Here is a 52,503-nt window from a genome sequence, read left to right on the forward strand (position 1 = left end):
GCGAATAAAGGCAGTTGTCTAGTTTTCACTAATAATTGAAGGATGTATCCACCAAGTATAAGAGGTTGCTGCAGCATCGTAATTGAGACGGAAGAAGGAGACCTGTTTTCTTTCTTTTAGACATATACAAGAGGAAACTTAATCAGTAGTTCACTCCTGGATGTGAATGCCTCATTAAAACGTTGAAATATATGTAAGAGGTTGATCAATTAACCGTGTGTGGACGAGACTGATTCTCCTTTTATCATCTGATGAAGCTCTTTTGAGACATTTGACTCATAATAAGTCTTTCAGCTCTCTAATTAATTGAAGGATGTCCAGATACAAGTTGCAGCCCCGTGATCTGAACGGAAAAATGTCACATCTTACAATTCTACTGTCCTTATTTCAGATAACAGCTCTCACAATAACTTAAAACACCGACATTTTAAGCTCGAACAAATTCACCCAGCTAAAGTTGAGTTTTATGGTTTCTTTTCTCCTATTTCTTGTTTTCCGGTTTACTAAATTACAGAACAAAAATTGTACGGAAAAATGTATAAACTCCATAGTATCCATTAATCCACTTAAAGCATTAATATCACTGACATCAAATTTGGAGATAAACTTTCATTCTTTCAACCAAGACTGTAATTTACTCACAAGAAAAATATCATATAGGCCATATAAAAAATGCTGATTTAGTGCTGCCAATGGTATGAAGGAAATTTTGCTTTCATAAAAGTTTCACCGAGTCCTTTTTCAATTGAAAGGGTTGAAGTAATATTTAAAATTGAGTGTACTTTGTTCTGTAAGCATTAACAAACTTTCACTAACCTTAGGACAAGATTTTCTCCGAGTTTTAAGTTTTTCGCCTGAGCTTTTATATAGGGTTAGTGATGGATAATCAATAATAAAAAAATTTTAAAAAATTTGAAAAAGAAAGAAATTTGAATTATACATTATAATAACAACCATACGTCAAAAAGATTTTCATTAGGGGTGAGCACAAGTAGCGGGTAGAACCAGAACCAAAATCAGAATCTACCCTAAACCGACACTATACGGATAGGTTTCGGTTCTATTTTTTGGAATCGATATTGTGCGGTTCTGGTTTCAGTTCCTACATGTAGAGGAACTGGAACCGAAACCTAGAAAAAAGAACCTACAGTGGGTACCCGGCATGGAACCTATTTGGAATTTGCAACGGATACCCTGTTTTGGAATCTGAGCTGAAATGAAATATCTACGAAGAATGGGGGTCTATTGTAATTTTACATATAAAAAAATTAAAATGGAAAAAGTTAAATTTTTATAATAACCTAATCAAATAAATATACAATTATACTTATAACATATAAACTACACCATATAAAAAACTTTAATATATTAATATTAAAGTTTTGATTAATTAAGTATATAATTTGAATTACGACCAATTAAAAGTGTTTTAATGTTATTAAAAAATATTTTTTTGAATAAAATAGTACATTTGATTAAATAATAATATAATATTTAGTTATTTACTTCAATTATCAAGTTCTAAGTAGAGATGACAATGAGCCTGATCTTTTCGGGTACCTCGCCCAGCCCGACACGAAGGCTGGGCTTTACCCGGTGTTTGCGAGCTTGAGCTTGGGCCTGTGCCTATGCCTGATTTTAAGGCCCGACATTGGGTACAGGCCAGGCCTGGGTATGTCTTCAGGCCTGTCCCGGCACGGCGCAACAATTTTAGTATTAATTTTACTAAATTATCTTTATACTATATATTTAATTACAAGATTATCCTACATATATATACCCATTTTTCCCAAACCCTAATCTCATCCCATTTGATGAGTATTCAAAAATAAATAAATATTTAAAAACGATTTTTTGAATTAAAAATATAAAAAAAATTGAAATTTATTAATATTTAAAAATTGACATTATAAAAATGGGTAGGCTTGGGCCGGGCTTGAGATTAAAAAAAAAAACGTCGGGCTAGGCTTGGGGTTTACCTGTCATATCCGTGATAGGCCCGGGCCGGCCTTGGGTCTTTGTCATGAGGCCGAGTTTGGGCTCGGACCAAGGGGTACCCAGTCTCAACCCGGCCCATTGGCATCACTAGTTCTAAGTATATCTATAATAAATTAGTAATTAATTAATTATATATGATAAATGGATAAACATCAATACATTACTAATTAAATGATTACTTAATAAATTATAACATTACATTATAGTTAAATAATTACTTCATTAATTATAAATTTATAATATTACATTAGTAATTTAGTACATTACTTAATTGAATAATTAGAAATTTAATTAATTATAACATTAAATTATAGATTTATAGTATAATTACTTAATTAATTATAATATTACATTATAAACAAATGATTACTTAATTAAATGATTAAAAATTGAATTAATTATAACATTACATTAAAGATTTATAGTATAATTACTTAATTCATTATAACATTTAATCACATAATTAATTATAACATTACATGATTAAATGATTACATAATTAATTATGACATTATATTATAAACATTAATAATTTACTACATTAGCACAATACTTATTTAAATGATCAGAAATTTAATTAATTATAACATTACATTATAAATTTATATTATGATTACTTAATTATTTATAATATTACGTTATAAACAAATGATTACTTAATTAATTATAACATTCTATTATAAACATTAGTATAAAACTTAATTAAATGATTAGAAATTCAATTAATTATAACATTATATTAAAAATTTATAGTATGATTACTTAATTCATTATAACATTACATTATAACATGATCATATAATTAATTATAATATTACATACTTAAATAATTATTTGATTAATTATAACATTCTATTATAAATATTAATACAATACTTAATTAAATGATCAGAAATTTAATTAATTAAAACATTACATTATAATTTAATAATTACTTAATTAATAATAACATTACATTATATTATAATCACTTAATTAATTATAACATTACATAATTAAATGATTATTTAATTAATTATAACAGTACATTATAGATTTATAGTATGATTACTTAATTAATTAATATATTCCATTATAAATATTAGTACAATACTTAATTAAGTGATTAGAAATTTAATTAATTATAATATTAAATTATAGATTTATAGTATGATTGCTTAATTAATTTAATTAATTGTTTGTGTTTTGGTTTTGATTGAGGAATTTTATGTGAATTGTGACGAATTGATTGAATTCAAGTGTTGCCTAGAGATTAGAGGATTTATGAGTCACATTGGACACAAATGAATGAGTAACCAAAATCTGTTAGGGGTGTATTTGTAAACTTTTAAGGTATTTTTGTTATTTTTTAAACTAATAGGGGGTAATTGATTTTTTATAGGGTACCAGGAAAAGGAACCGGAATCTGCATTTTAGGTTCCTTTTCCCTGAATTTAAGAACCTGCACTGTACAGTTCCGATTTCGATTCCTTTTTTTGAGAAATTGCACTATGCAGTTCCAATTTTGGTTCCCCCAAAAAATGCAGGATACCCAGAACTGCTCACCTCTAATTTTCATGGATAGGATAAATTCAAATAATAAAAGAAACCAAAATCAAATCGATTAAGGACTTCTAAGAACAACGTAGTACAACCCCTGCCTCAGCAAAAGGAGATGCCATCATATCATTTGCAAGAGCACTAACAATATATGATCTAAAGAACTGACATTAGTATATTTAATTGAGATATCATGCAAGATTTGTATTGAAATAGCTGCTATATATATACGTAGTTAATCTGGGGATAACAGGATCAACAATGGCAACTAAGTCTTCAAACATGTCATCTCTGCCACTTCTCATTGGATCCTGTGTAGAGTGAGTTGACCAAGCATAGAAATTTAAATAACTGAGCAAACACAGATTTTTATAAGCTTTCATTTTTCAGAAAGATATCACAGCTAAAGCTTGCGTATGCATTTGCGCATTAGTTTGATTTTGTTCTGGTTGAATGAGGTCTTTCTACTAGCCCTAGGACTCCTGACATTAAATTTAGTCAATGAAAAGACTTCATCATCAAGGTAGCAGTGTGAACTGATTCTTTAAGCTTTACTTCATCCAACTTTTATATTACTCATTTCTGGTCTACAAGAACAGTGAGAATTCTCTAGACACAGGAAGTAAAACATTATTCAAAATCATTGAAACAAAGACTTTTCGGACAAATAGGAGATAAATTTGCAGGTAGGTTGTGCTCATACTGCAGTCAGTTTTATGCTTTTTAGTGATTCAGGCTGCTTTTCAGGTCAATCTTCATACATTATTTTGATGTTCTCTTGAATGGATGGACTTGATTTGGAGTTTCTCTCCATGGAATATAACTACATGTAACTTGAAATTCAGAACAATAATGGAGGATACTGAAAGAACATTGAAGACTATTTTTGCAAAAATAATACTATTAAATAATAATATACAAAACAATCCATTTCATTTCCCAAGACAAACAAATAATTGGCCAAGAAAACCAAAATGAACACATCAGACTGATCCCTTACCTGAAGAAACAAATCTGTGTGAGTCTTTCCTTCATACAGTATTGATTCAGCTTTCCCTCCAACTCTTTGAAGAGTATTTGCAAAATTCTTACTGCACAAACGATATGATAATAAGTGCCTTTAAAAGCACTGAGAACATTATGAACTAATTCATACACAATAGAGAGCAGGAGCAAATGACAAGAAACAATGGAAAAAGCAACTAATAATCATGACTTAAAGTCCCATTTCAGCAAATATTTTAGCATACTAAATTTACAAATGCGCAGCTGGGCTGCAGACAACCAATGAACAATGGACCTTCCAGTTATACAATATAGACAACATGTAACATCCATGTCATATGCCTTCAGCACAAGTTTTAGGGGGCTGGTCCGAGAGCACCGATGAATCAAAGTAAGCTGTGTGATAATTTTCGGTCTAAGGTTTACATACACAGTTGTTCAGATTATCCTAATCATTATTTAGACTTTCTCTGAAGCAGAGTTATTGGACACCACTCATGTTCCGTTCAACCTATCACTCCCCTGAACCTGTAACTTATATTTTATCCTCTGAAAGAAATAGTCAAAAGTTTCCCCCAAATGTAACAGAATGTATCTCAATTTTATGGCACTGTCAGTCTGTAATAAACTTTTTAACTGTATATAACTGATCCATCTCAACAGTCTCCTCTTGACATGATTTCTTCACATCCCACAATAATGTCATACTCAAATAAAAGGTCCCGCTCATAAGTAATCTTCTTGAAAAACCGAACTACTAAAATTAGCACATAATTCATAGCAAAAACGTACTTTCAAAAAAGTAACCTTAAGTGAAACAACATTTTTAGGGCCTAAAATATAGACGTAAGTTTCATACTCAATAAACTACATTGTTAATTATGATGACAAGATAGTTAGTCAGAGCACTAACATAATGGCATATAGTTATATTTTAACAACATTATAATTAGTTTGTAATTATTTAGTAGATTGCTTAAAACATATACATTTATAAGGGTTATCCTTGAGGGGGAGTATATCCTTTACTCTATACAAAACATTATTTTCGAAGCTTGAATCTGTCTTTAACTTGATTCCGGGGTTTTATGCCTATACAGGGTCCACAACATCTTAAAAACTAAAAAGATTGCTTGATTCTAACGTTAGACGACTTTATGTTTGTCACGTTGAGATTATTTTAAAGATACTTATAAGGGCTATTATCCCTCCGCTCACCTAAGGTTTGTGTTCTACACAGGGACGCCCCACAAGTTTAAACTAGTATCCCTCACCTCCCCTCATATTTTAATACTTCTTTCAAACCTTCCTATCCACCCTTTGTTAACAAAATTGGTTAAGGGAAAAGTACACTAAACCCCCTAAGTATATAGATAGTTTTTATTTTATTTTATTTTTTTCAGTGGAATTAGGGGTAAATAAGTTATTTTATTGGCTTTGGAGTTAAGAGCAACTTGGTTTTATTGACGGGGGGCTAAGAATAATTTCAAATACTCAAGGAGCTTTCTTAATGTAGATACACATGGAGGCTCTAGAGAATTATTCTTTAAGAAAAATATAGTACCCTAACAGATTTTGTTCGCAAATAGTGGAGAGGGGAGGTTCGAGAGAATTTTTTAAATCTGTGGGGAGGTGACGGTGCTATTTTAAACTTGTGGGGCAATATTAAGAAAAACACAAACCTCTCCCCGATTCAGGTATAATAACACTGCTTATAAAATTATTTAAATAAAAATAAAAATAACTTGAGTTAAACGGTAGAGTTGAATGAAGTTGATTATTCCATAATCGAGAAGAAGTGTTTTGGATAATGAAGAGCGTGAAACACTGATGAGGAGTTACTTCATGATGAGTCCAACTCTACTAGGTTTTTCATGTATCACATTTTATCATAAGAACTAACACCCCTTTAACCACCACTAAGTGGTCGATGGTAAAAAAATAAAGGGTTCCAACCAGTGATGTAGCCATGATTCTTAGTGAGTGGGTTCAAAACTAGTGATTAGGAACCTGACCTGACCCGGCAGATTGAACCGGTTCAACTATGACCCGCCGCCTTTATCAAGTTGCGTTACAAAATTTTCAATTCAGTCAAAACCCTAGACATTAGGACATTAATCCATGAACAATTGAAAGCTGAAATATTTGGGCATTTGAAGACGAATGGCCGGTGAGTAGAATGGTGGCAATGACGTCGATTTTCAATGAGTGAATTGACTAAAAATCGCAAAACGTTGTCGTTGAAAATCACAAAATAAAGCTCATTATCGTCGGCGATTAGGGAGGCTAACAAGGGAGGGGTGAGATGGGTTTGGGTCAAGAGGCTGAAGGGAGTGTTTTCTGGGTGATGGGGAGTGTTGTCGTCGCTAAAAATGTACCGCATTAGTCGATGCCGATGGTGGTGTTTGGGGTGTTTTTGCAAGATTTTAAACTTATAGGGACTTACAGGTTTTTAGGGGTATTTTTGTTATATTTCAAACTTTTGAACACTAGTTTGACTTGCAGGTCAAACCGATTAAACCGATCAACCCGTGACCTGATGGCCTGGCCGGGTTTCACCCTGGGTTGGGTTTCTAAACATTGTTCAAAACATTAAAGTTAATAAATTTACAATAAAATATATACTAGAGTAATAAGCATAAAAAATGTACTTTTAAAAGTTTTATATACCAAATCAACAATTCTACAATTGTTCTCAACGATTTTTCATATTTTAAAAGCGTTGCATAATTGCTTCATTGACGATGACGATTATTAGAGTTTCATCAATTCTAAATATCAAGCAATTAACCACTCAAGCAAACTATCAAGCAATTAACCAATATATCAAAATTAAACCAAATCCCCAAATCCGTACAATTTAGGGTTTTATCAATTATTTAAACCATTCAAAATTAATTCAATAACTAACCACAATTTATCGAACCTAGCTTAAAACAACAACTAATTAACTTATATCTCAATATAAATAATATTAAATCAAAACCCACATTAAAATCTAGGAATTTAATCCTCTAATTTCAAACCTATTTTAATTCACTTGCGCGGGAGTATCCCAACTTGTTTGAGTTGTTAGATCGGGTGCTAAGTTTGCATATTTTATTCCTTCCAATATGAAGATTAACGAGGCTCGGTTAGTTTGGACCATAAAGCCTTCAGTGAATTATAAATTACAGTAATTCAACTTGTTTTGTTGTTCTTAATGCAAATAGATAACGTTAATTCAACTTGTTTAAACATATATTACCATTTGATACGGAAACGGAAAATTACATGAGATTTCAAATGATCACTGGATGATTATTGCATATTAAATAAATTATACAAGCTTTTGCTTCCGACCTTGAAAGCAGATTGCCTGCTTTTGTTCTGTATGCATAACGACAATTAGTTAATTAATTAAGGGATCATGGTGTCACTGTCCGTTTGTAAGTTGTGCCAGTTACTCATGGGGTACTTGGGCCAGGCATACAACTCGCATATGGTTTCCCTGGTCCACAATTCACGACGGCACGGGCTGAATTCGTAGAACTTGTTACAGTGTGAGATGGGGCTGTGTGTGATACACTCCCATGAGCTCCGGGAGGACTTTGTCCAGGCGCAGATTGGTCTGTGTGTGATACACTCCCATGAGCTCCGGTTTTGCTTTGTCCGTTGTCTCCACTTTTTCCATTTCCATCGGCTGCATGCACCATCAACATCAACTAATATTATTAATTATCTACATATATATGCCTCGAAGAGAAAAATAATAATAATTAATATGGATAAATTTAAAATATTGACATCACATTACTAGACTATGAACCTCACGTAACTTGCGTGCAACTACTGTTTGAGGTGGAATAAACAGAGTTGATATCAGGAGAAGGCAGGAGAATACCAGGTAAATGAAGCTTTGTTAGTTAGCAATACGGATTCCATGATGCGAGCTGCGTTTTGTTGGAAAATGGAGAACTTTGTTGGATTGGATTGCAGATATGCTACTAGTTCTAACCATATATATAATTGGTTGAGCTACGTGTTTTTAGGTTCATCGTCTATAAAGTACTTTGATTTTTCAGCTCTTATTGACTCGTTCATTCCAAGGGCCTCACTCCAGAGTGTCTCCTTCACACATGAGCCAAACTGTCTGCTTTGGCCTTCATATTAGAATACTTTGACTCCTTATGTCAGCGAATAATTGAAGGATGTATCCACCAAGTATAAGAGGTTGCTGCAGCATCGTAATTGAGACGGAAGAAGGAGACCTGTTTTCTTTTAGTTTCATCGTCTATAAAGTACTTGATTTTTCAGCTCTTGTTGACGCCCGTAATTGAGACGGAAGAAGGAGACTTGTTTTCTTTCTTTCAAAGTGTGGACGAGACTTTTTCCTTTCATCATCTGATGAAACTCTTTCGAGACATTTGAATTAGTCTTTCAGCTCACTAATTAATTGAAGGATGTCCAAATACAAGTTTAAAACACTGACATTTTGAGGTCGAACAAATGCACCCAACTACGGAAAAATGTATAAACTCCGTCGTATCCATTAATCCACTTAAAGTTAAAGCATTAATATAACTGACGTCAAAGTTGGGGATAAATTTTCATTCTTTGAACCAAGACTGTAATTTACTCACAAGAAAAATTATCATACAGGCCATATCAAAAATGCTGATTTAATGCTGCCAATGGTATGAAGGAAATTTTGTTTTCATAAAAGTTTCACTGAGTCCTCTTTCAACTGAAAGGGGTGCAATAATATTTCAAAATTATAATAACAACCATAAGTCAAAAAGATTTTGCAGGTTAGGATAAATTCAAATAATAAAAGAAACCAAAATCAAATGAATTAAGGACTTCTAAGAACAACTTAGTACAACCCCTGCCTGAGCAAAAGGAGACACCATCGTATCATTTCCAAGAGCACTTGACTTCCTACTTGAACAATATCTGATCTAAAGAACTGACATTTGTATATTTAATTGAGATATCTCGCAAGATATATATATATATATATATATATATATAGTTAATCTGGGGATAACAGGATCAATAACGAACTTATCGGTTTTATAGATGGAATCAGAGAAGTTGGCAATATTTAGAATGGACTAACACTGCGAGCCAACTTTATCATGAATTCAGGAACAAGGCGTCTTCTTGGTGGAGCTTCGGCAAGGGATTCTCTATCTTCAGCATGAACAATGGCAACTAAGTCTTCAAACATGTCATCTCTGCCACCTCTCATTAGATCCTGTGTAGAGTGAGTTGACCAAGCATAGAAATTTAAATAACTGAGCAAACACAGATTTTTATAAGCTTTCTTTTTTCATAAAGACATCACAGATAAAGCTTGTGTATGCATTTGAGCATTAGTTTGATCTTTTTCTGGTTGAATGAGGTCTTTCTACTAGCCCTAGGACCCTTGACATTAAATTTAGTCAATGAAAATACTTCATCATCAAGGTAGCAGGGTGAACTGATTCGTTAAGCTTTACTTCATCCAACTTTTATAATACTCATTTCTGGTCTACAAGAACAGTGAGAATTCTCTAGACAAAGGAAGTAAAACATTATTCAAAATCATTGAAACAACCACTTTCGGACATATAAGAGATCAATTTGCAGGTAGGTTGTGCTCATACTGCAAACAGTTTTATGCTTTCTACTGAGTCAGGATGCTTTTCAGGTCAATCTTCATACATTATTTTAATGCTCTCTTGAATGGAAGGACTTGATTTGGAGTTTCTCTCCATGGAATATAGCTACATGTAACTTGAAATTCAGAAAAATAATGGAGGATACTGAAAGAATATTGAAGACTATTTTTGCAAAAATAATACTATTAAATAATAATATACAAAACAATCCCTTTCATTTCCCAAGACAAACAAATAATTGGCCAAGAAAACCAAAATGAACACATCAGACTGATCCCTTACCTGAAGAAACAAATCTGTGTGAGTCTTCCCTTCATACAGTATTGATTCAGCTTTCCCTCCAACTCTTTGAAGAGTATTAGCAAAATTCTTACTGCACAAACGATATGATAATAAGTGCCTTTAAAAGCACTAAGAACATTATGAACTAATTCATACACAATAGAGAGCAGGAGCAAATGACAAGAAACAATGGAAAAAGCAACTAATAATCATGACTTAAAGTCCCATGTCAGCAAATATTTTAGCATACTAAATTTACAAATGCGCAGCTGGGCTGCAGACAACCAATGAACAATGGACCTTCCAGTTATACAATATAGACAACATGTAACATCCATGTCATATGCCTTCAGCACAAGTTTTAGGGGGCTGGTCCGAGAGCACCGATGAATCAAAGTAAGCTGTGTGATAATTTTCGGTCTAACGTTTACATACACAGTTGTTCAGATTATCCTAATCATTATTTAGACTTTCTCTGAAGCAGAGTTATTGGACACCACTCATGTTCCGTTCAACCTATCACTCCCCTGAACCTTAAATTACATTTTATCGTCTGAAAGAAAAAGTCAAAAGTTTCCCCCAAATGTAACAGAAGTATCTCAATCTTATGGCATTGTCAGTCAGTAATAAACTTTTGAACTGTCTATAATTGATCCATCTCAACAGTCCCCTCTTGACATGATTTCTTCACATCCCACAATAATATCATACTTAAATAAAAGGTCCTGCTCAACAGTAATCTTCTTGAAACAACGAACTACTAAAATTAGCACATAATTCATAGCAAAAACGTACTTTCAAAAAATGTAACCTTGAGTGAACAATAATTTTAGGGCCTAAAATATAGACATAAGTTTCATACTCAATAAACTACATTGTTAATTATGATTACAAGATAGTTAGTCACAGAACTAACATAATGGCATATAGTTATATTTTAACAACATTATAATTAGTTTGTAATTATTTAGTAGATTACTTAAAACATATACATTTATAAGCAAAAAGAACAGTTTACACTATTATCTCAAACAAAAATGTCAAATTTGATAGTCAGATTCTATCAATGATCACAAATAAGAATGCTTCTACAACTCATCAAATTAAAAGAAAAAAAAAAAAAAGAAGGAAAACAAAAAAAAAAAAAAAAAAAGAAGGAAAACATGATTTGGATTTAAGATAATTATGTACAATCACAGAGTCGACTTAAGAGGAGATTCGAACCTTGCATCTGCTGGAATGGAATAATCGCCAGTACCGTGAAAAAGAATAATAGAAGGAAGAAGAGAAACTGCATTTTTAATGTTTGGATCTTGGACCAATACTTCAGGAGAATACAGGCGGAGAGATTGTTCCCCGTCCATTATACTGTAGCCAATTGCATGGCAGCCAAAGAACAAATTATCAACTTGAAGATAATACATGTATATCATAACTAATAATAAATTGAAGTACGTACCTTAAAAAGATGGAGCGGTACAGACCCCGACTATGGAAGTGATCTACTAGGTCAAACAAATTGTATCTGTTCGGAGATGATGCAAGGAAAACTGTAAGAAAATATCGCAGACATTCATATGCAGTCCAGGCAATATATATATATAAATGCCGAACATCATATAGTTAAAAGACAGTGCGCTGGTTGTTTATCAAACTATAGTTTCATGGCAACAAGAAAGTATATATCAATGCTTCCATGAATGTATAAAATCAAATCTCTTTTACTAATTTACTCTAGATATTGATGGAACTTAATACTTGGGGAAGTAAGAAGACTTCAAAATTGTCATTGAGGTACTAAAACTATGCTAGCTCAAAGTTACAGTACAGAAGCAAAGAAAACGCTAGCCAAATTGATAGAACACAACTGCCAACGTAACTGTGAAATTTTGTAACTCCAAAATCTGACCAGTGCTGTTTCCGAAACACAAATAGATAAATTGGTCAGGAACACATGGCATTAACATTATAAAATCACAACCATACCATTTAAAAATTAATAGGCCCAGCATTAAATAGATCTCCTTTGGGAGATCTGGTAAACTAGTTTCCTACTCTTGCCATCTGGCTCCCAAAAGATGAAACAAAACTATAGCTCTTATCATTAGAATCATATTTACAATTGATGATCATAAAATAGAGTAAAAAGGACATCATGGGTGGTTCAAAAAAAAGTTGAAAAGAAAATTACCCTCCAGATAACCCAAAATAAGCCTTTATCTGGGAGACACTCCAACTTGTGCTCTCTCCTTCACCAGCCTCTTTGATTGCCTGCTCCAAGAGTGCACATGCAGCAATATGTGCACCAGCTGACTGTCCCATCAGATAAATCCTGTCCAAAGAAAAGAAAGCAAAAAAGGAATAAAGTAAATACCAAGAGGACCACTCATAATTCTTCAGGGAAAGAAAAAAGAGAAAAATATCTTTACCTTTCAGGATCACCTCCAAACTCAGAAGCATTATTGCAAACAAAAGAGATACCCTGGGAAGCATCCATCACCATATCCTTGATGGTTCCCTGAGGAAAATTTCTGCATCCATATGCCAATTATGATACCGATGTTACAGGTGTGTGGGTGTTATACAATAGAAACAAAACATTCATATTAAAAATGCCCACTTAAAAGCAAAATTATAATAATACCCTCAAAGTAGGAAAATAAAACTTAACAAAGGGAAAGTAGCATTGTCTTTTCAAGAAACTACTGGTGGCAACTATAACAGGCACTACCCAGAAAAATAAATCTTTTTGAGGTTCAAGGAGCAAGGAAGGCCAGTAAATGCACGATAGGAATATCCACTTTAGAAGGCAGCACCAAGACAGAAAAGCAGAAGTCAGAGGATGTCTATGATAAATGTTCTGTTAACCAGAAAGCTCATCAGTGCAAACATGCATGTGTTGACATGATAAATGAAGGCATTATTTTATGTGATATGGGAGCAATTGAGACCATATGGTGGATAAAATACTACCAAGAAGTGCTTAAAGGTCTAAGTTCAAGGTTTTACGGACGTCATAAACACAATAGCACACACATGCTAAACCCAATATGTTCACAATCAAGAACAGAGCATTCATTTAGCAAGATAGCATATACTACGTACAACAATTACTATAGTTAACAGTAAAGCACCTGTAATCTATGCAAGCAACTATGATGCCCCTGTCTGATAACTGCTGCCCTAAAAGAGAACCCCATGCTTTGTAACTGCATCAACAGGTTAGCTTTTACAACTCAGAAAAAATATCAGGCAGTGGTTGTGAAATTCACAGAACCAGACTAAGACAGTCCTGGAAATAATTTGTATCAAATCAAGTCGAATTAACTAATGCTTGCAGAAGAAAAAAATTACCAAGTTATTTTTTACACTCTTATGCTAACATGAACCGTATCAACAAAAAACATGTGAGATCAATGAACTAGAGTATAAAGTCAATTCTTAGCATGCATCCAGCCCTACCTGCTTCAATTGTTTTCTCTTCAGAGTTTTTTAACTATAAAGTTTACTGTTAGAGATAAATTATAGCATTACCATATAAGTAAACAGACGCTTCTATCTACTTTCTATGGTTTGAGATGCACATTTCTAAATTATGTCTGCTCTTACAAGCTGAAGATTTCTTTGGTAAAATAAACATAGAAAATAAAGGAACAAATATCTCACCCAATGATCCAGGCTCCACCTGTTACAAATGCAACGATTGGCTTTGGTCCATCACTAGTTTTAGGTAAATAGAGATCAAGCCTGCACTTTACAATACTTTAGCTAATCAAGCTCATATATAAGAGGATTAGCATAAATTATATGCACATCAAAGTATAAGAATAAAATCAAGTCCTCAATCCTACCTATTTCTTGGTTGATCACCATAAACAATACCCCTGCGGACCTGACTGGAGAAGAAATAGTAATATCCAACTGTATAAAGCTTTCAAACTAGTTATGTTTTGAAAAAAAAAAAAAAAAAAAAAAAACAGATGACTGCATCAAAGTCCACAATATATGACAACCATAATGTCACCGGAATGGATTTTACAAAAAAACCCACTGATAAAGACTAGAGGTATACATTTAATGAACTAAAATTTATGCATGAATTTTCTCAGACTGCTGAATGTAGCAGACCTTGAATGAAACCAGGCATAAGCAGCAATGCATAACAGCCAAGAGCAAGAAATCTTGTGATCCATCTGTAGCCTACCCTGAAAAAAATAAAATGATCATGAAGCATCTAATAGTTAAATAAAAGTGAAAAAAAAGCATCTCAATAAACAATTTAAAGCACATAATGCATGTTCCAAATTTCCAAAAGTGTAATGACAAAAAATAAATAAATAAATAAATAAACTTTTTGCAATTTTTTGCTGATTCTTTTATACTCATAGAACATGAACAGAACACTCAATACAAGTTCCTATATCAAGTCCTGAACTTTTCAAAAACCTAAAAGTGCTTTCTTCTCTTCTACACCATGGGCATTTTTTTCTTCTGGCTAGCTATGTTGTCTAAATAAAATTGTTCCCTATTTTGCTTGGTATTCAAAGATTACAAAACAATGCTGAATGCGTGTAGGTTTTAATAGACCAACAACTGAAACTTACAGAAAGTTCTCTCCAATTTTCACCTCATTATGAACAATCAAACCAAGAGCAAAAAAATAGTCACTTCCTGAGTATCTATTCAGCACCAAGATTAAATATGATTACATCCAAATATTTTACGGCTACCTTAATATCGTTTTATTACAAAACAGTTTTCACAGCTTTAATTTCGAAGCTACGGCTACTCAAATTCCATCATGCCCAGCAAGCTTCATGAAAATTTTGAATAATTGTAACTTCAAATTTTGATTTGGATGTCACAAATTTCCATTTAGAAACCACGCATTTTATAGGCCAAAATATTTCCATATTGTATCAACATTTCTTGACAAAACAAACACATTTCTACGAACACAGTAAGACATATAACAACATTCATCTTAATAACTCAACTACGGCAGATGACCTAAACTTAACCATATCCCTTTCACGCCAAATGGGTATCAAAAAATATCCATGAAAAAAACAAACAAACAAACAAAAAGGCAAACCAATCAGTAAACAAAGATTGGAAAATAAAAAGCATACCCAAGATATCTTAATAGCTTCAAGCTTAAGCGAGTGACCAAGAACGTTTCAGCAGCAGCATGTCCCACACCTTTGCTAAAAGAGCGGCGACGGGACCCACCACCACTACCATCAGAGAGAGAAGCCAACGAGTTCTCGCTCCCGCTCCGCCGCCGTCGGTGTTGATAGTAACTGCCGTTGGCGGAGGAGGTAGAACTATAACTGGAAGCTCTGGAAAGAAGGGGCTTGACATTAACGGCCTTCTCATCATCCCCAAACTGGCAAGAAATGATAAGACTAGTGGTCGGGTCATCGTGATCAATCTCCGGTTTGATCAACATTGATGTAGGTGGTGAGGCTTCAAGAATCGACGGCTCGGAAGGCCGCTGAGTTATGGGCAAGATCTGGGACGGCATGTTCAACTTTTAGAATTTGAATTTGCGTTTCGTTATGTAATGGGTAACTGCTTGGTTTACAGTTATGTCTGTTGGGGAGAAGGAAAATCTGGAGGGAGATGGAGAAGCCAATTGTGGTCGGCCAAATGGGGATGCTAACGAAGGAATTTTCAAGTTTAAATTATCGAGGAGGGCCGATTCCTTTTTCGTATTTTGTTTTGGTTTTTTTAACAGGTAGGATCGGGATGACGATGCAACTATTTGGATCTTATTTTGGGTTAACATAGACCGTACAGTAAGATTAATTAACAAAAATTCCTTTCCTAATTTTAAAATAATGAAAATTTATGATGATTTTTTAAATATTATTACATTGTTTTTTTTCTTATTTATTTTAACACTTAGAATTTAAGGAAAGAAATTTTTTTTTTTTTTGGTTATTTTTGAACTTTTAAAGGATTTTTGTACTTTTGTCATACTTAATTTCTAATATATTAATATTTTTATCCTTCTTCTATTTTAATTGAATATGTTCACAGTGTAACACCCTGAAAACTAAATGAGGTGTTGGTAAGGTAATTCGGACATTTTCAATCATAAACAATAAATAAATAAACATATTTACCTTCATTTTGATAGGGTGGCAACTAGAGATGGGCGTCTGTCACGGCCTCACGGGGAATCCGTCCCGACCCAGCCCGAATGGGCCGAGAATCCCCAAAAAAAACAGGGATAGGGCTAGGGATAGTCCTTAGTTATATCCCCGCATCTGGGGACGGGTCGGGGAAGGGGATAGGCAATCCCCGGACCAGCCGCCTCGTGGAGCCCAGCCACTCTGCTTTTGAGAATTTTTTTTTTTTTTTTTGTTTCCTTTACAAAATTGTAATAAAAGTTAAAGTTAAATCATAATTTTAAGTAATGTATCTAAATTTATGATATATACTTTTATAATATTTTTTAATTTTTATTAAATTTATAGAAAAATAATTTAAACGCGAAAAGTTTAATAATTAAATATATATATTATTACTTTGTGAATTTCACAAAATAATAATACATGGGACATGGCCCAAAAATAAATTTAATTAGATTATTACAATTACAAACCAATATAAGAATATATTCAATTGTTTAACGGCTTACAAATTACACAAATTCAATTATCCTGTAATTAATTAATTGATCGATTAAATATGATGTTAAACTTAATCAAATAATGGGATTTGTCCCTTTACAAATGGACTAATTTTATTAGTTGTAGTGGAGATAGTGTTTTATGAATTAAAACCAATTTACCTAGTAAATTATGTAAAATTGAATTTAGTTATGTTAATTTCATAAAAAAATTAATTAATAATATGGCTAACTAAACCTAAGTCTCTATACAATTGAATAACTAAGCAATTTACATAATAAATTATGTTAAGATTAAATATAATTATTGTATAATTCTTGTTGGAGTTGTCTGAGTACTCTAGCGGCAGCAATAACATTTTAACTTTTCGTAAAGGGCCCTCTTTTTCCAGTCGTTCAATGGCCCCTCCCTGCATCTTTTGAATTTCAAATAGTATTTAAGATTCTTAGTTTTCGATTACTAATAAATCACTTAATGAAAGTAGATTAGTTCCAACTATTCAGAAATTGGATGACATTTAACTTTAACAAGTTGTTAAGAAATTGGAAATATATGGTTACAAGCTTTGAACTGTGAATGACATAGACGCATAGTTGCAACAATATGTCTGAATGATGATTATTTTATTGCTTTGAAACCATGAGTATGTTCCAATTTTACCAAGAAATTGTTATTCACGTATTCAATTATTCATACAATTTGCTTTTTAAATCTTAATTTAAATTTTACAAGAAATTGTTAGACTATATTTTTCTTACCTTAAATTATGCCTTTTAATGAATTAAGTTAATTAACTATTGAAATTAAACAAGTAAATTGTTAAATATAATACTTATCAACGTACTAGTTTTTCACAATTAAAATAATTAATTTTACGGAAAGTTTTGTTTACATGGGATAAAAATCCCTGTCCAAGAGATAAATCTACGAAGCCTCGGTTATCAGGTCAGGATGGGGATGGTCATGATTTTGTCCTCGCGGGCTGAGGATGGTCATGAGAAAAATCCTGCCTACGGGGAGGCCGGGGTGATCCTTGGAGAGGGTAACGAGGACGGGCCCAGGGAATGGGGTCCCCAGCCCTGACCCGGCCGCGCCCATCTCTAGTGGCAACGGCCAAACTGTCAATTGCTTGCTTGGTAAATACTTAATAATATTATTTAAAAGTGTCATACCATGAGCATTCCCTGTTGGAGAAACAATTTGAAAAATAAAAGCTGATGGGTTTGGGTTTGATTCATTTGTGGTTGTGATTAAAATGGCACATTGAATTTGATGAACCTTGACAAAAAAAGTAATTTTATTTGTATATGAATGGCCTAATGGGCCAGGCTTTGTAAAAGGGTCATCCCAATTCTCATGTTTGTTGGGCTTCACGGCTCTCATTTTCCCTAAACATTAGTTGGAATAATCAAATCGATTCATTATATCTGTTGATAAGCTCAAACTACTTCAGCAGATTTCTCTCCCATAATCAGAAGACTGGTTCAACCTACAAAAATACAGATCATGAGACCCATCAGCAAACAGTCAAACCTGCAATTGCATCGCAAAATATCTGATACTTTGATTGTACAGGATTAGATCCTAAAGGGTATATAAACTCAATTATACTTAACATATAAGCAAGGGAAAATACATTGATACATATTTCTCTCTAATCTAGTCTTTGTCTCTTCTTCCTTCCTCCGTCTTCAATTTTGAGTTTATGTTTCTTTTTAGTTATTGATTTTTCTTTTATCGTTCCTTAATTCAAACTATATACATACATTAAACTTCATTTTCGTACCATGAACATGAAAGGAATATAAAATTAAGTAATGCAATTAATTGTTTGATTGAATTTAATCCCATTATATCTTTTCTACTCGAATCTCTCTACCATTTTCATAGTTTTAGTCATATATCCTCCGATTCCTCAATGTTGAGTTTAAACAAGCATAAGAAGATACTTGGAAGTTCGAATATATATTTTTTTTTTTGGTATGATAATTTTATATCTTAAATCTTAAACTACTATTTATTTCATTAATTGATGTTTCATTGATATCTTAGTATTATTTTACACTCTCGAAACCATAGATTATTTAGCTTTTTTATTGGAATGGATTATATATATAAAATGGCTTAGACTTAGAGCATGAATGCTTATAAATTTTAAACGTATACTGATACATGAATCAAAATCTTCATTATTGGATAGCCAAAGAAGCTGACTTTATATCATATTGAATTTGTTTTACCATATTTTTTTAAGTCCTCGACTTCATAATTAACTTCGAACATGTAATGATAAGTTATATATATATGGTTTTTCTCATCTTTAGCTCCATTAGTCTCTTTATATGATTGGGGTGTGACAATTAATTATCATCTCAATCCTCTAACCAAAACCTTTAGACACTAATGTTGGGTCTCTCGACAAACAAGAGTCTTATTATATTTTTATCATGCATTTGTCTCATTTCTTTTTCTTTGCTTTTCGATTCTTATTTTTTAATCTAACTCATAACCAGTTGTTAAGCTTTATGACGTTAAAGATGGGTGGTCAAAAAAGGGTCGAAAGTCTCTTTAGAATAGCTAGCAATATGTATTCTTTATTTCACTTTATGGTATATAAAGGCGGAGTTAGACATATACATTTATTTCTGGATTTCAGAATTATTGCAAATGGCAAAAGTCTCGATTCCAGTAATAAATACAAAATTTCTACTTTACCAAAATCTCTCAAATGATTAATACATAATTGGCACATTGAACACAAAAAGAGGAGGAGGAAAAGATAAGATAGAAGAGATCTAGTACCAAATCTCCAACTTCCTATCATATAACAATCAAAATTAGTTAATGCACGTTTTGGCAGCCGGGCTTTAGATTAATATAATTCTAATGAATCATAGTTAATTAGGAGAGAAGATAAGAAGCAATATTTCTGTGGCTGCGCAGCCACATCTTCAATAAACAAGTGTTCATCATCATTCATATTTGATAAAAATCATATGAACCAAAATCAATGTATGCAATGCTTCCATTGAGTACATAAAGAAAAACATGGCTAAGATATGATTGAGCTCCAGATTTCTCACCTTTTTGTATAAAGCATCCATAAACAAGTAATAGTGGTAGTTAGCAATAGTGACCTCAATACATGACTTAAGCTTAATTAATTAATCAACTAAAGTGATTCAATAAAGTGCTGATCAATATATATAGACTCTTTAAAAAGACTCGCTTTCATATGCATAGATTACTATGATTTACATTACTAATGTAATGCATATCTTTCAGTTGCAGGAGTTGTTTGACTCTTGACAACTCTTTAATGGAGATATAACACGCAATCTTTTGAGTTAGGCCTTGGCGTGAATGATGGGAGAAGTAACTAAGCTTGACGGGACTCTTGAAATGGATTAAAATTTCAGATAACATTACAGTTGATTGTATATTTTCTGGAGATTAAAGTTTTTTTACTATAAATCACTTTGAAAAGCACACAAGTTTCCCCGCATATAATCTCATTTCATGACTGAGACTTGACACTGAAACTCTTAGATTAAATATATTCATTGATACGGTAAGATTTTGTTCTACTATTTGGGAAGCCGAAAAGATTGAATGTGATATTCAATTGATTAAGACATTGTCACATTTTTAGGCTAGCTAATTTGTTCGTTTGCTATAGCTACCTTTTATCTATTGAACGTTGTTTTGTAACGTAGTTGATTTAACTACACAATCGAGAGAAAATTATTTCCCATTCAGGATTTAATAGCGGTCGATACTCAAAACTTTTGCACTTTAATTTTCTTGTTACTTTCTTGGGGCCATGCTTTTTGCCTTTAACTGGGTATCACAATTTCAAATGAACATGATGATTATGGTTTCATTATCAAATAAAGCTCAACTTCATATATATTAAACTAAATCCAATAATTAAAGACCTGCAAACCTAATTGCAAATCAATAAAGTTAACTAATGGTAATATCCACCCTCGTGTGTTAATTATCATGCTTGAACTAATGAGCTGCTAATACAGAATCATTATATGGATCATATATATATTGGAATCGTATATAATGGATTCTTAGTCTGTATAGCATTAAGATTATTAAAATTGACTTATCTTTGCTGATCTACTTTTCTATAGTAGCAGTATTCTGGACCGGTTCATGACTGTTTAGCCCACCTTATGAATTATGACCATGGAAATTCTTCTATTTAAAATTGAGGTGTCCTCATTTAATTTGCCATAGCTTTATGTTATTTGTGTAGTGGGATTTGCCTAAACACATTTACTTATCTAAAATCCGTATAATGAAGAAGCGATTTAAGTAGAATTTGTTATATATGATAAAACTAGCAGTGATATGAATCATCGTGTCCGGACTATTTTTTCTGATGATACGTACACGAAATGCAAATATCCATTAAATTATATTGCCATCTGCTGTTTCTTGATTGAGAGTTTTAAGTAATTTAACTCTTAGCCAGTAATTCTAATATAATTTTAATTAAATTGGTGGAGTTATACCAAACTATGTATAATAAGTTGCAGTCTGTGTAATTTGCCCAAGTTAACTTTAGTTGGCTTCAAAAAAGAGAGAAAAAGAAAAAGGGCCTTACAATGTGGAGCAATCCTCTCGATTTTCCTTGTTCATATTCTTAACGAAATTTTTAGATTGTTTAACACAGTTGATTTGTATGGTCTCCCAAGAAAAAGATTTAATATAGTCTCCCAAGTTCGAATCTCTTTGAAGGTAAAAGAGCAAAATGAAGATCTAACATAATCTCCTGAGTTCGAAACCTTATTGTTACTAATAGGCAGGGGCGGATCCAGCTTAATTTTGGGTGGGCCATCAAACTTTTTTTTTTAAATATTAATATATATAATTTTTAGATTTTGATCCACCCTAACAAAAATATTAATGGACAAAAATATTAATATGTATTATTTTGGCCCACCCTAAAAAAAATTTCTGGATCCATCACTGCTAATAGGGGCGGCCACTGAAGCTTATATCCAAACAATAGTTTTAGGGTTTTGAATGATTAATTGAGATACGCGTAACCTACTTCGAACACCTTCTATCATTAAAAAAAATAATAATAAAAAAAAAAAGTTGACTTACGTGCTGTTAATAGAATGCCAAATCATTTTGACATGTCTACAGATGCGTAAACTTGAGGCGTAGCTGCATATGCCTGCATTTCTCTGTTACAATTTGCTATAAATCATTGTCTACTAAAACTCTAATATTTTTTATGGTCGCCAAAAGATGATCACACACGCCAATATATTTGTGGAACTTTAATATTAGAAATAATAACGTCAATTTATTGCTTCATAATGTAATTTATATAGCACTCTCAAAGTTGAATTATACAAAGCAACTANCGCATAATCTACTTTGAACACCTTCTATCATTAAAAAAAATAATAATAAAAAAAGTTGACTTACGTGCTGTTAATAGAATGCCAAATCATTTTGACATGTCTATAGATGCGTAAACTTGAGGCGTAGCTGCATATGCCTGCATTTCTCTGTTACAATTTGCTATAAATCATTGTCTACTAAAACTTTAATATTTTTTATGGTCGCCAAAAAAGATGATCACACACGCCATTATATTTGTGGAACTTTAATATTAGAAATAACAACGTCAATTTATTGCTTCATAATGTAATTTATATAGCACTCTCAAAGTTGAATTATACAAAGCAATTAATATCGTCACATTAATACATATCATTTATTAATTACTATAAACCAAGTGTTTGGATTAATTAATCATGCATTTTAAATTTTAAGTTCTGTGAGTGGTCAACAAGTTTATTAGCAGCCTTAGAATCGTACTGCAGTGAGCTCCAAACCCAACTTGTAATAACTAATAAGATCCATTCAATCCTTATCCATATTGTTGGCAAACTAAGATTATGCCAAAAGTTGACATAATCTTAATCAGTCGTCCAAATCATGAAAAAAAAAAAAAGTTATTCTGATTCTGGGAAATAACTATATTGTTTTAAAAACTTAAGTACATTTATATGATGGGTGATTCATTTGGCTGCTTTCATAAAAGTCCAAATTAGGAAGTTTATAACTTTGACGTAGAACGTGGCGGATGAATTCATAGAGCGGGTTGAACGTCAAAAGTCTATGCATAAAGTCCAAAGGGCTTAAATGAGCATACCTCATTTAAACGGTCATAACTTTTTATTTGAAAAAAGTTACGGGACTTGTAAAATACCGTTGGAAAGCTTATTTCGAGTCCGTCGACGTGGCAACCTGCTCTAGCCAGTTGGAGGTCACTTTTGAGGTCAAAATCCACATTTTTGGTGTGTTTTGGGGCTGTTTTAATTATTTGCGAGTTTTTTCCTATTTTATTTAGGATTTTCTTATTTTAATTGATTTAGTTTTTTATTCTTTTTGTTATTAGGAGTCTTATTAGGGTTGGTTGTCACCCTATATAAACTTATTTTTCATTTTGGAGATGATTCAATGAATTATATATTCAGATTTAATTTTCTTCAGATTTCACAGTTTAAGTTTCTTGGATTGAGACTTATTTATTAGTTCTAAAGGTGTAGTCGAGTGCTACCCTTGTTTATTCAGGCTAACTTGCTGCGTCAAACTTTTATCATATTCATGGAATGGCTATTGGCTACATGATTCGTCTTTTGAAAAGAGTAATATATTCATCTTTTGAAAAGAGTAATATATGCTTAGAAACAAGAATTATTTACCAGATTAAACGCCCTTTTTTTCCTTCTCAAAAATTATACTTTTGAAAGTAAATAACCTTTTTGTTTTTGGTCTAAGAATTACAGTATAAATTGATTATTAATTTTTATCTTGAATACATGGGCGACATATGGTATTAATTCATTTCATGACAAGACCTAAACTACATGTCTTGATGAATTTTATGATCTTCTTTTCAAACTCTCAGGAAGATTTTGATTCCAAACACGTCATGAGAATCCAAATCTTACCCATTTAAAGTTAATTCGAGCATAAACCCTAGAAACCAAGCATTAGATAACCATAAAGCATTTGTTAAAAACAGGACATATGGTATCAATACTTAGTTACACATCACATATATACATCAATATCAAACTTTTTATTTTATTTTTTCGTTTTCTATTCCTTCCCAACTAGATCTCCAGAAGATTGTGGTGCCTGACACGTTCGGAAGAATCCGAATCCGTTACTATGGCCAAATCAAACTATCGGAGTAGATGATCATCATATCACACATGAAAGATGCAAAGTAAGGCATATACTCACTGAAAATCCTAGGTGTGTCTTTGATTTAATGTTGTACATGAGTGACTCCCACATATAAAATAATAAAGTATGATAATTTCAACAGTATTTATACAAGTATATGCCCTAAACCGGATTATTAACCTGAGGATAATAAAGGGATGGAAGAAATGGATTCTAAATACATTATGAAGGAGGGCAGATGAGAATTTTATTTCTAAAGTGTAGGATATTCTCGTTTGATAGACAAATCCATTTAGTTTTAGTGCCATTACATGGAACCATAATCCAAGAATCATATGCTTAGAACCTTTTTCAATACTTTTGAATTTTGAACCTAACATATATAATCAATACTTCCAGAGTATACTATCACTTTTTTTAATTTACGAAATTAATTACTGTATATTATATTATTAAGGCAGGTGTGGAATTGAAGAATGGTATCTCATTCTTCAATTCTTGAAAGCATTTATTCAGGCGCGGGATATTGAATTCAAAAGCTCTCATTCCAATTCAAGTTTATAGGTAAATTCAAGAATGGATGGCTGAAGCCATCTGAGATATCTCTATTACTTGTCAACTGAATCTTAGTACAATCTTGATAGAAATTGTTTTAGAAGGCTGTCACACATTTCCTGGAAATCGAAAATGGAAAATTTCAACGAAAGAAAAAGAAGGACCCGATTCTCCTACGTACCAAAGCAAGTAACACATAATTAATTGAATATATGCATGCATATAAGAACATTGAAATGAACAACGGATAGATTCAAAGAAGATTTTAACGTAAGATGAGGGATGATGTAATAAAAAAATAAGAAAATAAAATTGTGTAAATTAATGGATTGAGGTAGGCATATGAGTGAACTGGTATTGTATACAACAATAACATAGAAAATGAAATGATAATGTTATTAATGAGTAAGGGAAAGGTGGGTAGCTTACAATGGCGCACCGAGAATTGCAATCCTAATCACACCATCATTTTCATGGCTCCTAATTGGTCCAATAAATCAAAGTCCCTGGATTTGGTGGGTACCCTTTTCTTTTCTTTTCTCTCTTTTTAACTGATATTCTACGTGGAATTAATTTTAAATATTCTTTATTTTTTTCTTATACATAATTTAAACCACCATTAGTTTACATGTTTAATTAATCTTCTTCTTTTTTTTCTCTAATTCAAAACCACAACAGGTAATGCAAATAAATGAATCTGAAGTAGAAATTATTAAAATTAATAAAGATGAAATAATATTGCAAATTGCAAAGACAGAAAAAGAGGAAGAAAGAGAGCGTATCTTTGAGTCAGCCACCTTATTATAAGGCACGCACGCTGTCAGTTTTCCACAATTATAATGTTGGTGTTGCGATCCATGTCTATGAAGAAAACACTTTTTACATAGTAGAAATAAAAGAAAGAACCACATTCATTTTTATTTTTTATTTTCTTTTAAAATAAATTGATCTGTAGCTTTTAATTCAATTGTTTGGTGGGAGTTCTCATCCTGACAAGTTGAAGCTGAGGGTGGGACTGGAACAACAACAAGAGAATAATAGAACATGGAACCTTCTCCCTACAACTACTATAATTTCTGCCTATGTTATATATTATTATGGCATTAGTTCTTATCCCGAGCGCATTATTTCATCTACATATAAGTTTATTTCAGATAATATCCTTAGGTATATAGGAGGATATATTGTGCTTTGTGTATGGGAATATATGATTTTTAGCTACGTTATCTACAGGAATAGTACTCCCAGAAAGGTCATGAATACCGCGTACAAAAAAATATATTCTAGTATTGCATTATTCTAGTTTAACACGTAAAATCAAACTACCTCAAAACTTTTCCTTAATCGTTTATCATTAACATGCTAATATATGAAATTATGGGTGCTTATCATATATAATCTCTCCTATTTTATACATCATATAAAATCTCTCTTATATATTTTATATTATAAATTAATCTTTGTTAATGAAAGTGGTGATGGGAAATAATTGAAACCTTTATTATCACCAATTTAGTGGAAATCTGGGTGGTCTAATTAGATTTCGCCTTCGTGTGTTGTTCTTCAAGTAGCCAATGAGTTTCAATTTCATAAATGGGCAGCTCTTGACTTATACTAATTGGACAACTCACTGATTATCTATATTGCCCTCTATATCACGCATTTAACATGCAAACTTGATCAGGTTTTTATAGTAATTTAAAGAGAAAAAACTTTTTAATCTCTCCTAAATGACAAACTAGCCTTGCTTTTTTCATAAAATGTATATAATTTTAATTATTTTTACACAAGAAATGAAGGTCCCACAACCATCCACTTTAAATTCTCAACCTTTTGAAAAATGTTGATGATAACTGTATGTTGGCATCCGGTAGCGGTTTGGTCATTCTCCGGCGAACCTGGCCATTTAATAACGCATCAAGTGGAAGAAAGCATACGATATATAGTATAAGTGCCAAGGATATTTTAGAATGTGCTGTCAAGCAGCACATCAATCATATTCCTTCTCAGCCCCATAAATAAATGTGGTTCATTGGGGATTAAATTGAACACACTCACAACTCTTACTTCTTCATCTCTCTCAACCCCTTATTGCTAGCTCTTCACTGATTTTCTCTTAAAAAAGAAGAGAGAATTATGAAGTTCTCTAAGCAATTTGAAGGCCAGCTTGTTCCTGAATGGAAAGATGCCTTTGTTGATTACTGGCAACTCAAGAGAGACCTCAAGAACTATCATCTCCTTAATAATATTAATGATCATAATACTACCACTTCATCCACCTCCACCAAGAACCAACATCATAGCTCTTTAGCCAACACCTTAGTTTCCTCTATTGGAAAGTTCTCTTTTTTTGGCCACCATCAACATAGAGAACATGGTGCCATTCAAGTATATATTCTCTCTTGCATTATGCTTTTCGTGATAATAATAATTTTAATTGGTATCTTCATGAATTGAAGAGGTTTGGTTGTTTGTTTTTCAATAGGTTCATAAGAAACTTGCAAGTTCAGCAAGCAAGAATGATACGTATGAGACGGAATTGCTCGATCAATTTGCTGATACTGATGCCGCCAAAGAGTTCTTTGTATGTTTGGATATGCAACTCAACAAAGTGAACCAGTTCTACAAGAATAAGGAGAAAGAGTTCTTGGACAGAGGTGAGTCCTTGAAGAAACAGATGGAGATTCTCATTGAACTCAAAACCGCACTCAAGCAGCAGCGCGGCAAAGGAGCTTCTTCCCAGGACTCCAAGGAGGATCCTTCTATTTCTTGCACCGTCTCTTCATGTGGTATGCAAATGCGATCATTATGAAAAACAAGATTCAATTTTGACTCTCACTTTTCATACCCTGTTTAATGAAATTATCACATCATTTATCTCCATATAAGATACCACATTTTCTTTACACTTGCATTAGTCAACATATACACATGCCCATCAACACGTACATGTAAATTTCAGTTTAACTATTACATGAATTAGTCATAGATGGATTAATTATTCAATGTAAAAAATAATGGGAATTTTTTTTCTTAATTGACTACAGATGAGGAGTCCATTAAGGACAGAACAGAGCAAGAACAACAACAAGATCAGCAGCAAGACAGCAGCATCGATGACATGGAAAAAAAACTACAACCCAACCGTCTCAGTGGTTCTAGCCTACTTTAACCTTTTAGTTACTCTTACTTTTCTCTCCTATTGTTTGACAAAACACTGTCAAGTCGTTCTTTCAATTGCCAGGGGAAGAACTTAAGAATAAATATTCCTCTAACAACGCCATCTCGCACCTTCTCAGCAATCAGTTACTTGGTTTGGGGAGATTTAGTTAGCCAGTCCAAAAAAATTCCTGAAGGAAGTAGGCTGCACATCAACAAAACAAAGATCCATCATGCAGAGAAGATGATAAGAGGAGCTCTCATTGAGCTCTACAAAGGTTTGGGTTATCTCAAGACCTACAGGAACTTGAACATGCTTGCTTTTATAAAGATTCTGAAGAAGTTTGACAAAGTAAGAAAATTGTATGTTCTTATAAATATTTCATTTTGGTTTATGTATGTAAATTAAAACTGATTTATTTATTTTTCTGGTTTTTTTTTTTCAGGTTACTGGAAAACAAGTTCTTCCCATTTATCTAAAAGTAGTAGAGAGCTCCTATTTCGATAGCTCAGACAAGGTAAATAAAAGAAGCTGTAAAATGAATACACTATCTAGTGCTCACTGGCATAACATGTTAGATGAAAATATATGGGAGGATTATTTAGATGTTTGCCACTAGCTATCCTTTTCATCAGGTTACAAACCGACAATTTAAAGTGGCCATTGATCCTGTACTTTTGTCTGCACAAAGCATGCCTCATATTCATGTAAATCGTACTTAAGATTTTTTTGTCTGATGCATAGCTATATTGGAGCACCACTTTGTAAAGAAAGTTGAATTAGCTTATTAATTAGTCTCAGCAATGACAGGTTATGAATTTAGCTGATGAAGTTGAGGAGTTATTCATCAAGCACTTCGCTGAAGATGACCGTAGAAAGGCCATGAAATATCTTAGGCCGCATCACCGTAAAGAATCACACTCTGTTACCTTCTTCATTGGTAAGTTCCTTGCAAATTTCTCTGGAAAACGATTAGGACAAAAGATCCATGATATGTGATGTTTTCAATTGAACTATATGTTTTAAACATTCGTTTTAATGGAGAGGTTTGAGGTTTGAGATTTTTCTCTTTGTGGCAATAATATTAGCTTTAAGAAAACAAAAAGTATGGACCCATTAGGCCACTAGCCTTAGCCTATAAAATGAAGGATAGCTCTTGGTTCTCTTTTTTGGGTGGATGATAAAGCACAGGTCCCATATTTGTCTTAGGCAATTAGACCGTACAAGGATGCTGAACCTTGAAAGGAAATCCATTAACACCACTACTTTGTTCCAATTGCACCAAGCTAAGTGAATGGCTATGGTGCTATGGTCCATCATAAAGTGAGCAAATTATTTGTATTGTTATGTTACACATTCTTTAATGCTTTTCAATCTTCATTTGACGAATTAGCAAGACTGCAATGAATAATTAGTATTGGGTTAATATTAACTTGTTTTCTTCACATTGAATCAGGACTTTTCAGTGGATGCTTCATTGCTCTCCTTGTTGGATATGTAATTATGGCTCACATAACAGGAATGTACAGACCGCAACCGGATACAATCTATATGGAAACTGTATACCCTGTACTTAGGCAAGTAACCCTCAGTTTGAATGCCTTGGCACCAGCTTTAATTTAAACATCATTATTGAAATTTTTTTATTTGATTTGTTAAAGATAGCTGACAGAACCAACTTTCTATATTTGCAGTATGTTCACCCTGTTGTTTCTACACTTCTTTCTGTATGGTTGCAACATTTTTATGTGGAGGAAAACCCGTATAAATTATAGCTTCATCTTTGAGCTGGCCCCTACCAAGGAGCTTAAGTACAGAGATGTGTTCTTGATATGTACCACCTCAATGACTGCTGTAGTGGGTGTTTTGTTTATTCATTTGTCACTTGTCACTAAAGGGTATTCATATACCCAAGTTGAAGCAATTCCTGGCCTTCTGCCACTGGTAATTCTTTAAGCATATCATTAATCAGATACAAAAATTAAACGAACCATAATACTTTTGAAATATTGGATTTTTTTGGTTTAAAAATTTTAACACTCATCCATATGTGCAGATCTTCTTACTGTTACTTGTGTGCCCCTTCAACATTTTCTACCGATCAAGCCGCTATCGTTTCATTTGTGTGATAAGGAACATCATACTATCACCTCTCTATAAGGTACTGCCTTTACAATTTTAGTACAAAAAGTTGGTTTCAGTTCTGATACTGTTACTGTAAGACACTGTGAAGGCCAAAATCATCTTACTCTCTAATTAATATTTAATTATCTCAACAGGTTCTCATGCTGGACTTCTTCATGGCTGATCAACTCTGTAGTCAGGTAGGCTTATGATCTAATTAACTGCAATTTGTTGTTAAATGACAGAAAAATTTATAGCTTATCATCAATAGTTCACTGATTAAAATTCTTTTGATATTTTATAGGTGCCAATGCTTAGGAACTTAGAATATGTGGCCTGCTACTATATAACTGGTAGCTACAAAACTCAGGACTATGGTTATTGCATGAGAGCTAAGCATTACAGGGATTTTGCTTATGCAGTATCCTTTCTACCCTATTACTGGAGGGCTATGCAGGTATTATTTGCTTATTGAGTCAATATTTTAGATGATTATATCTCAAATTGTTTGCTTAATTTGATAAAGATTAATTTTTCTGAATCTGGTGTGTAGTGTGCTCGGCGCTGGTTTGATGAAGGGCAAACTAGACACCTTGTGAATCTAGGCAAATATGTATCAGCAATGTTAGCAGCAGGAGACAAAGTAGCTTATGAGAAAGAAAGAACTGCTGGATGGCTGTGTCTTGTTGTCATCGTGTCAAGTGCTGCAACGGTGTACCAATTGTATTGGGACTTTGTAAAGGATTGGGGGTTGCTTCAAATGAATTCCAAGAACCCCTGGCTAAGGAATGAATTAATGCTTCGTCGAAAGATCATTTACTACTTTTCCATGGTATATAGTTGATTATACCTACTCTTTGAGCCATTGTGTTTAACATTGAGCCATTGGCTTGCTAGTGCTACTGACACCTAATGGGATCTATTGGAAAAAGTTGATGACCAGTTATATCTAACTCCAGGAAATGAGCACCAACCAAATGTTTCTGACTGAGAAATCAAAGATATATCTAGATAAGAAGATTGAAGAATGGTGAACGTATTAGATACTAAAAATGCTATTCTACAAAGTGAAAGTTAGATTCCTAGTCTAATTTATAGAAGACAAGATGAGAAGAAAGAATTATATATTTGTCTGAATAAGTATACATTACGTACACATTCAATTTCCCTTTTGTCTAGAAATTCAGATATTTTATCTAAGCTGATCTTAATCAAAATGTTGATACCATGCAGGGATTGAACCTTATTCTCAGGTTGGCTTGGCTACAAACAGTTCTCCATTCAAATATTGGACATGTTGATTACAGAGTAACTGGCTTATTTTTAGCAGCCCTTGAAGTCATCAGAAGAGGACTGTGGAACTTTTACAGGTACAATTTGGCCTATCTAAATACTTTCTTGTACTATCTGCACAACAATTATGCTCAACCACATTCGCACTTGGATATTTCCATATCACATTCCTTTCAGTATTTATAATAACTATTGCTTTAATTATCCAGATTGGAGAATGAGCATCTTAATAATGCTGGCAAGTTTAGAGCAGTAAAGACAGTGCCACTTCCATTTGAAGAGGATGAGGAAGATTGATGCCCCATTGGCAACAGTTGCTTACCAAATTCGATTCGAAGGGAATCCCAGATGTTTTGCGATCAAGTCGTTCCAAGAAGAACCTTGTACAAGTTGATGCCACAAGCCCACAACTAACCAGACATCAACTTGATTTTTATTGTTCCTTGGATATTGGGGAAAAAAAAAAAGTGGTTCATACTTGTATACCAAATTTTCTTCAACAAATAAATAGAAATTGATGCAAATGCGTGCAGTTGCGTTAATATCTAGTTAACGCCTTGATCCAGATAGTTTTGTTGCATGCTATTATACTTGTTTAGTTGTTTTCATCCAAATTCTTGGACGTATGAAAATGACAGTCAAGATTGATGACTTAAACCAGAGGAATATGAATCCCATCTTGCGTAGCTAAACATGCTTGATAAAGTACTGCTTTAAGGGGAACATTTCCAACAAGCCAGAGAGTTTATATTCATCCAATTGTTTTTGTGCTTCTTTTGGCCACTTCTGCTAGATTTTATAAAAATAACTCTACAATAAGATTTTCTCAAAGGAAAGAATAGTGAAATCCTTTTTCTGCAAAACTTGTGGTTGAAGTAATTATTAGAATAATATGGAAACAAATACAGAATTCTTTAGGTTTCATACACATTAGTTACCACTTAATCAAACCTCTAAAAAACAACAATGGGCAAACAATTCATAACAGAGTTTCCCTGCATTTTTAGCTGCACCAGCGGCAAGGCTGCAATGGGTTGGATGTGTTATGGCCAGAAAGATATCAAATAATGAGAGTTTGCTTTCCAGGAGTCTTCCAACCACAAAGAATCTAGCAATTGAAATGTATACTATTGGCCCCCTACAATTTTTTCTTGGTTGACCTCGATTACTATTTTCTTCGTATTTGTATTTTTATCCTTTATGAAAATTACTCGATAAGGTTCAAAAAATATTTTATACCCAATCCATCTAGAATAATTTTTTTGCTATTAATGTAAATTTTCTATTTACTTTTCTACACCATCAAACTCTAATTTTATTATGAACTAATCAAAATGAAATGAGTTTGGTCAATAACATATATGCATTAAATTCTTTAGGTTTATTTTATCATATTTTATTATTTTTCATTTTTATTTATTTTATCATGCAGAGTTAATCTGGCTGTTGACGGCTTAATGACGATCAAGGTATAGTCGTCGTCAATTCAAAAGATCGATATTTTTCGGCCAATCTACGATGGATCTGATCGAAAAAAACTAGATTGACGCACTATCGACTATGTCCAGTCGGTAGTATGTCATTACGGTAGATTTTGACCATCTTACGATAATGGTAGCGAAATCTAATAGTATGATGAAGAAGTGTTTTTTAATTTATAAATTTTATGTTAAGGTGTTTAGTTAAATTATAAATCTAAAAGATTAAAATAATCTGTTAATAATATTTATTTTGAATAGAATTTTGAGTAGGAAAAGGATAGTGGAATTATTATGATGTCAAGCAATATTTGGTTACTAAAAGGAGAATCGTGAAAGTGACACTTTTCATAGAAGTAATGGAAAAGAAGGAGAAAAGTGTTTATGATCTTACCTTTACTTTATCATTAAGAGTTTATCAAATTTTAAATTAAAAGTTTACTATTTTTGTAATATAATGTCGTAACATTTATATAATTTTATCTTCGCAGTTTTCCCATCGTATACTTAAAAATAAAGATTGTATCAATAACCGAAGCTCAGACCGCTGTATCGAAGTTTGCCTCGCAACAAATACAACCTCCGTAATGGCTGCAACAACTGCTCAGTGTTCACTGCGGCATATCTCTCCTCATCTCTAACAATTAAACCTAACAACCCGTCAATTCCCTTCTCGGCCCAATTCTTTTAAACCAATTTGTTTCTCCAACAACAAGCCTACTCTTACGGTAAGCTTTATAACAAGCCTTAAATCCTAAAACCTATCTGGGTTTTTCTTAATTCTTATTTTTAAGTTCTGAGTTTACTCCTTATTTTTTTTATTTATTTTTTAGTTTTAAGAGGAAAAACTGCCGACACCGTATTTCAAGTCTTTTTCTTTTGATATGTAGGTTGAGAATTTCTAGGGTGAAAAGATTGTTACGAGAGTGCCAGTACAGAGTATTGGCAGTTTCTGAGTTAAACCCAGAAGCAGAATTGGGTGATTCGAACAAGGTATGTGAAATTGGTTTTATGAATTTAGCCTAGTTATGATAATTTAATTTTTCTTTTGTATCGATATTCTTTTGGTTTTTGTTAAGTTTACTGAAAATGATACCTCAGGCTTGAGCTTTTATTCTCTATCATATGACAAAATTAATGGCCTTTAATTGGTGTTTGGAAATACTGGGATTTTGCAGTCTTCATTAATTAAATATTTTTATGTGTATTCTTTAGGTAGCGTATTATTCCATGTAATTTTTATATGTGTATTATTTAGGTAGGCTAGTGCTCCTTGATATAGTAGCTTAATTTTGAAAAAGATGGTGTTTGGAATTCAGAGATTATTTTATATTTATAGAAGTCTAATATGTTGATGTGAAATCGTTTATGAGCCAAAATTTATTGCATAAGTTCAGGGAGAAATGATCCATGTTTAGAGAGTCTAATATAAACTAATGTGTGAGCCATCACCTACAACTTGGAGTAAGCCAAAAAGTACTATTATCACATGTATAGGATGGTGATTTCCTGAATATGTGTTGTTACCAATTGCAATGTGCTAATTATGGTATTCATATGATATCATTCCCAGGTCACCTGATTAGATAACGCACAGTATAGTATGTATTTTCTTAGCAAATAATGATAATCTTTTCTCTTACTTGTTTTTGTTTCCCACATGTCAATGATGCAGGATGCCACTATTGACATAAAACTGCCTAGAAGAAGTCTGCTTGTACAATTTACTTGTAATGAATGTGGTGAAAGGACACAGAGGCTCATAAATCGCTTGGCTTATGAACGGGGGCTTGTTTTTGTACAGGTATTTGTACATTATTCTGGACTGCAGTTGCCTATTACGAAAAAATTCTCATATTATGTTTTTGAAAAGCTGTTTAATACTCAATTCTGTTGAGTTTTTAAAAAAATTCTCTCTTTTTCTTTTTCCATTAGCAGTCATTATGAATTTATTGTTTTTTCTTCCTAGTTTGACATGTTTTATAAGCACCTTTCCTTAATTTTGTATTAGCAAATTTCTATTATTGTCATTTGAATACCTTAAACCAGCTCTGGATTATGTAAAACTTCATGATAATTTTAGGTTTTCTTTTTCTTGTTTGCATAATCTTCCTTTGGTACATAAACTGAGTTACCTTCCTATTTCTGGTCATCATTAAGGTTGTAATATATTCTAGTAAGTTAATTTGGTAATCAAATGGATAATTTATGTCACTGGGTAGGACTCCAACAAGTTATTCTCAACCAAATCACTGAATTTGGAGTAAAAAAAATTTAAAGCATGTAGTCAAGATATAATTGTTGGAATGTCGTTAGTTGTTTAGCTGGGTGCAGATGAAATGACTGTGTTGCCATACAGTTAACTTTATATACATCAATTTATGTGTGATTGTGTGTTACTATGTGTATGGACCTCTGAGATTAATTTCAGAGTCTGCTTGTTTATAGTGTTCGATTATTCATTTGATCTTTAAGATAGCTTGTTGGTTAAGTATATAGTTGGAAGGGGGCTCTAATTGTTTCTGTGCTGAAAATTGTTTCTTGTTCTCTTAGTTCAATAAAAAGTTTTTCTCCATCTGACCAACAGAAAATGCTTCTTGTCAGTGTGCTGGGTGTCTGAAGCATCACAAGTTAGTTGATAACCTTGGTCTGGTGATTGAGTATGACTTGCGGGAAGAAATCAGCATGGAATCAAATACAGATGAAGTTTGATAACTGATGACGAAATCATTTTTTGTATAGTTTGGTTGTGATATTTTTTAAAATTCATGTTCATCTAATATTCTCTTTTTCCTGTCAAAAGATAAAATAAAGTATTCTTATAAATGAAATGGAAAAAAATACAAAAATGTCAACAGTTTGCTGTTCCTTCATCTGTTGCTTTATTTGTTCCTACTTCTATAAATTTCTTAAATGATTGTACATATGAAAACAGTCATCACATGCAAGAATAGCATTTTTTTTCTAAAAGATTGCTAGAAATTGTATCCTGTGATAGCCAGCAGGATGGCAATTGCTAATCCTGTACTTGTCCACACTCCAGATTTTCCTCCTTGCTGGTGCTGTGCATGTGCTCCATTCTGTGAGCCAGAAAAAGAGGGAAGGATTGTTAAGAACAATTTGATGTTGACAATTTAAATAACTGAAATTTAAATTCTCAATTTATGTCAAATCCTGTGTGACCTGCACTTGAGAGGAAAATTTATATTATTGGTTAAGCGTATTACCAAATTCAGGGAAGGTGATGGTGCTGGTGTTGTTGTGTCCTCTGAGTCTGGTACTGTAGGTGGTGCAGGGGGGCTTTTTAGAACAGTTGGTGCTGGAGCTGGTGCATGATGATGATGCTTGTGCTTGTGCTTCCTCCTTTTGTGGTGGTGTGGAGCAGGTGCAGGGGTTGGTGGTTGGGTAATTGGTGCTGGTGCTGGTGTTGGTGGTGGCTTCGCAGGTGCAGGTGCTGGTGTTTCCTTTGCTGGTGCTGGTGCTGGTGTCTTTTTTGCAGGTGATGGTGCTGTTGGTGCTTGGACTGGAGTCGGTGATACCTGTGGTGGTGGTAAAGCAGGTGGAGGTGTGGCTGGTGCTGGTGGTAAAGCAGGTGGAGGTGTGGCCGGTGGTGGAGGCAGTGGTGGTGGTTGTACTGGAGTTGCGATTGGAGGACTTTGCGGGGGTAGTGGTGGTGGAACTGATGGGGTTGTAGCTGGTGCAACTTTAGGAGATGGTGGTGATATAGGAGTTGCTGCAGTTACTGGTGGCTGTGTTGGTGCTGTTGGTTTTGTAGTAGGCGGAGGTGCAGTTGAAGGTGGAGGGGCAGTTGTAGTAGGCGGAGGAGCAGTAGTGGATGGTGGAGGTGTAGTGGTTGGCAAAGTAGGAGAGGCTGCTGGTGTTTGTGCATTGGTAGTGGCTATTGAAAAGCCGAGGCAAATTAGAATTAGAGCACAAAACATTGAAGCCATTTTGTTGAGATGGCAATTGTAGGGAAGATTGAGTTATTATATACACATATATGAAGGGAAAGGATTATTAGGAGTAAAGAATGTTTGGTGAAATGTTGGAGGGATGTAAACTTCATGAGAGATTGAGAATAATACATCTCTTCTAATGATTGGCGACTTGCAAGTGATATTGTTAAACTTAGCTCTCCTTAGTGGGGCCTTCAGGATTGAATCGCCTCGTCCAGTCTTAACCTCGTAATGAGGCCTCGAAGCTTGGAAATCTTGCTGAAAGTGAGGACTGAGGAGGTATTACTAGTTGCAAATTTTCCTTGATCGGTATGTCATTATAATTATATTGCTATAGTTATTATTTGGTAATAACTTAATTTGCAGAGATGTCTAAGACCACCGGTTTTTTGTTCAGCTAAGAAGCCTCAAGTGAGAGGGCATTATTGAATTTAGTCATCTGGAAACTTATGGTAGGTTTTTATTGTAAAGTAGCTTAAACCGAATTTACTTTTCAATCTTGCTTATGTGTTCCTATAATTCACTTGAATCTGCTATTATATCTTTAGCAAGCAGTTCTCATTAACAATGAAGGTGTGATGGCGCATGATAAATACGTGATCCATGGTGTAGAAAAGAAGCTAAGCAAAATGAGAGAGTTGGGGTGCAGATGGCGTGCTAGCAACCCACCAACCAATTGACTAAGATGTTGATCCTAACACAACCTCAACATCGGTAAGAAGTTCCCATCAAACTTTAAGATGAAAACCAAATTCAAAAACTCTTCTGATTTCTCTTCGCTTTTACTCATCTCTTCCCATTCCATAACAAGAAAGCAAAATCAAACTTAACTGCATTATGCGACATTGAAGTAATTTGTTCGTAAATGCATCATTATGCAACCTTCCGTTGGACATGTTTCTTTGATTACCACATAAATCAGAAATTAAGAGGGTGTTGGGAAAAGGTTATTGCACCGCTAAAGTAAGAGTAAACAAATTTCTCCCACCCAAGGTTTGCCTTAATGACACTCTTTCATCCAAAAAGTTTCAAAATATCACATTCTGTTAATAATAATGCTACAAACATTGGGACGATGCACCGGATTTTTACACCGAACTACATGTCACGTAACTCAGACCAACCACGTATTCTGTTAACAAATATTTTGCGAGTGAACGGCCGTTCATCAATTATGGACAATCGGTCACTGTTATTGGACGGGAGTCCATTATATGTGGATGAATGATGGACTCCCATCCATATTATATGGACAGGAATCCATTTACTATAGACGGGGGTCCACATATAATGGACGTCTATCCATGCTTTAAAAAAAATGGAATTGTATATAAAAATCTTTTCTATGAATTCATTTGTCACTCCTCTGGGAAGGTTGACAAGCTTGAGAGTTCTCAGTTTGGTGTCTTGGGGAATTTGGGGTCCACTTCTGGACAAAATTCATCGACTTTTTGCACTTGAATACTTGGACTTGGGTTCCAATTATCTCTTTGGTTCAGTTCCTCCTAAAATCTCTGCAATGGTGAAGCTTCAAACTCTTAAGTTGGATTACAATTTCTTCAATTATACAATCCCCAATTGGTTTGATTCTTTCTCTAATCTGACATTTCTAAGCTTGAGAAATAACAGATTAAAGGGTCCATTTCGATCTTCAATAAGGCATATCACCACTCTCACTGATCTTGTTTTATCTGTGAATGAAATATCTGGGAGATTACTGGATGTCAGTGGCCTAAGCAGCTTAAATGTGCTGGACTTGAGTGCAAACAAATCAGATTCTGATCTACCTGCGTTGCCAAGAGGACTGGTCATGGCCTTTCCCAATAACAACTCCTTCTCAAGTGAGATTACAAAGCAATATAGCAAGCTAAACCAAATACAACACCTAGACTTGTCATCCAATCTACTGGAAGGAATGCTTCCAGGTCTACTTTTTTCATTGCCAAACATCAGTTACTTGAATTTGGCATCAAACATGCTGAGTGAGGAACGCCCGTCCACTGAATAATGGACGAGCATCCATAATTTTTTTTTTTAATTTTTTTCTTTAAATTTACAGTATGGACGGGTGTCCATTATATGTGGACGCTCGTCCACAGTAAATGGACTCCCATCCATATAATATGAACGAGAGTCCATCATTCATTTCGCATGGACGAGCGTCCACATATAATGGACTTCCATCCAATAACAGTGAACGACCATCTATAGTTGATAAACGGTCATTCACTTGCAAAATATTTGTTAACTGGATGCGTGGTTGGTTTGAGTCATGTGACATGTAATTTGGTGTAAAATTCGGTGCACAGTCCCGGTGTCCGTAGTATTATTGTTTTGTTAATACCCAAAATATATTTCACTTTTTCAATTCGCATTCAACAAGTTACCAGGAGCCAAGGTAAGAGAAGTTTTGTAGATTGGAGGTCAATCGAATGGTGGTGACTGGTTGAATATTTGTCGTCGGAATCAGTTGAAAATCAATTAAAAACATAAAACCTTAGTTTTGTAATAGTCGAAAATCGGCGAGAAATCACGTGTCAGTGAGGGGTTTTGTAAAGATAAGATCGGAGGTTTAAATGGTGGTGACAAAGAGAATTTTCGCTATAGGAATTAACTTTGGATAGTAAAAGAATATTAACTTTTGGCGGAAAAGTGTCACTAAGGGTAGGAAAAAGTCGTTCACTCCTAAAGAAATCATTCAAATTGGTCATTTCTTGGATTTTTAATATTGAATTCAAATTAATTTAATACTAAATACATTTCTCATTTCGTTTATTGGGTCTTGGCTTTTCAATTTCTTCTTTTTCAGCGATTTTGTGTTACGTTAATGTGCATATGTACGGTAATGGTATCATACATTATTGTCAAAATATAATGAATTTACTACCAAATAAAAGTTGGCGTTCCTAATATTCGTATTGATAATCAAAAGTTTTTGGGCTTGCTGCAGCCGAAGAATTGATATAAACAGGTTAATGGATTCCAAATCCCCAGATGATAATATTGTAATTTGTGAAGTGACAATATCAAATTATCATCCCTAAAATGGCCGTTGATTATAGTAGGAACCAAGAAATCATGTTGCATATAGACCTTATTATTCAATGATTCCAACATCAACATGAATTCATATGACAATTTGCAGTCTATGGAAGGACATCAACACAATTTCGTTTGAAAGAAACTATATATCATACAGTTTATCGTGAATGAAAGAGTGATATTCTACTTTTACAAACAGAACATCAAGTTGAACATATGCTGCATCTTAGTGAGGATTTTTGTTGGTTGGCTGGCGATGGGAAGACACGAGGGGGGAGGTAGAGTCTCTGGATTCTTCTCTTTCTTCCTTCTTCTAAGTTGGAAGAATTGCTGCATTATCTCTGCACAATCTGATGCCAGTACCCCTCTTCGAATCGTCATTTTTGGATGGAACGGATGGACCGGAGCAGCTGGCTTGTCTGATGGTTCAGACCCATCTCCCCCATTAGGAAAAAGCCTGCAAATTATGTGTCAAATTTCAGGGTTCATGAAACTCAGGAAATCACTTGTTTAAACCCTATGCTACAGACGTTCATACATAAATTATATCCCCTATTTATCCAAAACTGTATTCTCCACGTTATTTTACCACATGATCTGGATTTGTACCAACAACCACAGTTACTCATGCTATTTTCTAGCTTTATGGCACCATCAGGTGGCTCGTTCTACACCCGCTTCTAACCAGAAAAGGTGAAATCCATATTATACCAATACTGTTTCCTGTATATTTGACCAGATTAACTGACCGGAATAAACAAGTTCACTAATAGAGGCAAAAATAAATAAACCATTGTTATGAAGTTAAAGATCAATGTCTGACCAGATCAATTGAGATGTTAATTGAAAACATTCAAACGAAATGGACTGATCCTAGTCTTACACCACAGATGAACATTGGTAGAATAGCAATGACTAATTTCAGTAAGGCTATGAGAATAGAACAACAGAAAGATATAAATAGCGTACCTAACCCAGCTGCCATCAGCTCCCAGAAGCTTATTTGGAGCTCCCCATACAAGAGTGCTGATTCTGGCTTGAAGTATTGCTCCAGCACACATGGCACATGGTTCAAGAGTTACATAAAGGGTAGTCTCCTGAAGGAGAAAAAATTAAGTTAGTTTTCCACATTTTCTACATTCTGCACAATCTGATGCCATTCAAGCATTTAAATGCCAATAGAACTTGTTTTTACCGCAAGCCTCCACGTCTGCAGTACATTTGAAGCCTCCCGAATACAAATCATTTCTGCATGGGCAGTGGAGTCCCTTAACTCCTCAACTCTGAAATATGCATTTCCAAGTCAAAATCTCAAAAAGAAAGCAAGCATCCAATCAAACAGCAAACATTTTTTCTTAGAAAACTTACAGGTTGCATCCACGTGCAATAATCTTCCCATGTTGAACCAGTACTGCCCCAACAGGCACCTCCCAAGTATCAGCAGCCTTTTTGGCTTCTAACAGCGCTTCCCTCATAAACATTTCATCAATATTTCGCTGGTCAGTTTCAAGCTTATAAGCTTCTTCCCATTCATCAAATCTATCTTTCAACACCTGCTTGTTTCGTTGCAGCTTCCTTTGTTTCAATTCCCCACCTTTCCCTGGAGACCCTGATACTTCAGTTAACCTTGCACTAAAAGGTTGTGCCAGCTGTACCATGGAGCTACTTCTAGTCTCATCAATTTTGCCGGTTTCAGAAATTTCTTCCACAATGGGAGACCTTCTTGTGCTTTTAGCAGATAAACATGATAATGATGGCTCCACTTCCACGCCAGAAGGGATTCCTTGAACAGCGTTAGCGTTCCCATCTCCTTTCTGGACAAGATGTTCCTCTTCAAAAGCTGATGAACTACCTCTTGATGAGGACCCAACTTCTATTGTACTTGAAGAAGATGCCATTACTGCTTCACGATGCCTTTCTTTGTTCTTTGATCCCATTGCGTCGGAAGTTTCTCCTTGAGTTTGAGTAAAAGTTTTCCCAAGCTGCAACTGATAAGAAGGTGCGGCTTCTTGTGGCATGCTACTTCTTTCCCTTTTCACATTCTCGTCACTGTGTTTATCAGATTCACGTCCAGAAAACCATGTCTCACTGCCAACAGACTCATTAGATGGACTCTTTTCATCTGACCTTGCAGCAGCAATAGGAGTTTCAACTTGTGAACCCCACCGCAGTCGGACTATGTCTCCCATGATATTCCAGAAGGACCTGCCCCTTCTCTTCACAACAGCATTCCCGGCTGTTTTACTGCCCTCTGGTGCTCCTGACTGAAGATGTTGAACAGATGGGTCAGTCACATCCCACATCTCATCAGAAGGCCCCTTTGCTCCAGATCCCTCAGATGATTGCCTTGGTTCACGACCCTTCAACTGAAAGTCCTCAGAGCCATATTGTCCTGAATTCTTTTTCCACTGCTTGTCAGCTTCAGACACCACCTTTGACACAGCAGTGTTCTTATCCGTTTGGATTTCAGAAGTTGAGACTTCATGCCTTGCCTTTTCAACAAACTCCCCAACAAACTGCATGGAAGATTCCTCTAACCGATGCACGGAACCCAGAGCATCTTCATGGGTGGTGAAGTTTAAAGGCTCTTCGTAAGTCTCCTCCTGTCTACCTATGACATATGATTCATCACACAATGATGAAGTTTTGCCTTCTGAATGTGTATACAAGGCACTAAGGCCACTTTCTGAAGATTTGCCAGAAACCTCATCAAATGCAACCCCACTAGTTGGATCAACATACAATGAACCTCTAGCTACCAATTGAGATGAGGGAGGGATCGATATCACCTGGGAGTTTCTCTCCACCTCCTCCAGCCCCTCCTCCACATCAAACTGTTGTACTCTAGTTTGAGAAACCAAATCCAAAGATGCTCGTGAACTAGAATTCTCTTCCAAGGAATATTCATGAGAACTTCGCAGTCCAGTAGGCTTTTGCGCCTCTTTCCTTGTTTTTGTTTGCACGGCCCCTTCATCTTTCTGATTATGTCGCTCTCTTGTTTCCCTGGTTGGTTTCACCACTGATGTTAAAAAAATTTCTTGGTTAACAACCCTTCTTTCAGAATTTTTTTGAGATTCAGTATATGTTTTCATGTCACTAGCATGAACCACTGATACACTGGTGACTTCTTTGGATCCTTTTATGGATTGAGTTCTCTGATGATGTTCATGATCAGTCAAGGAGCGTTGGTCTTTTTTTTCTGGATGTGAAATGGAAACCAACCTTGAATTTTCTTCCTGGTTCTTTGACCTAGCTTCAGATTGTATAATGGAGGTCTTTGTACGATTAGTGTCATGCGTTTCTGATATTCTAGAAAAGTTTTCAGCCTTTCTTCTCAAGTTATTTTGTCCAGTGATCTTTTCACTACTTTGTTGGTATTGTTCTTTTCTTCCCTGAACCGAGCTCTGAACCAAAGTTGTATCTTCTTTCCGGATATTCATTCTAGACTCAGAATGGCTCTGCAAATTAGAAATTTTTTCAGTATCAACATCTAGAGTTTCAGGCGTTTTGGTTAGTTGCTGAGAGTCTCTACTTATTTTACTATGAATAAGGCCAACTGCCTGGTGATATTCTCCGCTTGTCAGTTTTTCTTCTCTGCCACTAAATCGCTTTTGAGATTGGGACGTCATTTCAACATCACTTGCATTAATCTTTTTTGTTTCTCTAACTTCTTGCCATTTGTTTCTCGATTCAGGCTGCTCTGTGTCTTGAGTACCCATTTGGTCATACAGCTTTCTTGTTCCCTTGTCCACATTAACAGCCAAAGTTAATTTCTCGTCCACATCATCAAACTGCTTACAAGAAGTAGATGCCTTTCCATACTCAGTTTCACGTCTTCTATCCATTTTTAAATGAATTTGTGAGGATTCCTTTTTGGATTGTGTTTCCTCAACTGATACTTCAGTAAGCTTCTTCTCTGACTTCTTTCTGCAATCCCATTCCACACAACTCCCAGCTGCAGTATATCTCCATTCTGGAACTTTATCATGCCCCACTTCATCACTGCTATGCCTATTAAACTCTTCCACCACTTGTGCCTTAGATCTTTCTTCTTCACTCCTACTAGAATCCTTGCTAAGCCCACTAAATGATTCTTCCATATATTGCCCTTCCTTATCCTGAACTTCCTCATCACTCCCATACTCCCCAGAAGACGAAAACGAGTAATAAGAAGAACAACTTGAACTCTTGTTCCTTCCACTACGGTTCTCTTCTCTTGTAATAGCTTCCCTCTCTTTGCTCACCCTATACTCTTCCTCCCTCAACTCAATTGCGGTAGACTCAAATTCACACTTCTTATAGTTGTCACCCTTCAACAAATTCAAACCAACATTTTTCTTTCTCCTTCGAGAACACTCACCGCCATAACTTCCTCTCTTCTCTACTTCCACTCTATTCTTCTTTCCCCGATAAAATTCACTGCCATAATCTTCACCTTTCTCCGTTTCCACTCTCTTAACTATCCTCTCATTTCTCTCTCTACCACCTAGATGCTCTTCACTAACTTCCTCACTCAATAAATTAATAATTGCCTCAGCATCATCAACCTCACCTAACCGATACCTTCGGCTCCTTTCTTCCGAAACCATACACCTAAATCTCCCCTTCCTTCTCCTATCAAAACTACTTCCACTGCCATTTCTTTCTTTAATTGAGCAAGAAACCTCATAATTACATCCATTATATACCGGAACCCGATAGAATAATCGGTCTCCACTACCCAAAATCAATCTTCTTGAAGGTAAGCATTGAATAAGAGTGGACTGTCTTAACCCATACAAAAAGCCAGGGCTTGTGGGCACTCTATTACCATGTGAAGCAAATGCACAACAACAACAAGAACAACAACAACATGAACATGATGAAGCCAATGAGTTTCTATCAAATCTTTCATTTAACAAACTAGAGTAGTCATTGAATGAAAACGAAAGCGACCCTTTACTTTTAAGTGACAGTAAAGTGGAGCTAAAATAAGCGTTGTGCATTTTGAAAGAGAGAATCTTACCTTGAATTCAGAAATGGGCTTTATCGGGGTTTTGGAGCTGAAACAGAAAGTGAAACCATTGTGGATCGATCTGTGCAAATCGGATTTGACGATCAGCTGAAAAAAAAGTAAAGTACGTTTTCGAAAAAGATATGTCAATCAATAATGACTGGACAAAATTGTGAGTGAGTAGCGAAGAATCGTTGAGTTGACTCGGTTGGGTTTTTTCATTCCACCACTATGGGCTGTGGACTGTCTCCGTACGTTTAAAGCCCAAATTTACGGATGGGTTGGGCTATTATTTGGGCTTGGAAATTGAGTTGGGTCATAAAATCCCAGCTCAGTTTTGTTAAAGAATAAGTCTACGTTCTCTATAAAAATCAAAATAAGCTAATAAACCTTCTCACAAACATGACGTGATAACTTGTAACGGATCATGGAAAACCCATTATTGGATAGACATGACTGATTACAAGCTGCCCAATTACAAGCTATTCCATCACGTTTGTGAGAGAAAATTAGTGAGAAGGTTTTGTCAACGTAGTATTACCCTTCTCTATAAATACAAGTGAAGTCAGATATGTCTGTGTGAATGAGAACTGAGAAGATTATTTAATAAGTTATTCATGTAGATGCTAATAAAATAAAGGAGAAAAGACTTTGGTTGTAAGTAGTCTACGTTCTCTAGAATTGAAGACGAAAGGCTGTGTAAATACTTTTCTAGGTAACCAACTTGTGGTTGTGGCTGGCTGCTACAATCAAATGGGTATGGTGCATTGACTAATCAAACTACATTCCAAAAATTAGTGTGTTAGATGAGCAAGTGGCGTGCTGATGAGACTTCAATCCTTGTGCTTGCTGCAGCTGGGTCAAGTCAAGTCTTTTTGTTGACTTAAAATAAATAAATAAATCTGATCACTAATGTCTATATCTTAAATACATATAAACGGGCAGGGCTGAAATTTCTGTTAGGATGTACTAAAATAAAAATTAATTATATATTAATATTTTTATTTATTAATATTTTTGTTAAAATGAGTTAAATTCTAGAAAATTGTATATATTAATATTTTTTTTTTTTTAATTTGAGGGTGGGTCATGCTAGTAATATACACATAATAAACTAAATTAATGTTAAGAGCAAATGACTTTTTCCCACCCAAGGTTTGCCTTAATAACACTTTCCCACCCAAATAGTTTTAAAATACCACTTTTCACCAAATGTTTATATTTTGTTAATACCCAAAATACACTTTATTTTCTCAATCGGTATTCGATGAGTTACTAGGAGCTAAGGTAAGAGAGTTTTTGTAGAGTGGAGGCCAGTGGATTGAATGATGGTGACCGATTGAACATTCGCTGTCAAAATCTGCCAAAATTCAGCTTAAAACAATAAACTCTAACTTTGCAGTGGCCAACAATTGGCTAAAAATCAGGTGTCGATGTGAGACGAGTTTTCTAGAGAGAATACCAAATGTTCAAATGGTGGTGACGGAGAGAATTTTTACCACCAGAATCGGTCAAAATTAACTTTGGATAGTAACAGAATATTGACTTTGGGTGAAAAAATAGTATCTTGAAACCTTTTGGGTGAAAAGTCACTATGGCAAGGCAAACCTTGGGTGGGAAAGAAGTCGTTAACTCATCATTAATGTTACGTTGATTTCATCAAACCATTTTGACCCAATCAAACATAATTTTTTTTTTATTTTTTTTTTTGTATGATCAGGGTATTTGGGTCAGTTTACACATACTTCAACTATTTTCTCAAAACCTTAGAACCATCGGTCAAGTAAGAGTTTCAATGATCAACCCTATTAGCAACCATGGAGACTTGAACGAGAGATAATAGTAGATCTTTGATCCTTCTTCTTACTCTTTTACCCTCAAGGGAACTCGAACTTGAAAAATCATATTAGATCCTCCTCTTGGGATACTATCTTAGATTCTCCTTTTGCTCTTTTACTATCAAGGAAACTTAAACTTGGGAGATCATGTTATATCTTCTTTTGCTTTTTCACTATCAGACCATACAGTAAGTTACAACTTTCTTCTCATATTTATGTAAACATTTAGATTTAATATTTATGTAAGTCAAGGTGAGAACAAAAAAATGACCCCATTATAGGAAGATTCCTAAGGACTTTGGAAGAATTTTGTGGCATAGGAATAATTGAAGGCGGCAGTCCCAATCCAATGCAGCCGCCTCTTCAATTTCCATACACTATTATTATTGCATTATTTGAAGATGTTACGTTTAATTATTTTTGGAAAATGTATCTATGAATCAAAGTAAACGAATGGATGAAAAGTATGGGTCTTATTTATCCGGTGTAGACTTTGGAGCATCCAGTTGATGAAGACTTTTAAACCTGCAGTTTAGTCTTTGGCGGGTCAAAATATGATGATCTTGTTTGCTGACTTTTTACGCTCTTATTCCGCTAATTGTTGAATTCAGATTTACGCTCATTGAAAGTAAATTTCATTCCTATTGAGACATAATAATATTACTCAATGCTTCATTACTTGAAGCTGATTATTTATATAGGATGAATTGGTCATTATAATTGCTATAGGAATACATCGTCCCATACATAAGGATATACGTAACAATCATGTACATATATGATAATAAAGAGATACATGGCCTTTTCCGGCTAGATCCATGGTGGATCTGGCCGGAAAAGGCCAGATCTACGGTTTGTTTTGGCCGTCGACGGCGGAAAAGGCCAAACGACGGCCATTTCTGGTCGGAGTTTGGCCGTTGTACAGATTCCGGTTACACCGATGGTGGTTGCCGGAATCTGACAAGTGGGTTGATGGGGTGTTTTTTGTAATTTTTAAACTTTTTTTTCAGGGGGTAAGTGAAATTAATAACCTTATGGGGTTAAAATGTAATTAAAAAAATAGGGTAATATTTTGAGAATATTGTACCAACGCATTTGAAAAATAGGATCCAGAATAGGGATAAAAATATTAAACCAAACGCATACCAATGTTTGATTGACGCAATCAAACATATTATATATTATGTGTGGTGTGTGTGTGTGTGTGTGTGTGTGGGTGTGTGGGTGTGAGATCAGGGATGTCCAGTCAGTTTATGTAAACCTCAATTATTCTCCCAAACCCTTAGAACCATCAGTCGAATAAGAGTTTCAATAATCACCATATTAGAAACCATGGAGACTCGAACGAGAGATAATATTAGATCTTTTTTTTTTTTTTTTGTTCTTTTATCCCTTAGACTCGAACTTAAAAGACCATATTAATCTTCCTCTTGAGAGATTATGTTAGATTGTCATCTTACTCTTTTTCCTAGGAAAACTAAACTTGGGAGACTATATTATATGCTCTTTTGTTTTTTTACTATCAAGAAGATTATTTAATAAGTTATTCATGTAGATGCTAATAAAATAAAGGAGAAAAGACTTTGGTTGTAAGTAGTCTACGTTCTCTAGAACTGAAGAGGAAAGGTAGTGTAAATACTTTTCTAGGTAACCAACTTGTGGTTGTGGCTGGCTGCTACAATCAAATGGGTATGGTGCATTGACTAATCAAGCTACATTCCAAAAATTAGTGTGTTTAGATCAGTAAGTGGCGTGCTAATGAACTTCAGTCCTTATACTTGCTGCAGCTGGGTCAAGTCAAGTCTTTTTGTTGACTTAAAATAAATAAATAAATCTTCAAATTTTATCGGGTGCGTTTGGTTTATTATTTTTGATAGAATTTTGGGAATAATATTGGGTAATTAGATAGGGGAGTATTACGAGGGAAAATTTAAAAATCTCTAAAAAACCCCATAGGTTTGCTAATTTAATTAAACACCCCAATATATAAAATTTTTGTAAGATGACAAAAACACCCCCATCACCCACAGTGCCAGATTTCGGCCACCACTGTCGGAATCTGGTCAGAAAATTGTGTTACAACACAGATTGATCGGATTTGTGTCATAACGCGTCGATATGGCCTTTTCCGAACAGATCCACTGTGGATCTGGCCGAAAAAGGCCAGATCGGTGAATGACCGGCCAATTTCGGTCGAGGTTTAAGCCATTGTGACAGATTCCGACAACCATCGGCAAGTATGGGTGGGTGGGTGGGTGGGGTGTTTTTGCTAATTTTTAAACTTTTTTTGGGGGTGTTTAATGAAATTAATAAACTTAAGGGGTTTGAAATAATTAAAAAAATACAATAATATTTCTCAAATAATGTGCCAAACAATATTTGGGAGATAGGATTGGGAATATGGATAATAATATGGAACCAAACGCACCCATCATAGTTATTGGCGGAGTAACACCGTTGAATCTGATCACTAATGTCTATATATTAAATATATATATATATAAAAGGGTAGAACTAGAAATTTCTGTTATGATAGGCTAAAATAAAAACTAATTACATATTAATATTTTTGTCCATTAATATTTCTGTTAAGGTGAGCCAAAATCTAAAAATTGTACACATTAATATATATTTTTTAACCTGAGGGCGGGCCATTCTAGTAATATACACATAATAAACTATATTAATGTTAAGAGTAAACGACTTTTTCCCACCCAAGGTTTGCCTTAATCCCACTTTCTCACCCAAACAGTTTCAAAATACTACTTTGTCACCCAATGTTTATATTTTATTAATACCCAAAATACATTTTATTTTCTCAATCTACGTTTGGTGAGTTACCAAAAGTCAAGGTAAGAGGGTTTTTGTAGAGTGGATGCCAGTGGATTGAATAGTAGTAACCGATTGAATATTCACAGTCAAAATTAGCCGAAAATCAGTTAAGAAAATGAAACTCTAGCTTTGTAGTGGCCAGCAATTGGCTAGAAATCAGGTGCCAATGTGAGACGGGTTTTCTAGAGAGGAGACCAGAGGTTCAAATGGTGGTGACAGGGAGAATGTTCACCACCAGAATCGGCCAAAATCAACTTTAGGTAGTAACAGAATATTGATTTTGGGTGGAAAAGTAGTATCTTGAAACTTTTTGGGTGGAAAAATCATTAAGGCAAACCTTTTGTGGGAAAGAAGTCGTTTACTCATCATTAATGCTACTTGACTTCGGCAAACCATCAAGGGTGCGTTTGGTTTAGTATTTTGGATAGGATTTTAGGGATAGTATTGGGTTATTGGATATGAGAGTATTACGAGGTAAATTTTAAAAATTTATAAAAAAGCCCTTAGGTTTACTAATTTAACTAAAGACCCTAACATGTAAAATGACAAAAACACCCCCACCATCTGCAGTGTCAGATTCCGGCCACCACCGCCGGAATCTGGCCGGAAAATTTCGTTACGGCACAGACTTGTCGGATCTGTGCCGTAACACGTCGTATGGCCTTTTCCGGCTAGATCCATGGTGGATCTGGCCGGAAAAGGCCAGATCTACGGTTTGTTTTGGCCGTCGACGGCGGAAAAGGCCAAACGACGGCCATTTCTGGTCGGAGTTTGGCCGTTGTACAGATTCCGGTTACACCGATGGTGGTTGCCGGAATCTGACAAGTTGGGTTGATGGGGTGTTTTTGTAATTTTTAAACTTTTTTTTCAGGGGGTAAGTGAAATTAATAACCTTATGGGGTTAAAATGTAATTAAAAAAATAGGGTAATATTTTGAGAATATTGTACCAACGCATTTGAAAAATAGGATCCAGAATAGGGATAAAAATATTAAACCAAACGCATACCAATGTTTGATTGACGCAATCAAACATATTATATATTATGTGTGGTGTGTGTGTGTGTGTGTGTGTGTGGGTGTGTGTGTGTGTGAGTCAGGGATGTCAGTCAGTTTATGTAAACCTCAATTATTCTCCCAAACCCTTAGAACCATCAGTCGAATAAGAGTTTCAATAATCACCATATTAGAAACCATGGAGACTCGAACGAGAGATAATATTAGATCTTTTTTTTTTTTTTTTGTTTTTTATCCCTTAGACTCGAACTTAAAAGACCATATTAATCTTCCTCTTGAGAGATTATGTTAGATTGTCATCTTACTCTTTTTCCTAGGAAAACTAAACTTGGGAGACTATATTATTGCTCTTTTGTTTTTTTACTATCAGACCCCATATAGGAAGATTCCAAAGGACTTTGGAAGAATTTTGTGGCATAGGATAATTGAAGCCGGCAGTCCCATCCAATGCAGCCGCCTCTTCAATTTCCATACACTATTATTATGCATTTTTGAAGATGTTATATTTAATATTTTTGGAAAATGTATCTGTGAATCAAAGTAAACGAATGGATGAAAAGTATGGGTCTTATTATCCGGTGTAGACTTGGAGCATCCAGATGATGAAACTCTTAAACCTGCAGTTAGTCTTTGGCGGGTCAAATATGATGTTCTTGTTGCTGACTTTTTCGCTCTATTCCGCTAATTGTTGAATTCAGATTTACGCTCATTGAAAGTAAATTTCATTCCTATTGAGACATAATAATATTACTCAATGCTTCATTACTTGAAGCTGATTATTTATATAGGATGAATTGGTCATTATAATTGCTATAGGAATACATCGTCCCATACATAAGGATATACGTAACAATCATGTACATATATGATAATAAAGAGATACATACACGTCGTACAATTCGAGAAAGCAACTTTCATTGTTTAACAATTGTTATCTTGGTGTTATTCTAAGCAGCTGTTTTTTTAATCGAGGTGAGGTTTCACTTATTATATTTGGGCAAATGGCAAAAGCTATCCATTTTATTTCATACAATATCATGTTTCTATCCAAAACTATCACTTTACTTTCATACTCCATTGCTTCTGTTTATATGAAAATATATAATAAAAAATCCCATTATGTATTGAATAAGGTAAGCAACCCATAGTTGATTTTTTTTTTTTTTTTAATATATGTATAATAATTTATAAGTGGAGGTAGTTGGCCATAAAAAAATATATTAAAAAAATGGTAGCAGTATCACCAGTTGACAATTTTGATGAGATATATATAGTATGATGTTTGAAAGCTTATAATCATCTTTCTAAGTATAGATTAAGTTACTTAATTAAGTCACAAACCTTTGATATTTGACATTAATAAGAGTTTTTTACTTTATAGTCTAAATTTACACCCCTTTTAACATTTCAGTCATGGAGTAAGATTTCTATATCAACTAGTGTCACATTAAGCCTAACCAAATTAAATAAATTAAATTTTCTCCACACACTACACATACGCATACTAGACATAACATAATAATATTAACACAACTACCCATTCCTAATCCTTCAACTCTACACTCTATAACTAATATTTTTAATTAATTCAAGATTAAACTAATCAGATTAAAATAAATAAATAAACTCATTCCAAAATTTTAATTATAACTTTCCTACTATATTAATATGAATAAAGTATCAAATTTCTTATTTAACTATATTAATTCATTATTGTAAGTTATTGATGTATAGTATATTAATTCATTATTGCAAGTTATTATTCACATTAACATAGTTTAATAAAGTCAATATAACTAGTACTGGTTTAAGGGTGTTTGTCTGAGCTTATGAAAATTAGCTTATAAACAATAGTGCTTATAAACATTTGAAAT

The 52,503-nt window shown here is 34.2% G+C and overlaps 5 protein-coding genes across 5 annotated transcripts; 2 read left to right on the forward strand and 3 right to left on the reverse strand.

The window, feature by feature from the left end:
* Positions 1–9,221: 9,221 nt before the first annotated feature.
* Positions 9,222–16,237, reverse strand: LOC116132114 (probable isoprenylcysteine alpha-carbonyl methylesterase ICMEL1). The gene is made up of 11 exons (XM_031417786.1): positions 15,602–16,237; positions 14,598–14,674; positions 14,321–14,390; positions 14,136–14,216; positions 13,604–13,678; positions 12,899–13,000; positions 12,661–12,801; positions 11,929–11,994; positions 11,694–11,837; positions 10,470–10,560; positions 9,222–9,781 (listed from the first exon to the last, which is right to left on the reverse strand). Exons 1-11 carry the CDS (start codon positions 15,994–15,996, stop codon positions 9,629–9,631), a joined length of 1,395 nt encoding a protein of 464 aa, XP_031273646.1. The 5' UTR covers positions 15,997–16,237; the 3' UTR covers positions 9,222–9,628.
* Positions 16,238–27,007: 10,770 nt separating this feature from the next.
* On the forward strand, positions 27,008–32,025 carry LOC116132124 (phosphate transporter PHO1 homolog 1; the record flags this gene model as incomplete). Its single annotated transcript, XM_031417794.1, is given in 13 exon segments — positions 27,008–27,286; positions 27,384–27,687; positions 27,946–28,409; positions 28,504–28,575; positions 28,869–28,998; positions 29,515–29,635; positions 29,753–30,002; positions 30,115–30,219; positions 30,338–30,382; positions 30,487–30,639; positions 30,736–31,014; positions 31,416–31,552; positions 31,685–32,025. Coding segments are annotated over 13 exon segments (2,427 nt in total), but the record flags the coding sequence as incomplete, so codon positions are not given.
* Positions 32,026–33,540: 1,515 nt separating this feature from the next.
* Positions 33,541–35,808, forward strand: LOC116132125 (mitochondrial protein import protein ZIM17). The gene is made up of 4 exons (XM_031417795.1): positions 33,541–33,572; positions 33,844–33,946; positions 34,629–34,757; positions 35,558–35,808. Exons 1-4 carry the CDS (start codon positions 33,541–33,543, stop codon positions 35,663–35,665), a joined length of 372 nt encoding a protein of 123 aa, XP_031273655.1. The 3' UTR covers positions 35,666–35,808.
* Positions 35,753–36,930, reverse strand: LOC116132091 (lysine-rich arabinogalactan protein 19). The gene is made up of 2 exons (XM_031417767.1): positions 36,181–36,930; positions 35,753–36,033 (listed from the first exon to the last, which is right to left on the reverse strand). Exons 1-2 carry the CDS (start codon positions 36,901–36,903, stop codon positions 35,929–35,931), a joined length of 828 nt encoding a protein of 275 aa, XP_031273627.1. The 5' UTR covers positions 36,904–36,930; the 3' UTR covers positions 35,753–35,928.
* A 3,060-nt stretch (positions 36,931–39,990) lies between these two features.
* On the reverse strand, positions 39,991–45,042 carry LOC116132096 (tRNA(adenine(34)) deaminase, chloroplastic). The gene is made up of 4 exons (XM_031417771.1): positions 41,320–45,042; positions 41,147–41,234; positions 40,921–41,048; positions 39,991–40,408 (listed from the first exon to the last, which is right to left on the reverse strand). The coding sequence occupies exons 1-4, from the start codon at positions 44,934–44,936 to the stop codon at positions 40,141–40,143; spliced, it is 4,101 nt and encodes a 1,366-aa protein (XP_031273631.1). The 5' UTR covers positions 44,937–45,042; the 3' UTR covers positions 39,991–40,140.
* Between the last annotated feature and the right edge of the window lie 7,461 nt (positions 45,043–52,503).

Source organism: Pistacia vera, unplaced genomic scaffold (assembly GCF_008641045.1).
Source record: "Pistacia vera cultivar Batoury unplaced genomic scaffold, PisVer_v2 Contig249, whole genome shotgun sequence".
Taxonomy (NCBI): Eukaryota; Viridiplantae; Streptophyta; class Magnoliopsida; order Sapindales; family Anacardiaceae; genus Pistacia; species Pistacia vera.

Coding starts and splice junctions, on each gene's coding strand:
- LOC116132114 (XM_031417786.1), bottom strand. CDS start 15,996: ATGCCGTCCCAGATCTTGCCCATAACTCAGCGGCCTTCCGAGCCGTCG. Junction 14,217..14,320: donor GGTGATCAACCAAGAAATAG/GTAGGATTGAGG, acceptor TGTAAAGTGCAG/GCTTGATCTCTATTTACCTA. Junction 13,679..14,135: donor GGTGGAGCCTGGATCATTGG/GTGAGATATTTG, acceptor CTGTTGATGCAG/TTACAAAGCATGGGGTTCTC.
- LOC116132125 (XM_031417795.1), top strand. CDS start 33,541: ATGGCTGCAACAACTGCTCAGTGTTCACTGCG. Junction 33,947..34,628: donor AATTGGGTGATTCGAACAAG/GTATGTGAAATT, acceptor TCAATGATGCAG/GATGCCACTATTGACATAAA. Junction 34,758..35,557: donor GGGGGCTTGTTTTTGTACAG/GTATTTGTACAT, acceptor GCTTCTTGTCAG/TGTGCTGGGTGTCTGAAGCA.
- LOC116132091 (XM_031417767.1), bottom strand. CDS start 36,903: ATGGCTTCAATGTTTTGTGCTCTAATTCTAATTTGCCTCGGCTTTTCA. Junction 36,034..36,180: donor CATCACCTTCCCTGAATTTG/GTAATACGCTTA, acceptor TCTGGCTCACAG/AATGGAGCACATGCACAGCA.
- LOC116132096 (XM_031417771.1), bottom strand. CDS start 44,936: ATGCACAACGCTTATTTTAGCTCCACTTTACTGTCACTTAAAAGTAAA. Junction 41,235..41,319: donor ATTGCACGTGGATGCAACCT/GTAAGTTTTCTA, acceptor TGCATATTTCAG/AGTTGAGGAGTTAAGGGACT. Junction 40,409..40,920: donor GCTGATGGCAGCTGGGTTAG/GTACGCTATTTA, acceptor CATAATTTGCAG/GCTTTTTCCTAATGGGGGAG.